This window comes from Carettochelys insculpta, chromosome 6, assembly GCF_033958435.1.
Source record: "Carettochelys insculpta isolate YL-2023 chromosome 6, ASM3395843v1, whole genome shotgun sequence".
In the NCBI taxonomy this organism is placed as follows: domain Eukaryota; kingdom Metazoa; phylum Chordata; order Testudines; family Carettochelyidae; genus Carettochelys; species Carettochelys insculpta.
Window position 1 is genome coordinate 29,537,804 of NC_134142.1, and position 71,552 is coordinate 29,609,355.

Consider the following 71,552-nt stretch of genomic DNA (forward strand, 5'->3'; position numbering starts at 1 on the left):
TTTTCAAGAGCTGCCCCCAGTACTAGGCCAGGTTGGGATTAACATGACCCCTCCTTCCATTGCCCTGTTACTAGTTGGAGCTCAGAATTGAGGGGATGGAAATAACCCTTAGAAACAGTGACAAATAATGGGCCAAATTCTGCTCCATTTGTTTGCCTTTGACATCAGTGGGACTGCATGTCTAAGCAAAGTAGGAAGATTATTCAGTATTTATAGCTGTTAGTAAGAAACAAAGCACTTCCTTTTGAATCAATTTGTACATAGTTCAATGTCTCTTATTCTCAAGGGCTATGTCTACACGAGAGGGTTTTTATGGTAAAACCGGCCGAATTGTCGGAAAGACCCGTGGAGCATCTACACGCAAAATGTGCTTTGTCGACAGACTGTTGACAAAACCAGCACATCCGCCAGCAGCATTGTGTTTCTCCACATTAGGTATAATGCCTTTGTCAACAGTTTCCTGTTGACAAAAAAGCTGTGTAGATGCTCCGAGGCATCCTCTGATGACAGGCAGGGCTTCCATTTCACCAGGCAGACCTGTTTGCTGAGCTTCCAGTCAGCTGTTCTGTTAAGAGCAGCCATGTCTGGCGGCTCTGTTGAAAAAGTGCATTGCTCTTTTGATCCACTTTTGTGTGTGGACACACTCTGTCAACAGAAGTTTTGCTGGAAGATCTCTTCTAACAATAACTTCTGTTGACAGATCACTGTAGTGTAGACGTAGTCAAATAGTTGAAGACAATGAACCAAAATGAGTTGTGGAATGTTTTTGCAAGATGTGTCGTAATTCTTTAAATAATGTTGGCTATGGCATATGTGCTGGTCAGGTTAAATGTTGCTTAACTGCAGAGTTCTCCAAAAAAGGGAAGATCAGCTAAATGTAATTTGAAATTGTGCTATGTCCAGGTGCTTTGTGTTTGGTCATGTGGTCAGAATGTAAGCCTATTCACTCAGAGACCTGAATGAATTAGTTCAAGATCTGACATTTTCCCATTTCAGGAAAACAAACTAAAATGGTTCTCAAAGGATCTTTATTTGGGGAAAAAAAAAGAAAAGAAAAAACCAATGCACTTACTCATAGGCAGCATGAAGTATAAAATTCCAGGATGGTGCCTGGGGAGCTACACACACATCTTGTTTTCCCTGCCCTTTATAGACTGACTCACACGCACACACTTTCATATTGCTTCCTGAACAGTACACTACTACGCTATTGTACTCAACTTGTCACAATGGGGGGGAGATAAAATGATAACCAGACAGAAGAGATGCAGAGCCCATTCCTTAACCTATGCTCGAACCTGTACCAGCGGATGGCATTGTCTACGCATCCATGAGAGGGCTGCATTTTCAAAATTGACTTAACTGTGAAGCACTTTAGTTTTTGTTTTGGATGCACAAAACACATCTAGGGCCTGATTTTCAGAGGCTCTGACAGCCCACAGCTCCTATGGACTTCAGCTGGCATTGAAGAGCACATCCACGCAGTTGTGCACCCTCTTCCGAAAGAACAGGCCACATAGCCATGCACCCTCATCCGAAAAGCCAGGAAATGCCTCGGACAGGGTCACATGGCTGGAAAGCACTTCTGGGAGCATTGGCCATGTGGGGCCTTAAAAGGTCCCACCCAGACACTACCACCCCACCCATGCTGCTGAGGTCTGCTGAACCGTTTACAGTGAAGCGGAGCCTGTGCCTGGTTCTGACCCGTGTTTGCGTGACATGGATCCACAGCAGCTGTGGACCCCCAAGACTACCCAGCTACTCCTGCTGGCTGCCATCCTGGAAGTCCTCCTCCATTACCTGTGGTGCTGCAGGCCCCGCCCTTGTGGTCCCAACTCCCCACCACCTCTCTGAGGCCTCCTGGACCCATGTGACAACTCTGGACCCACCCTGCCATCACCAGCTGGTGGGACTGGGTAGCCCTCTGCGAGTGGGATAATGCGTGCTGGCTGCGGGGTTTCTGCATGAGGAGAGGCACCTTCATTGAACTCTGCAGGTGCTTTGCCCTGAGCCTCCATCTCCAAGATACCTGCATGCAGCCTGCAGTAACCATGCAGAAGTGTGTGGCCAGCGCCATCTGGAGACTTGCCACCACACACAGCTACTGGGCCATGGGGCGGCAGTTTGGAGTGAGCAAGGTGACCGCCTGGCAAGTCCTGCCTCGCTCGCAGCCCTGTCACTGGAACACAGGGGATGGTGAGTCCTGGCTCCGAGTGCCTGTGCCACCCCAGCTGGAGTCGAGCCTTCTGCTGGAGGGGCTTCCCGACCAGGGGGTGGGAATTCCCCACAGGGCTGGGAGAGGGCAGGGGCAGCCATGTGCCCAGCCCTGAGTGTGCCCACACTCCATCCCTGGCAGGTGACAGCAGCCATCACCCACATGCTGCTCCAGAGGTGGTTGCAGATTTCATGGGCCTCAACTTCCCACACTGCTTCAGCATGCGCCATGCGACACACATCACCATCCGAGCCACAGACCAGGGCCCCAACCACTACATGAACCACATGGGCTATCACTCTGTTGTGCTGCAGGTGCTGCTGGACCATCAGGGCCACTTTATGGACATCTGTGTGGGCAGCCTGGATCCGGCCCATGAGGTGCATGTGTTCCAGACCTTTGGCCTGTACTACAGGATGGAGGCCAGGACTTTCATCCTGCAGCATGAGCACTCGATCGGGGATGTGAGCATACCACTGTGTGTGGTGGGTGATCTAGCTTGCCTCTTGCTGCTGTGACTGATGCGGCCCTAAACTGGGTACCCTGAGCCCTCCAGGGAGCTCTTTAATGGGCTCCTGGACTGGGCACTTGCCCCTGTGGAGTGTGCCTTTGCTCGCTTGTGGGCACATTTTGAAGCCGCCTGACATTCGTGAACATGGGGGTGGAGGATGTCCCACAGGTCGTGTTGGCCTGCTGCGTCCTACAGAACCTCATTGAGGGCAGGAAAGGCTCCTGTCCCCAGGCCTGGCTGAACGAGACCATACCCACCTAGAAGGAGCCTGAGATGGCCCCTGGGTCTGAGGACAAAATTGTGGTGCTCCACATTTGGGATACCCGCTAGCAGGAGTTTGTCTGGGAGGCCTTGTGAGCAGTCACTGGGTGGCTGGGGCTGGCTCCTTGCGGCCGCTGGGTGCTGCACTACTTCAATTACATCAGGGGCCTGCCCTCCCCAGGCACCAGGGACACGGGTGCTTCTCAAGTGGGATTTACTTATATTGCTGTGATGGCCCTTTTGGGGCACTAGGTACTGTAACCAACTTAGATATCTCTTTGTATGCAACAAGCAATGATGCTGAACCACATGCACCATGGCTGGGCTGTGCCATTCTCTCCCACCTATGCACAAGGGTGCCCCATCTACACTGGGGGAGCAGTGTGGGAAAAAGGATGGGGATGTGGGTCTGTTGGCGGGGGTCCTGCACAGGGTGCAGCTCGGGCTTCTATGGGGGTTGGGAGGTCAGTGACCCTCCAGCAGTGGAGTGGGTGGGTCCCCCCAGCCCTCGGGTGGTATGGCTGGCTGGATAGAGGGAGATGGCACATCATTTGGGTTGCGGGGGGCCCCCTAAGGAACAGGCTGGTGGGCAGGGGGGATGTTGCCTGGACACAGTGGTCCCCGCGTGGGTGGTGTGTGGGCCATGGGTGACTGGTCTGTTTCCGAGGTGCTCCCTGCAGACGTGTGGCTCGCAGCTCTGTCCATGGATGTGGGTGGTGGCTGTCACAGGTGGGCAGGCGGGCAGGCCCATGTGCTGCGGCGGCACTGCTGCATTGGACCCCTGGGGTCGGGGCGCAGCCACATGGCCGGCCTGCTAGGGGAGGCGGGGTTTTCTGTGAGCGTGTGACTGTCTCCCTGCATGGTCCCTCTGCATGTTGGGGATGCTGTATGGCATCTCTGTTGGAGGGGCCGGGGGTGCAGGGGTCTGCCCCATGGGTGGGTGTGAGGAGGTGTGGGTGCCAGGCCCATGTCCCTGCTCAAGCGGCGCTGTCACCTTAGTGCGCCAGGGTTTGCAGTACTCGTTGCAGCTTTAAGAGCAGCTGGAGCACGAGGCCATAGAGCTTCGCTAGTGCTATGTAGAGTGTGTCTGTGGCTGGCGCCATGGCAGACTGTTCTTTTGCAAGAGGGGCTCATGGAGCGTCTACACGTGCTTTCTTCTGGAGGAATCTTCCAGAAGAGGACACTCTTACTGAAACGGGAGTGGAATACGGACGCCGGAAGAGACACCACGTTCTTCTGGACTCCTTCTGGAAGGACGGCTTTTGTGTGTAGATGCTCCTGGGATCTTCCAGATGAGTGCCACCTTCCTCCAGATGAATTTGCCAGTGTAGATGCATCCTTGAGACTGAAATTATATCCACTTTTCAGAGCTACTTTATTGTAGCTCTTCACAAATTTCCCCAAGGCATATTACATGGGAATTATATTAAAATCAGTCACTTTCAATGATGTTTCATGGGAAAAAATTGATCTGTATGTAGATATTAATAATTTGCAGAATTACGCAATCTTATTTCAGGTGGGGTTTTAAATTGTTTTAAACTCAAGCTATGTAAGAATAATAGGCTTCATGTACTTTGAATCTGAAAAACTGAGATTCACCACTAGATGGTGCAAATCATCTTGATTTGGCTTCAGATTGTTGAGTTAAAGGAATATATTGAACAAATAATAGATTGATCTTGCATTAAAGTTTGCTCATTTATAGCTACTGAATTCATCAACCAAATGCCGATATTCAGGTTATATTTTTTATTCTTTGTTCTACAATAAAAATATTTTCTCTCTCCATGTGCTAAGCTTTGGTTCTGTGATACACATGGCCTGATTTCACACAGTCTTGATACAAGCAAAAATCTCAACGCAGCCTGAGGGTCCAGTTTTGCCCTCAGTTACATGAACATAAACTCTGTTGACTTGTTGTGTTTTGTTTGCTGGTATAGGGGAGGGTTTCATTTTCTACACAGGAAAAGCAGAGACCTAAATTACTCATCTCATAGAACTGGAAGGGACCTCACAGGGATCATGAAGTCCAGTCCCCTGCTCTCTTGGAAGGACCAAGCACCATCCTTTCCTTTTTTTTTTTTTTCAAATCTATTTGCCCTGATCCCTAAATGGCTCCCTCAAGGATTGACGTCACACCCCTGGGCTTAGCAGGCCAATGTGCAAACCACTGAGCTGAGTTGTACAAGCTGGATGATTTAAACACCAGTTGATTAAAGGCTTGCTCCAGTGCTAGTGTCTTCAGATCTCCCTGATGTCAGCCCAGGACATTAAACACTTAGCAGGATCAAGCCCTATATTCTTATCACAAGCTGTGGAGAAACCAAAGAAGTCACAACTCCAGCCTAATTTGCATGTCTTCTCTTCCTGCCACTTCCAAAACTAAGTAGACATATTTTTCAGGAGGAGCTTAAACTGGTAGTTGGACAAATGCAGTCCTTATCCTCCAGAGCATGCACAGTCACAATGCAGAGGAGCTTGGTAGTCACTGACTGTTTTTGCAACCCCTGGGGGCTTTACAGTAGCAGCAGCCACAGCCAGTTTATGTCTCTGCACATAGGACTTTTTACCAGAAGAGCCATATAGTTTTACAAAACTACCAGCCCCCAGCTCTTCCCCTCCTTGGGAATTTTTGCTCCCTTCTGGTGCAGAGCAATGCAACAGTCTCTCATTTTGTTCTTTTAAATTACTTCTATCACTTGCATTGACTTTTGTGTCTCCTCTATGCTTTCTACATCACTTTCTTGCCACCTTTTGGCTGCATGAGAACACCATAATGATTCAGTTGCACTTCAGGCATTTAGGGCCTGTCCAAGGACAGGCTTTACCCGTAAAAGAGCATGGTCCATATAAATTAGTCACAAAAAGAGACAATTTTACATGGACAGAGGGAAAAGTAAGAAAAGAAAAAACGATAGAGATGGTAATTAGACCTGCTTTAAAGTTCATTGTGTCAGCCTTTTGAAGGTTTAATTTGATTTTGTTACTCAGTGAAGAGATTCAAAATCAACCCAGCATTCTTTTAAAAGATCAGAAATAATTGGATGACAGTTCCTAGGTGGATTAGTTTCACGCTAGCTTGAAACAATGCTAGGTCTAATAATTGAAAAAGCAGAACAGTGGCTGATTGTCCATGGGAGAAAAGAAAAGATGGTCTCCCCACCCCTATAAATCAGGTTGCAAATTCCTCTTGAGCTGAAGAGTTTGTGTAATTCAGATCCATAACTGCAGCATTAATAAACTTCCAAAAAAGAGCAAATGGCACATTACTGTGTGATAAAGGGGAAACCTAAACCTCCACTTTCTTTCAACTTCTGTAAGTCTGGGTTTCTAATAAAAATATTTGCATATTTAAGGACAAGATCTGCTCTCTGCTACACCGCACATAACTCAGCTGAGGTCAGTGGAGAATGGAACGCAGAATTCAATCCATAATGTCTGAATGGAAGAGTTAAGAGACTCTCCTGTGAGAGAGCTTTTCTTTAATTCTTCACTCAAGTGTGGAAAATAGAGGCGTGCAGGTAGTACGCTATATGCTCTGCATGCCACTGTGCAGTATGCAACGGTTCTTCTGTTGGAGTAATCCAGTAGAGGAGCATGTGGGCAAAATGAAGGAACGCTCAGTGAATTCGATGAATCTAATCCATAACCCAGGACACCTACAAAGAGCATGCATAGGGGTCAGCAATGTGAGTGTGTATTGACAAATTTCCTATGGGATCTTGTTTGGCTGCTGCTTTGAGAGTTCAGCCCGACAGTGGTTACATGAACACTTTAATGGACATGGTCTTAAACAGTCTTGCCGTGATGGGATTTCAGCATTGAGAAGAATGCCCTCTACTATCTGTGAACTATAGCTTGGACCTTGCATCCTTGTAGCAGTTGGTGATCCTTTGGGAAGGAAAGAGGATATGAAAGTTCTGTATTACTGATATAGCACTATTTACAATGTACATAAATATATGCAATCCTACATTGGTGATCTTGAGATTTAACTCTGGCATCAGTCCTTCTGTTGCCAGAACCTTGATATTATGACTGCTATAATTGCTGCGTTATTCATTTGTAAAATGCTGACCTTAGATAGAGAAAAGCGTGTCCCACAAGGCGTGCAATGTAAAACACACCGCAGAGAGATAACATTTACTTTGGATGCTCATTTTTGCATTGTAATTATTATTATTTATTATTATTTTATTATGTGTTGTTGGCTGAGTAACTTCATTAATGGCTGCACTGGCAGGCGTGGTAGGAGGTGGTATGTTTTATGGGAGAGGTTTGAATAAAAAGAGGTTGCTTACTTCTTGGGGGGGGCACATGAGGTTGAGCTGGTGAGAAGAGAGAGGAAAGGGACTGAGAAGGTCTGTAGGTGGAAGTGGAGGCATAGGCAGGGCAGGCTTGTTCAGGGCTCGTATGGTTTCTCCTCCGCTTTGCTACATTTTCCATACAAATGCAGACTTCTTAGTGTGGCACACAGACATCATCCCTCCCAGGGTTGTGTTGAAAATCACCAGGTTTTCTCCCGCTCTGACTCACACTGGTGTAAATGGAACTGAGCATGAGCTTGCTGAATCAGACACACTGGATGTTTCCCATAGGAAATCTGAGAATTTGTGGCCTGGAACAAAAATAATTTAATAAGTGTTTAGAGCGAGAGATTTGTGAGTTGGAATTCATATTCACATTCAACACATTAACACGTGGTAAGAACAGAGACATCAATTACCTCATGTATTGCGAGGACTGCTTCCCTTCCTTTGATGCTCCTAATTATCTCAGACAGGACAATTAACATCCCCCTCCTTCCCCACCCCTCACCCTCTTCCTTCAAACCCATTTGATTTGTCAGTTTTTATTACAATTTTTTTTTTGGTCTTTTATACTTATCGATGTCAGCCTGTATTGGGAATTAAACTGATCTGATGAAGTGGGTCTGTCCCACTAATAAATCATTCTGTTAGTCTTTAAAGTGCTATGTTTCTGCTGCTTTGTTGGATGTTTCCCATGTCATCTGTGCTGAACACCCATGGTAACCACACATACAGTAAGCCGTGACCTGTACTGCACATACACACAGACATACATACACATGCATTCTCCTTGATTTCACCCACAGGAATATAGTGCCCCATCCTTTACTACTATGCTCACTGTTACTAGTGCAGGATTTGTACAGATATCCATGGGACAATTATCAACAAGGTATTCGTTCTTGGTCATAGCACTATTAAAACATATGGGCCCTGTCTACACTAGCCCCAGAACTTCAAAAGGGGCATGATAATGAACCTAACTGAAAGATGCTAATGAGGTGCTGCCATGAATATTCCTATAACCAAATAGGAATAAGGGACTTCGAAGTGTGCTGGGTCCTTTGGAAAAGGACCCTGTGCAGATGAGCCACGTGTGATCGAAAGCAGCACTTTCGAAGTGCCGTGGCCACCATTATGCTAATGAGGCACTGAATATGCGAGGAAGCGCCTCGTTAGCATCTTTTAATTAGGTTCATTATCATGCCTCTTTCGAAGTTCTGGGGCTAGTGTAGACATAGCCATGGAGCTATAGCTGACATAAAATTAGCACACGCTGTTTCCCACACTCTAACTGACTATAGCTTCCACTGCTCACCTGCGTACTGTCTTGGACCCAACCCACTGGATGGGCCCTGCTGGGCTGATTCTTGTCTCCACAGCTGTTTGTAGAGCAATAGTCTGTGTATTGCTAGTTGAAGCCTAACAGCATATTGGGTGGCATTAGGAAGAGCACTGCCAGTAGACCAAGGAAGTGATCATTTCCCTCTCTTTGGCACTGGTGAGGCCACATCTGGAGTACTGTGTCCAGTTTTGGGCCCCCCAGTATTGAAAGGATATTGACAAATTGGAAAGAGTCCAACAGAGGGCAATGAAATTAATTACGGGTCTGAGGAGCATGACTTACAATGAGAGGCTGAGGGAACTGGGCTTATTTAGTCTGCAGAAGAGAAGAAAGAGAGGCGTGTGGGATTTGATCACAGCCCTCAGCTATCTGAAGAGGGGTTCTGAAGAGGATGGAACTAGGCTATTATCCTTGGTGGCAGATGACAGAACAAGAAGCAATTGTCTCAAGTTGCACTGGGGGAACTCTCATTTGGATACTAGGAAAATTCATTTAAAGCACTGCAATGGGTTACCTAGTGAGTTTGTGGATTTTCAAGATTTTTAAGGTAAGGCTTGACAAAGCCCTGGCTGGAATAATTTAATTGGAGTTGGTCCTGCTTAGAGCAGGGGGTTGGACTACATGACCTCCTGAGATCGCTTCCAAACCCAGTCTTCTATTATTCTATGATCTGCATCTGCAGAAGTGATCCATGAATATCTGCAAGTCTGCAAAGTTCTAGATACACAAAAATGAGCCACAGATATCCATATCTGTGGATTTTCAGAGCTATAATGATGGGAATATGTTTTACAGGGCTAGTAGTAACTCCATGGCTTAGCAACTGCCCTGATGCTTGGGGATTCACAAATTCAGGGGTGCTAAACATACAGCACACTTTGTTGGGCAATGCTTCAGCTGTTGTGAGTATAACTGTGTAAAGGTGAAGGGGGAGAGATGTATTGGTGGTATATGAGTAAAGGTTGTATGAATAGGACGTACACACACCTAATATGCAGTTTTCTGAATGAATTCATCATTGATGTGGATGAAAAGTTAAGGAGTGCAAACTATTTCAGTTCTGTAGTGGAGTCCTGTACTTTTCAAGTCTAACTAACCTTCCTCCCTGTGTTGTGTAGAGACACATCTCTGAGGACTGTGCTGTCACTAGGATGATTTTGTGTGTGTGTGTATGGCTACGTCTACACGTGAAGCCTACTTCGAAGTAGCTTATTTCGATATAGTGACATCAAAATTGGCTATTTCGATGAATAACGTCTACACGTCCTCCAGGGCTGGCAACGTCGATGTTCAACTTCGACGTTGCGCAGCACCACATCGAAATAGGCGCAGCGAGGGAACGTCTACATGCCAAAGTAGCACACATCGAAATAAGGGTGCCAGGCACAGCTGCAGACAGGGTCACAGGGCAGACTCAACAGCAAGCCGCTCCCTTAAAGGGCCCCTTCCAGACACAGTTGCACTAAACAACACAAGATCCACAGAGCCGACAACTGGTTGCAGATCCTGTGCATGCAGCATGGATCCCCAGCTGCGGCAGCAGCAGCCAGAAGCCCTGGGCTAAGGGCTGCTGCACACGATGACCATAGAGCCCCGCAGGGGCTGGAGAGAGAGCGTCTCTCAACCCCTCAGCTGATGGCCGCCATGGCAGACCCCGCAATTTCGATGTTGCAGGACGCGCAACGACTACACGGTCCCTACTTCGACGTTGAACGTCAAAGTAGGGCGCTATTCCTATCCCCTCAGGGGGTTAGCGGCTTCGACGTCTCGCTGCCTAATGTCGATGTTAACTTCGAAATAGCGCCCGACACGTGTAGCCGCGACGGGCGCTATTTCGAAGTTAGTGCCGCTACTTCGAAGTAGAGTGCACGTGTAGACACGGCTTATGTGAGAGAGAGAGAGAGAGAGAGAGAGGTGGCATAGTGGGAGTGGGGGAAAAAGGCACATGAATGAGTGAACCTGTGAGCAAATATATACCAGCTCTGGGCCTGAATAAGGTGTGTCTGATTCAGCATATATAGAATATCACTGGTTCATTTGGATCAAAGGGAAATCATGAGTTCATGTAATCTACTGTCCCATCCACATTCTTTTGTTTCTTGTGTCCCGTGCAACCCTCCTTGTTGTAGGAGAGGTTGGTCTTGTTAAACATATTTGGAATGCTTGATTCATTCCAGTTGATGGCATATATAGCAGGCAGCTTCTGCCAGGTGACAGTCCACTCATCAGTGTCATGTGCCTAGATCCATGAGGATTTTGCAGGGGGTCAGTGAAAAAAAAAAAGATAAATAGAAGATGAGTTTTAAATAAATTGCAAAGTTGCAATCAATTATTATTTTCAAATTAAGTATCTTCCAATAATGTTATTAATTGCCGTCTGAAAATCTATGTTGTGGTTTCCTTTTTCATTTAATGAAGTGTACATAGCAGCTAGAATTAGCTTTAATTGGTATGGGGGGGAATAATGGGGTTCCACAAATAGTTTTGGGGAGGGTAATTGGGGGTCCACACTAGTGAAAAAGTTGGGAACCACTGGTCTAGAGTTTCCAAAAGTCCTAGTTCTCCAAAGGAATAGTTTAATTGCATCCCTCACTAATGTAACCCAACCAAATGCAGTGAAACAGTCATTTGTGGGCATAATTTCTCAAATGGGTTTGGGCCAGTCAGTTGAACACAAGTGTTTACTCAGCCCTTAGCTGTGCTAGAGAGGAGATACGAGAAAGGGCAGGATTTCCACAGAGCACAAGGCAGTCGCAGGGTTATAATGCATCACATATCTATTTTCTGTGCGATTTCATGTTAGGGATATACTCAGTGAGTGTCTGCATGAGGAATTGTTCTCTAATGAGTGCAAAGCTGTCCTGCTTGCATAAAGTATGGCAGCTGTTCTATATCCATCTCTATGTCCCTCTTATTTATGAAATGCTCATCCAACTGAGCTTGTCTCCATTTCTCATGAGACTGACACTGGTTTTACATGTAATATGCAGCTGTTACCTCTTTTGAGTGAAGCTGCTAGTTCCTTTTGCGCATCTGCTACATTTCTTATTTACATACGTGGGATCACGAGGCTCTAGATGTCGTGCAAGAGTTAACATTAGCACTCTGGTGGTACAATTGTTATCTTCATAGCATTGTGTGAATGCATTGAATAAGTTAGAGTATCCGTTGTGGTTAGATGTACTCTGTACTCAGCCAGTTATGCCTCTCCAAGGTGCCATCATTTACGTTTAATTATTAGGTAAGGTCAGTGTAACCCACACACTTAGGTGTGGTTCACTGTCCCACGTAGTGGCACCTAGACCACTTACAGAGAGAGAGAATGAGTTTTCTCCTGCCTTAGCTGGAAACCAGCTGGCATTTTAGCTCAAACTGTAGAGCAGGGGCCAGCAACCCCCAGAACATGAGCTGGCATATGAACCAGTTTTCCTGGGCACGCAAGGCAGGAACTCAGCCCTGCTCCTGCTTCCCCATGCAGCTGGGAGCTTGCTCAAAACCATCCTGCCTGTGGATTAACAGAAGACCAGATAATCCCACCATCCACCACCTAAATGGTAAAGCTCTGCATCTTAATTTATTTATTAGTGAAGCTGTTGTAAGTAGGACTACTAGGCTGTGTCTACATTACCACCTTCCTTTGAAGGAAGGATGGTAATGAGGCTGTTTGAAGTTTACTCATGAAGTGCTGCCATACATAGGCAGCACTTCATTGAGCAAATTCCCCTCTGCAGCAACTCCGAAGTTTTAAACTTCAAAGTACCGGCATGCGCCTAGCCGCTGCGCTCTCGCCGGTACTTCGAAGTTTAAAACTTTGGAGTTGCCGCAGGGGGGAATTTGTTTAATGAAGTGCTGCCTATGTACAGCAGCACTTCATTAGTAAACTCCAAACAGCCTCATAACCATCCTTCCTTCGAAGGAAGGTGGTAATGTAGACACAGACCGAGTGACTTTAAAAAGTATCACTGGCACTTGGACCATACACAGAGGTCAAAAGGTCAAATTTCAGCCTTCTGCCTTGGAAAGGTTATTGACCCCTACTGTAGAGGTTTCCGCAGTAAACTCCAGAGGTCCCAGGTTCAAGTCTACCTGGGCAATTACAGCTGCATAGTGGTTGCAAGATGTAAAGTAGTACATAAATGCTGAGTAGCATCTTCCTGCACAAATTGTTGTTTCTGAATCAGCATTTGATGTTTATTATTTGCTATTGATTATTATAATGACAATTTCCTTTTATTACCCATTTAGTGCCTATAGTCCCATGTCTGCTTGCATTTTCAGGTCTCTGAGGAGGAAGCTGAGGCACTGGATAGTGTTGCCAAGACACCAAATAACAGAGCAATAAATATGTACTTATATGACCAGACATTTCTGTAGGTATATATGCCCCCTCTTAAGATAGAGCTACACTGGAAAAAAAAAGTACATTCCTAACTAGGATAAAATAGAGTGAAGACACAGCAACTCTGCTTTTAACTCAGGTTAGCAGTTCAAATTCAACCCCAGGCTGTCTTATCTTCAAATCTTGCTGCTAACACATGTTAAAAGCTGAATTCATCATCATCATCAATAACCGTGGGCTCAGCACCCGTTGGTGTCTGATGCCTCTCTCACTATTTCCTTCCATCTTTCCCTGTCCACTGCGGAGTGGCTTAGTTTCTGTAGACTAGCTCCGCACCAATCTACTACATCATCTATCCATTCTCTGTGGGGTTTGCCTCTCCTATTCAAACCATCCATTATGCCGAATACCAAGGTCTTGATTTTTCATTCATCGTTCATTCTGCAAATATGTCCAAATAGTTGTAGCTTCCATTTTATAACCTTCTGCAGCAGGTTCTCTTTCAGGTGTATCTTCCTATATAATTCCTCATTGGTGACCTTCTGCATCCATCCTATTCTCAGAATCTTTCTATAATGACTCCTTTCAAATGCCAATATTCTTCTTTTCGAATCTTTTCTTATCACCCATGTCTCACATCCATACGACATGCTGCTGAATACATATGTTTTCAAGACACCCAGCTTCATTCTTAAGCTAATTGCTTTGCTTTTCCAGATCTTATCCATCACCTTCAAACTCGCTATTGCTTTCACTATTCTAGTCGCTATTTCCTTCTTACATCTAGATCAAATGTTAGGTTGCCTCCCAGATACGTGAACTTCTCTACATTTTCTAGTTCAATACCATCGACACTGATCTTCCTTCCTATTTCCTTTTCTCCAAATACCATTGTTTTTGTTTTATCAATGTTCATAATCAGTCCGTACTGCTTCCCTTCTTCGTTTAACACCCGCACCGTTTTCGCCAGCTTCTCCTCATCTTCCTCAATGATAACTATATCATCCACAAACCTCAAGTTGTTAATTCTTTTCCCATGCACAGATATCCCTTCTACCTCTTCCTTGATCTCATCCCTTGCTCTCTCCAGATGTGTGATGAAGATACTTGGCGATATTGGATCTCCTTGTCTTGTACCTCAACTTGTTTTAAACCGACTTCCCAACTCCCCGCATGTTCTCATCACTGCCTCCGCATTGTCATTGGTATCTTTCTACAACCGTATCAGTCTGTTATCCACTCCATATGACTCCAACACCACCCAAGTCACTTTCTGATCGATACTGTCAAATGCCTTTTGAAGATCGATGAAGCAAGTCTATACGTTTTTGTTCTTTTGTCGAGCTCTCTCCGCTATCAGTCTTAGTGCCAATATCTGCTGTATGGTACTTCTGTCTTTTCTAAACCCTCCTTGCTTGTCAGCCATATGTTCTTCTATCTGCGATCTTAATCTCGCAGTCAGTACCATCATCAGCACCTTACCCAGATGACTCATTAGGGCAATTGTTCTGTAGTTCTTGCACTCCAATGTACTTTCTTTCTTGGGTATTGTCACTAGCACAGATCTTGGCCATTCCTTAGATGCTTTCCCTTCTTTCCATGCTGTATTACACAGTCGGTGTATTTCCTGAATCATGCTTTCTCAGCCGTATTTGATCATCTCTCCCATGATCTTATCATTTCCAGGGCTCTTGTTGTTCTTTAGTCGTTTCACTGCTTTTTCTACTTCCTCCTTCAAAATATCAGTCTCGCTCTCGATGCTCAGGGGAGATATCTCTTTCGGTTCTTCAGTCGGTCTCTCTGAGACACTCGGGTCCAACTGTGCTTTGTATAGATCCGTGCAATATCTCGTCCATCGCTGCACAATCTTCTCCCTGTTCATGAGTACTTCTTCGTTCTCATCTTTGATTGTCATCTGCTTCGGTTGCCATTTCCTATTAATATTCCTAATTGTCTTATATACCTCCCTGGTCTTATATTCGCCATAATACCTCTCGATATCTTCACATTGCCCCTCTAGCCATTTCTCCTTATCCTTTCTGGCTGCTTTCCTTACCTCATTGCATTTCATCCTATATTGCTATTCTGCCATCTCAGAAACATCTCTTCTGATCTTCAGTGCTCTTTTCTCTTGAACCAACTTCAGTGTCTTCTGGGTAATCCACTTCTTATTGATCTTTTCTTCTGGAACAGTCTGCTCAATTGCCTCTTCTATAGCCATGGCTATCCCTGCGACTCTCTTATCTAGGTCTTTCTCTGTGGCGATATTCTTAATCTTAGTCTTCTCTTTGAGCACTGTTCTGTATGCATTCCCTGTTTCTTCCTCACAGAGCCTCACCACATCTCTTCTTTTCTTAAACTGTGTCTTACATTTTCTTTTGAGTTTTATCTTGATGTTTGTGATCACAAGACTGTGGTCTCAGTCTATATCTGCTCTTTGGAAAGTTCGGCACTGATGTTATCCATCTTCTTCTGATAAAAATCATATCTATCATGTTCTTGGACTTCCTGTCATTCGACCACCACGTCCACTTCCTACAGTCCTTTTGTTGGAATCTCATGTTGCAAATCACCATCTCGTATTCTGTAGCAAACTCTAGCAGTTTCTCACCTTGTTCCTTTCTTTCTCCATATCCAAACCTCCCCATGACTCTCTCACAACCTTCATTATCTGTTCCAACCTTCTCATTCCAATCTCCTCCAATGATCAACACATCTTTCTTCGGTATCTCCTCCACTGTCTTTGTCAAGTCTTTATAGAATAGCTCAAAGTCTTCCTCCGTACTGTCCAACATGGGTGCATACACCTGAATGACTGATATGTTGAATGGTTTTGCTTCAAATCGCGCAACCATCATTCTTGCACTCACTGGTTTGTATCCTAATAATGCTCTTCTAGCTGTTTTGCTAAGAAGGAATCCAACTCCTGCTTCGTGCTTCATTTCGTTTCCTGACCAAATGACTTCACAACTGCATATCTCCCCTGATCCCATCCAATGCATCTCTGCCAGTCCAAGTATACCACATCAGTATCTCTCTATCTCCTTCTGAAGCAGCTCTAATTTTCCAGTTGCCCACAGTATTCAGACATTCCATGTTCCAATGGATAGCATATGTGTTAGGTGTAATTTTCTTTTTCTTTCGGTAGCCAACTTATTGACCCAACCCCAATCGCTCAATTAGTATTGCGAACCTTGTTTATCCAGGCAACGTCCAAGCTGGCATCTTTTAACATTTAGTGGTACTGGCATCAGATTTCATTTGTATTGTTGTTTGACGGTCAGCACATCGACACACATCTGACCAACCCTCCTCCTTCATCCAGGCTTGGGACTGGCATGGAGCTCTCAGTGGCTTCGTGGCGGAGTTAAAAGCTGAATTGCTGAGTCTTATCTGCTGTTCTGACCCGTTAGCTCACCCAAGTTAAGAACTCCCCCTTTTTTTGCAGCGACCCACTTTCTACCTGCAGAGTTGTGGGCTTGTATGTTACCACATTAGAATTGCCAACACGTTGTGTGGGGGGATTTATGTCAGTGATATGTGTTACAGATGTTACTTCTCACAGTGTTTTTATTTTCATAGAAGGCTTCCACTCTGAGGTAGACACACACTTGTTTTGCATGTTTCCCGCTTGCAGATTAAATCCTGTGTTTTGAGCCCTTTGCAATCTTCCACAGCTATGTCCTTCCTCATAATAAGGATCTGTGCAAGCAAGCCTGCTAAATCTTTGGCATAAGCATGCTTCATATATCACAGCTGCCAACTGCTTTGTGGTATCCATGCCAGCTGTGTGCATTAGCATCTGTTGTCGCCTACCTTAACCGTTGTTATTACTAGGCACGGAATCAGCTGTTGTTCTTTGTGATGATCTTTCCTGTGGCTGTTTCGCTTCCCATTTCCATAACATTACAATACACAGATATAATTATTTTTACAGCATCATAACGGCACATGATGCTTCTTGGTTAATGTTTGATTTGTGAAACATTTTGATCCGTAGCATAATTTGATGGTTTTCATTTTTCATGCAGCTGCAGCTATTTGGGCATATCTGCAGAATGAACGAAGAGCAAAAAGTTAAGACCGTGGCATAATGGACGGCTCAAATAGGAGAGGCAGATCCCACAGAGAATGGGAAGATGATATAGTAGATTGGTGCAGAGATTAATCTACAGAAACTAAGCCACTCTGCACTGGACAGAGGAAGATGGAAGCAAATAGTGAAGGAGGTAGTGAACACCAACGGGTGCTGAGCCCATGGCTGTTGATGATGATGATGATGATTTTTCATGCCAATATGGTGGCATCTGGAGAGATGAACACAGATTGTGTCTGTACATGCTATGTTTGTGTCTAAACCAAATACTTGGGTGTAGAATTTCCCCATGCCCTTTAAAACTAGTTGACAGTTTCTATGCAATATGCAGAGAAACAAATAGCTGCATACAAACAAGAGGTTTAGGAGGTGCTGACTATGACCTAATATTCTGTCTAAAGCAAAAAAAAATTTTTAAATTCTAGCATTATTTTGAGGAAATATTGTTTTAGTAAGATATTGTAAGATGATTTTTCATTAACATATAAACAGCTATTTACTAAGAAGTCAGACAGAGATTTTTGCTGTGTGCATGGAAAGAAGAAAGACACCCCTAGTCTGTCTGTTTATGGGGCTCTATGCAAGTCATTAAAGTATTTAAAGACTGTAAGACATAGTATGACAATTGAGAGGCTTTTCCTGTCTTTGCAGAAAATGTATTACATTAGGTGATTTTTTTAAACACAAAAAATGACCGGAGTGGTGGTAGAATTATTGTAAGTTATTAGTCCTGTGGTGATTATATATTATTTGAAAGGTATCATGTATCAAAGATAAAATTTTCAAAAGCAGCTATATGAGTTGGTGGCTAATTCCTATTTTCAGAAACAATCTTTTCCCCCCTCTCTGCCCCACATCCCGTCCTTCCTTCCCCTTCTCTTCCTTTACTTTTTTCTCCTCTTCTTGCTTGCTGTCATTCCACCTCCACTTTTTGTTTAACCCTTTCTATTTATTTCATTAGCTTTCTCTTTTGGTATGGTATTACAGGTTGTACCTCCTAAAACCAGCACTCTCCGGCCCAGCAACATCCCTGGTCAGGCAGGAAGGAAAACTGGAGCTAGCGTCCCCCACCAGGCCCGCATGGGGCAGCACGGGCAGGAGCTCTTTGCCGCGGCATGGGTCAGGGCCTCAAGCAGTCCTCTGTGTGTGTGGGTGTGTGGGTGTGTGTGTGTGGTGGGGGGGGAGGCTTGGGGACCTGTGGAGGTGACCTCTCCTGTTCCAGAAAATTCTCTTGTTTGGGACCAGTGAAGTCCCAACCATGCCAGATCAAGGAGGAGTAACCTTTAGAGCAGGTATTCTGAAAAAAAAAAATACAGTTTAATTTACCTACTGACTGAATTGCGGGGGAAAGGTAAGGAGACCCAGGTTTTTTGAAATATAAGGTATCTGTTATAAACATAATGCAAAACCTTGATTAGTGGACAATACATATTTTGGTGATCTAATTATTATAACTGTATTTCCCTCATTTCTATTTGTGAATTTGTATTTTCACTCATTTTATCCTTTTTTTCTTAGTTCTACCCAACTATTAGAAAAATGAAAAAAAATCATTACAATATAAGTGGAAAAAATAGCACTTTTGGCACTTAAAAGCCGAGCTAGTAAACATTCAGAATTTCCAAAATGTGAATTTTTTTCTTCCATTTTCTCCCAGCTCATAGTGAATGCAAATATTTTTTCTAAATTTCCCAGAAAAGAGAATTGATGAAAAAATTCAATTTCAGAAAATATTTCTTTCTGTATTTTGAATTTTATTTCAAAATTCTGTTCCAAATAGTATTTTATGGGCTTTTATTTTATGATACTTTATTAGATCGCAGTGCTTCCTGCTTGTACTCTAAGGCTACGTCTACACGTGCACCCAACTTCGAAATAGCTTATTTCGATGTTGTGACATCGAAATAGGCTATTTCGATGAATAACGTCTACACGTCCTCCAGGGCTGGCAACGTCGATGTTCAACTTCGACGTTGCTCAGCCCAACATCGAAATAGGCACAGCGAGGGAACGTCTACACGGCAAAGTAGCACACATCGAAATAAGGGAGCCAGGCACAGCTGCAGACAGGGTCACGGGGCGGACTCAACAGCAAGCCGCTCCCTTAAAGGGCCCCTCCCAGACACACTTTCATTAAACAGTGCAAGATACACAGAGCCAACAACTAGTTGCAGACCCTGTATATGCAGCACGGACCCCCAGCTGCAGCAGCAGCAGCCAGAAGCCCTGGGCTAAGGGCTGCTGCCCACGGTGACCACAGAGCCCCGCAAGGGCTGGAGAGAGAGTATCTCTCAACCCCCCAGCTGATGGCCGCCATGGAGGACCCCGCTATTTCGATGTTGCGGGACGCGGATAGTCTACACGTCCCTACTTCGATGTTGAACGTCGAAGTAGGGCGCTATTCCCATCCGCTCATGGGGTTAGCGACTTCGACGTCTCGCCGCCTAACGTCGATTTCAACTTCGAAATAGCGCCCAACACGTGTAGACGTGACGGGCGCTATTTCGAAGTTACTGCCGCTACTTCGAAGTAGCGTGCACGTGTAGACGCAGCCTAACAACCCAGATTGATACCAGCAGGTGTCAGGTAGGCTGAAAATTTGACCCTTTGTCTAAAACGTGTAGCTTTTTGCTCTGGGGTTAGTGGTGGAGAAAGAACACAACTACCAGTGCCACTAGCTCCATGTCTTTTTTGCTTGTTTTCAAGCAACATCTGACCTGGCATGGGCACCTAACTCCAAGAGAGGGTGCATGGATGTGAGTGGAGATGACATCTCCATGGCTACAGCTACACTGTAGCCGTAACTCGAAATAACGTATGCAATTTGTGCAATGCAGATTGCATAAAGTATTTCAAGTTACCTTATTTCAAGTTACCTTATTTCTAACTCAGTGCCCTTTGGACAGCATCGAAGTTGTAAATAAGGAGCTATTTTGAGGTTTCTCATGATGTGGGTAGCAGAAACTGGATACCACACTTGAAATAGCGCTGCTATTTGGAGCCCGGTGTTTAGCCCCAGAATTGCTGTTTCAGGATGTATTTGTACCCAGAATAGCAACAATAGTCTAGCCATAGCCCATGTGTTTCAGAGGTAGGTGCCTTTCTTCCTCTGAGAGACAAGGTCTAAATCACATCCTGGTCCTCAGCATTTCCTCTTGGCTAGTTTGGGCAGCTTCCCACTCAGAATGCTGGCTTCTGTGATTCCCGTTCTTAGGCATCTATGCTTGAACAACTGTGAATTTTCTAGTAGGTGTCAAGATGTCCATTCATTGTTGTAATGTCTAAATTCCTCTTGTAAATCTAGTTGACAATGGGATCTTCAAAAGTGCCTTTGCCGATTAGATGCATAACCTGCTTAAGCACTTTTGAAAATCCCTTGAGGCCCCTGTCTGCATCTTTAGATTGTTAGATTCTGTCTCTTGAGTGCCTAGGTCTCTTCTGAAAACTGATTGTCTTCTGCGATTTCAGCTCCTTAGTTAGTTAGGCCTGAGCTACATTTAAAACATACCTATGCTCAGAGGTGAAAAGTAACTAAGTGGAAATACTTTGTTACACTACCCAATTACATTTTTTCAGGATTTGTTCTTCACTTAAATGCATAGCAAGTGTGTATATAGTCTATACTACACATATATACATACACACACATAAGTATATATGCATATATACACATACGTATATATACTTATGTGTGTGTATGTATATATGTGTAGTATAGACTATATACACACTCGCTATGCATTTGTATTGCAAATCCAAAATTTCAATGTAGCCATAGCCTTCATTTATAAAGGTAAAGAGTGACAAAATTAAATACAGGAGTTAAATTACAGAAACTATAAAAAAGACAAAAAGCTTAAAACACATTAAACAAAGTTATAAAAAAATAAAAAAGTGGATTTCAACAAGCCTCTTTAAAATCCTGAACAGGGGTAAAATATTGCAATGGGTTAGGGTCATGGGGCCGACCAATATTCCCACTGAGTTCCTCTGAGTTTAAGTGCACATTATGTGGGGTGCGTGTGTCTATATATATATGTGTGTGTGTGTGAAAAATAATGGAGCCCTAACTCGGATAGTTAACCAGAGATTTCCATGAGATGCCTACTTTTTACTTCTGGATACTTGAGTACAATTAAGACATGACACCTCTGTACTTTTACCCAAGTAGGTTTCCATAAAGATACTTCAACTCTTACTTAACTACCTTCCCCCCAACGTATCTGTACTTTTACTCAAGTAACTTCTGGGGGCACTTTTTCCACCACAGGCTGTGGTGCTGAGGGATGTGAAAAATCCACAACCCTGAGAATCTTAGCTATGCCAATCCAGCTCCTGATGTAAAAGCAGCTTGGTGGTTGGAAGCATGCTTCCATGAACCTAGCTACCATCACTTATGGAAGGGGAGGTCCTACTCTGATGGAAAAAAGATGCTCTAAGCTCCACAGACATAACTTTGATGCTGTAGTCCCTGCAGCATAGGCTTGGCCTTAGATGCTTTTGGAAACATCACCCTGAGTTGTTTTCTCTAAGTTCATTTCTTAAAGCTGAGGCATGGAAGGTGAAGGGTTAGGGGCTGCTGACAGTGCTGCTCCTCTTCCCAGAATGGGTATCTTGGGAGTCACAGGGCTTTCTAGGAAAGTGCGAAAACTGGAATGGTATTTTTAGATGATCTAAAGGAAACCCCAGTTACCTTCCAAATGGTTTAAAACTGACAGGAGAGAAGAATGGAATATGGCATTTTACCCCTGAAATGAATCTAGAGATGGTCATTAATATGATTTGAGGTAGGAGATGGAACCACACTATCCTATTGTGTGTGAACGGGAGTCAACAATCAGTGAACTGATCTCAGAACAAAAGCTAGTGGTATTGTCTGCCATTTGTCTGTTTCATATTGTCTGCATGGGTGTATGGCAGTCTGGCTGCTGGCTGCCAGGAACCCACACAAAAAAGCAATGTGTAATTCAGGGAAACCATCCCAGTAGGCAAAACTGCAAACTAAGGCTGGGATTTTGAAAAGAGAGTTTGGCACCTAAATCCCACTGGAAATCCTAGACAAAAAATAATTAAGGATGGAAGTTTCCCTATTTACTTCCAAGGGTTCTGGGCCAGCGTCTCCCTCCATAAAAACCAGAACAGGACACTGCAGTCTCATAGGAATTTCCAGGCAATGTCTATAAACTTTGCAACAAACTATAACCCTGGTGTAACAGGTTCACACATGGGCCCCTCAGCTTTGGCTCCCCTTTTGAGCCCACAAACCAGAGACCATAGGTGCTAGAACAACGGGTGCGGGGGGACTTGAAGTGGATTCCATTATGTAAAGGGTTTACACTTTGCATCAGTGGTTCTCAGCACCCCTACTAGAAAAATTGTTCCAGTAGCCCTGTCAGAGACCTTCTTGTGCAAGCACCCATGCCCTATATTGTCCATGTCAGTTCCCACCACCTGCTACACACAGAGATTCAGCACAGTCAGCTCGTGGACTGCTAGCCCGTTTGTGAATTTACAGTTTGCGATGTGGGCTAACAGGAAGCTGTGTTCTCTGTCGATGTAACAAAAGCCCTTTGAAGTCAACAAGAAGGGTTCCCATTGGCTTCAGTGGATTTTAGATGAGACCCTAAAACGGGATTAAGAACAATAGCCACCAGCAAAACCTTTATGAATGAAGGCCTTCTGTACTCCCCTCTCTCCTGAAACTGCCAAAACTCCTGATTTAGCAGCTTCTGCTAAGGATCCTTTCATTTTACAGCTGTTGAGTAACTATAGCATTGTTATTCTCTTTCATGCCACAGCCCTATGTTAGGAAATTTTTACACAAACATGCGTAATGGCTGGTTTATGCATTGATGGAAGAGATACAAGGGACAGGTGTGTTGGGCAGATTTCGGTCTCTGGAGAAACAAAGCTACGGGATGTTTGTCTTCTTTCTCCAATACGCACGCTTCTCTCCTTATGACATTTGGAAATATTTGGTGCCAAATTCAGGTCTCGGGTACCCCATGTACTGGAATCAGTGATGTGGAGTATGTGTGTATATCGGGTAACTGAGAGAGGAATATGCCCTAGATTTTATCTTACGCTGAAACTGTAAGTGCCAGAGAGGGAACGTGTTCACCTGGTGAACTGCTTGTGCACATGCTCAGCAGAGGAATGGCCAACAGAGACATTGTGGAAGGGTGCCTGCAGTCTATATGCTGACATGCTGCAGATGATGATTAGGTGTGCCCAGAGCAATGGCATCGAGCCACCTTCCATGTTACTGAAATGAGGAGCACGGCAGTCATTTTCTTGAGGAACCTGTGCTCCACCATGCCAGCACTCTGCAGGCCTTCCCTCTTGGAATACACTCAGTTGAGCAGTTGTTTTATGCTTAACACCATTCCTATTGTAGTTCTGCCTGTCACTGTGTAGGAGTAAGTGTACACGGTGCCATGTCTGGCGTATTTTGGAAGGTTGTTGCCAAAACTGTTTTGCAAAACAAATTGATCTGATTCATTTGGGACAGAGAATGTGGTCTAGTGCACAGGGTTGAGAGCCAGGATCCTGGTTCTGCTGTTGGCTTTCTGCACGACCTTTGGAAAGTCATTTAATTGCCCACTGCCTCAGTTTCCCCATGTGTAAAATGGAGATAATGATGATGCTTCCAATAACTCTCTCTATAGCTTCCTCCAATATAAGGATGCTATAATGTGCCATCCTGACAAGTTCTACACAACAAGAATTATTTTAAAGGTTTATATTTTGGAAATGGGTTTCTGCAAGAAAGAAAGGTGAGTGCTGAGAAGAAGAAATAGACACGAAAGCAACAGAGGAAACCTTCAGTAGTGTCATAACATTGCCAATGATTTGCTGGTGAAGGCTACAGTTAAAATTCCAGAACCAAACTGGAGGAAAGACTGGAATTATTTCTCTGCCTCTGATTCAGTTCCCACCTAATTTATCTCCAACTATTGCTTTAACATAGCTAACAAAGTTAGCATCCCTGAGGCACATGGAGATACTTCAAAAGAGGCAAATGTTGCCTTATAATGCACCAGCATGCATCAGCTAGTATGTGCACACACTTTGCAAATTACAGAAGCCAAGTGCTCTACTTGAGCATCCGGAGACAGTATATTTTTCAAGAGAAAGTGGTTATGGCTCCCGGCATGTGCAGTTTGGTGTAAGTTTTCTTGTCAAGTACTGTTGCCTCCCTCTTTAATTAAGCTTGTGAGGAAGGGCTTTAATATCAAAGAGACAACAAACTAACAGCCTCCTCAGTCTCCAGATTAAGAGACTCTTCTGACAGCACTAAGACACTAAGTGGATTGGGTTTACCATCAATTAAAGGGGAAACTTTTTGGTTCCATCTAATTAGGAAATTTTGTCAAAATTTCCCTCTCTTGCTGGTACTGAGTCAGGGTCACTGGAGATCTCAAAGTTGGAAGTCAGCCCCAGTGTAGATAGATCTCTTGCTGGCATTCCTGCATTACTGAACGCTTCTCAAAGCAGATGCAGGCGTTTTTTTCTGGTGGTGCATGCTGGTACTATGTACTGGCGGCACCACAGGAATGTTCCTCCCTGGCTGGGTTTCTCACAACTGGGGCTGCTGGCAGGGTTCTGCTCCCAGCTGCAGAGCTGGCGGGTACCCTCCTTGCACCCTGGCCAGGGGTGAGTACTGGCACCTTTTTTTTTTTTAGAAAAAGAGCACTGAGCTGATCCAATCAACACAACACGCCCAGCAGTTGCTGGCCCATCTACACAATGGCTGCTGTGGTTGCTATCGCAAGTGGGGTGGACCTATGGTAGCTATAGTGGCAACTTCCAGAAATTTCTGAAGTGTAGACAAAGTAGCTGTGGGAGAACCATGTTATACTATTAGCAGCTTATCCCTGGAAAGTTCCAGCCTAAACTTGGACTATCAGGTCTCAAAAATTAAATGAAATGGTCAAAATCATTGTGAATCCATGTTCCTAGTGATCAGCTCTCCAGAGTTTAGTATCAAGCTGGTATGTGTCCATTTCTTATTTCCTTGTCCTCTGCCCCTGGTAGTTGGATTCTGGGGATTATCCCATCTGAAACTTAAATACAGACGGCCAGAGCTGCTGTATCAGTATCAGGAAATTCTCATTCCCAGCATTTAAGTATAAATAGCATTGATTCTTGTCTTCTCAGTGTGCACAGGCACAATGTGCTGAATGTAGCAGCTTTCCTCCGGCACACATTGCGAGGTGTGGTCAAAGTGTGTCCAAATATAACTTTCTCACTGACATCACGTTGTCATTATCACAGCGTCTGTATTTAATTTGGGTTACATTCCTCCATCAGAAATTGATCTTTGCGCAATGAAAATTGCAACCCAATTTTAAAAAGTCATTGCTAAGTATGATTTGTAACAGTTACATGAAATGAGCAGCACAGAAAATAAAATCATGTTTCAGGTGAATATTACGCCCTTGTGGGATTTAGATTCGTCACATTTGAATCAGCTTTGCATCGAAAAGGCCTTCTGTTTCTCAGGCCTTGGTTCCAAAAACCACTTGTATTTTCCTTTAAGCAGTTAGTTCTGCAAGGCACTGGGTACCTGCTGTGAGGTGCTAATCACTCTCAGCTCTCATTGGTCCAGTCACCTTGAACTGAGTGGAGGTTGAAGCTGTCTGACATTCCACAGGTCAGGCCGTAACGTAGTGTTTATATAATCCTTAGAAAAAATTGTTGTTGTTGTTGTTGTTCTTCTTCTTCTTATTATTGTTATTATTATTAGCAGTAGTAGTAGTAGTAGTACCACAAAAGTACCTACTGGCCCCAGCTGGAATCAGATCTTCCTTCTATTATGCTTTGTACTTATGCATAGTCAGAGATGAGCTTACAAATTATGTAGCCCAATCTGACACACATTGGGAGTAATGATGTATTATTTTTCCAGTTTTGCCAGTGGAGACCTGAAGCACAGACAGGTTAAGTGACTTCCCCAAGGTGATGCAGGCAGTCTTCAGCAGAACACAGAATTGAAGCCTGTCTCCTGAGTGTCAGTCCAGTGCCTTGACCATAGTCTGTCTTTCTCTTTAATGGCACCTGAGTTGGAAATTGTAAAAAATAGCAAGTTACGTAGGATCCTCCCAGTAATAGATTCTTTAAAACAATACAGTAGACCCCTGACTTACATGGGGGTTGCTTTCTGGCAACCCCCAATAAATCAAATTTCCTGCGTAACATGGGGGAGCCAGGAAGCTGATGAGGGCACTAGCCCTGGTCAGTTTCCTGCCTCCAGTGAGTGGAGGGGAGTGAGGGACGAGGCGGCAGCCTGGCTCCCAGCCACCTGCCACTCTGGGAGCCAGGTGCGACTTCTCCCGGCTTCCTGGAGCTGGGGAAGCCCGGCAAGCAGACAGCCGCTGCCATGGTGCTTCTTCCCTGCTTCCCCCAGCAGGGGGAACCAGTGGCTGGAGCGCTTTCGATTTGCACTTAACTTGTGCTAATGTGAGTTAAGCACAAATCAAAATTGTGCATCCTGGGGGATTACTGTATCATTTTTATATGTAAAGATGCAGAGAAGGATCTAGTGTCATGCTCTTATGTCTGATTCTGCCATATTAGATTCTATGGGAAAGCTTTAGAGCCTGGCACTTGTTTAAACTTATCAGGATGAATTCTCTGAGCCAACTCAGCTTCACTTGTACAGAATCAGAAGTGTCTGCTCCCTAGTCCTGGCCTACCAGATAATGGCTTAGTCCTCAACATCAGACAGAGCATGCTCAGGTTGGCACCCACATTCCCATGGACCCCAAGCACCACTCTTATAACGGGATCAGCTGAATGCAGCAGCATCCCGGTGATGCCCTCTTTCATTTGACCACACAGACCCTATGGCGTGTGGAGCCCCTGCCCCACTCAGTGCTATCAGAGGATTTTCCCGTAGAGAGTGGAACCCTCTAGTTCCTCTTGATGCTGGGCTTATGGCTGCTTTGTCCCAATACCCTGGCAGGGCTAAGGATCTGGCTGAGTGGTTTAAGCCCTGCTCCCACCAGAAACAACTCTGAGTGTTGCCTTTGACTTCGATTGGGGCAAAATCATGCCTGTTTCAGTGACCTCGTGCAACTTCAAATTGTCCCTGGATACTAATATAGACCTTATGGCATATTGCCCGAAGCACTTGAAGAGCCGTGCCAAACCTTACTCCAGGTGTTGGAAGGAGCTATTATATTTGATGGCTTCTTTTGTTTAAAAAGAGAAGAGTAATTTCAACAACTGAGGCAGGAATGGGTGGCTGATATAAATATTCAGTTGGTCTGAGGGAAACCAGTTCACAACATCAGGGAGACTTAGACAGTCCTGAATAATATAAACAGTCAAATATAGGACAAGTATGTTCAGCAAAATTATGTGTCCAGTAAAACTAGTTTCACCACTGCTTGCTTGAGCTCATCTTTGAAACTGAGTTCTGAGTCACAGGCCTTAGATGAATTAATTAGCATTTACTAGAGTTTGCCTTGCTGTATGTTCAGCAGCATAAACAGCAGAACAAGGAGCAGTGCAGAGCTGGGGAACACAAGAAGACTGCGTTGATTGCATTGTAAGTAATGTTTTGGTCCTCGGAGGCTTGTCATCCATATTCCCTCTGCTACATGCACGTTGGTTTATAGCTAATCAGTTGTGGAATTATTCCATCCATACGCAGGTTGCTTTTGTTCAATCTCAACATTTACAAAAATCTGAGCTACAGAACATCTTTGTATGCAATAGCTCTTTTCAGATAAAGTGTATCACCAAATGTTTTAAGTAGTTAAATAATAGAAGCAAGTCATATTACTGACATATGGCATAAGGAGATTGCATAGTGAATATGTGAAAGCATTGTGCTTTAGTGTTTTCACTATAGGCAGAGGGAGAGCAAATAGAGAGGGTCATGAATGTGGAAATGGTGATGAAAGTAGGCAAAGGTATGATGTAACATGAGACTTTGAAAGAGAAAGAGCTGAGGGTTACACAAAGGTTTTTGGAGAATGCAGAATTGGGTACAGAAGGTTCGTGTACTGACAACAGAGGAATTGTGCCTGGAGGCAGAGTCTGAGAAGCTAGAACGAGGTGGAGATGTTGTAAAGTCAATTAGGACAAATATAAATATGTTGTTGATGTGATGGGAGTCATGGTGGGTGCTTGAACATGGGTTTGCTATAGATGCATTTCCTAGCAGCCTATGAAAAGATAAGGAGCAGCATTCTCAACTGGCTGGTTCTATGGCCTTTGATGTAATATGGTGGAGGAAAATGCCCCAAGTAAGGCGCAAGACAATGGAGGCAATCAAATTAAGCCAAAAAGATGCCAAACTCCCAGGGAACCTCAGCATTGGAACCACAACTAACTTCCTTAGACCCCTTTGGTAATCCTAGAAAATACCTTAGTTCATTCAGGGTATTTTATTTTAAAAACCATTATCACCTGTATGGAGTGCTTTGTATTGGGCATATCCTGGGTTAACATATATGTAAGACTGTTATTTGCTTTTATTTGGTCCATTGATCAAAACTCAGACACCAAATACTCGCCGACCCAGTTTTGTTGGGAAATCTCTTCTGACAGTGACTTCTGTTGACAGATCACTGTAGTGTAGCCATATCCTTGGACTACAGCTTAATTATGGTGTATTTTAAGATACTTCTGTCTTCTATATTCATGGATTTTAACATAATTTCTTCCACTATTCATTCAGTAATATTGCAGACGTTGTTTTCCATGAATACAGTATTGCAGAACCTCTTAACCCTTTTGCCACAGACGCTATGCATTCTCTATACTGTGTTTCGGTTCTTAAGAATTTCCTTCCTATTGGTGACCATGTGTTGAAAATTATGAAGCTTTATTGACAATTTTTTTTTCTTATAACATTTTAGTAAAATGAAGTCAATCGTCTACCTGTGTTTTTTGATTGCTGGGATTCATGCTGATATATTTTGCCAACCTAATTCTACATACAGCAGTCCTGAAATTAACAATGGTGGAAACAGAGACCAAGTAGGTCCAGCAAATGGACATATGGCAGGTTATAAAGTAGAGAGAAGCATTTGCCAGTTTGCGTTTTCCTTTTATAAGGAGGTTTCTTCTCAGAGAAACAACCAGAACGTGTTCTTCTCTCCTTTGAGCATCTCCACCGCCTTGGCAATGCTGACACTGGGTGCTAAATCAGAGACCCTGGAACAAATTCATAGAGTGCTTGGCTTTAAAGCAAATGAGATTCAGGAAAGGGAGGTACATGAAGGTTTCCGTTATCTCACACGCACGCTAAACTGCCAGAGCGCTAACTTCCAGCTGGATATTGGGAATGTCCTCTTTGTTGAAGAAAAGCTGAAACTGCAACTACAATTTTTAAATGATCTAAAAGACTTTTACAAAGGAGAAGCTTTCTTAGAAAATTTCAAGAATGCCAAACAAGCTCAGAAGAAGATCAATGAATACATAGAGAATAAAACACGTGGGAGAATCATCAACCTGCTCAGTAATGTGAATCCAGATACAGAAATTCTTCTTGTTAATTACATTTACCTTAAGGGTAAGACAAATTTACTGGGCATCCTGCCACAGTTTATTTTACTTTCCTTGTGACAATGCTTGCCTTCACCTTTCCTTTTGCAGTACTGTTTTGGGAGTGGGCATCACAGCCTGATTTGCAATTAGCCTTTTACTCACATGGTTAATTATATAGAGAGCTGGACAGTATATTTTCATGGAAAATATTGATAGATTTTTTTGGACCAAATTTGGGTGAATTTTTTTCCATTCTTTGATTCAGGCTAGAGCTGTTCCAAATCAGTAAACAATTTAAAATATTTTTTTCTGGTGAAAGGGTATATAAACTATATTGAAAGGCTCCCATAAAAAAAGATGGAGAAGAGCTGTTCTCTCTTGCTACACAGGGCAGAACAAGAGTGAATGGGTTCAAAGTACAGTTTAGTAAATTTAGATTAAATCTCAGGAAAAAGTAAGAACAGTAGGAAAATGGAAGAGACTGACTAGAGAAGTTGTAGAAGCCTCTTCACTGGAGTTTTTCAGATGGGGGCTGGATAGCCTTGTGTCTTGGATGGTTTAGACCAGCACTTCTCATACTGTAGGTTGGGACCCCAGAGTGGGTTGGGACCCCTTTTTAATACAGTTGTCAGAACTGTTATACTTGCAGAGCCCAGCGCCAAAGCTGAAACTCTAGTCCTGCCTCCTGGACCCAGAGCCAAAGCTCCAGGGCTTCAGGCGGATCCCTGCTTGGGGCAGAAGCCCTTTGGGTTTTGCCTCCATGCTTGGGTAAGTGGGACTTTGGTACTTCACCCTAAGGCAGGAGGCTTTGGCAGCTACGGGCTTCAGTCACCCATCCCAATCAGAAGGCTGTGGCAGTGCATCATGGCTGGGGGTTAGATTATCTGACCCTTGTGGTCCCCCGTGTTTTGTCCTTCCAACGCTGTGTCCTCCCTCCCAATTTCCTCAAGGAAAGTTAATTTCAATCTGTACCTCTCTAGTTTTAAGATCTTTACTCATCTCTCAAATAGCATTTTCAAGACAGACTTTTGGTTAGTAGATAGTAGGCATTCCTTCCAGACTTAGCAGTGCATAAAAAGAAAAAAAAAAAGTAGATTCTGCCCACTCTAAGAATCAAACAGACGTGAAAGTATAACTTACATAGATTTGTAGGGTTTAATCATAAGTTTAGGACAATATTATGCTTTAGAACAATAAGAGGAAAATTGTCAATAAAAGAATATAGAAACTAAAAACCTCTATATCTCACATATGAAGGTACAGCTGACTGTAACACATGTTCTAAAATGGATATTTAGGTACAATAATAGATGTCTCCAGCCACAATGTTCAGTTCCATACCTGGAACGAACTCCCAGCAAAACCAGTAGTTTGTCTGTTTAGATCCTGTGTTCCACTCTGATTCCTTCTCTTTTTAAAATGTTTGCTTTCAATGGATGATTGTGCCCTGAGACGAACTGCTTTTTTATTTATTTTTTTTACTTTAAAGAAATTGTGAAGAATTAAACTTAAAATTCAAACTATTGCTATTGTTTCCACATGGAAAATAAGAATGGGCTAAAATGTTGATTGGTTCAGAGTCTGAGTTTGGTTTGGAAAAGAATCTGAAATTTTAGAATATTTTTATAAAGGTTTTCTGTCCTAATATTTCTGTCCCCTCCTCTGTACCAGTCTCCCAGGAGTCCCAGGGACTCTTCTCCATTTCCATAGTGCACTATAGCTTAAATTGAGTTGTTGAGGTGGAGGCTTGTGGGCATTTTTTGTCATGAGGGTTTCACCCGACGATTTGTAACTTTTTTGTTTGCCATGTGACTTAGCTATCGGGCATGTTCTCCCCACCTCAAAACCCTTACATTTTACTTGTTCTCATAGTCCAGAGAGGAATTATTGTCCAGCCCACTGGAAAGAGCAAGCCCTGGATTTCCTTTTGACTGCAGAATAGTGTAAAGAATTTTTGTGTCAAAACCTCCCTGGACAGTGATCTAAGAGGAAGGGAAGCCCAGGCATATTTGAGTTTGGATACAGGAAGAGGGAAGAATTAATGAATGTCCCCAATATGCAATCTATCTGCCAAAGTCTGACATTCTTACTCAGTTTTTAACCAAACTTTCTGTGAAGCCAGTAGGAATTTTCTCTGAGTAAACAGCAAGTAATAGTTTCCTGAATATATCATGGTTTGGGCCTATGACTTATCAAAAATACTGTGACTTATGGAATTTCCCTCAACTATGACAAGCCAAAACCCTGCCTTGTTATTGAGAAGCCCGGAGACTCTGACCTGATATTAAAAAAAATTGGAGACTTCTTTTAACACATAGACTTACTCTAAAATTACATACTTCATGTTTGTGGCTTCACTGCTTCTGGAGAAATTTGCTGCCACAATGTAGCAATTTTCACCTCTTTAAAAGAAGGATGCTTTGCTCTTTATATCTTGAAAGCTCCATACAAACATTAATTAATAATAATGACACCCTTAAGTGCTATGCAAGTATTATTGTGCCAGTTTTATAGCTGAGGAAACAAAGGGTAGAATTTAAATGATTTGCGCAATGCATCAAAGAGACTCATAGCAGGTATTAGAATTCTAGAGAACTTTGTTCTCAGTCCAGGGTTTAGTCAGCTAGACCAGTTTTACCCAGCAGGGCAATCTTGCTGTCCAAGAATTTGATGAAAAAGTAGAAAATCTTAGAGCTGGTCAGAAAACAGGAGTTGGTCCCCGCAGAAAATTTCAATTACTTTTACAACGTTTCATTGAAATACCAAAATATGCTCAAGGGTCCAGTTTTTCCCCAAAAGTTTTCCCAGAAAGAAGATATTTTTTCACAAAAATGGTTGCACTCAAAACCCCAATTTGCCATGAAAAAAGATGGAAAACTACCAAGAACCATACTTACAGTAACCTCTGTTCTTCATAACATTTGATATGACAGCAGACTGCATCCAAAATGTTTCAGAACTTTCCATTCTGATGTTTTTGATATTTTGGCATTGTCCTAATTCGGGCAGAAAGGGTCTCAGAACTTCCTGCGGGAGATGCTAGTTTTGGGGATCATCTCTAGTTTGATGAAATTAGCCACTTCAGTAATTAAGTTAAACAAGATTTATTTTTGTTATTTGAGGTATTTTCAAAGCCCTCCCCCCATCACCAAATATCTAGGCATTAACACACACTACTTTGTATCCTTAAGGGCAGCGTGGGACTAGAACTCAAGGAACCTTACCTCTAAACTCTTATAAGAAAGCGGTATATTTTTGGCATTTTAACAACTTTGAAACATTCCCCCAAAACGTAAACATATATGTGTGCATTATACAAAGAAAAGGAAGTTACAGATACCAAGTGTTGTCCAGCAGGAACATATAGTATTATCGTGGAAGCACAGCTGAATGCCTTCTCATGCTCTGCTTCCAGTCATTCAGTCCTTTCTGAAAAACCCAACAGCTGGGAAAGCCTAAACAAAACTGATTCAGCTGTTTTTTAGTACAGAGGGTGGGGAAGACAGGGAACAATTTTTTTGCTTATTATAAGAAACATTCGTGCCATGTTTTGCAGTTTTTCTTGTTGCTTACCAGCTCTATGGTAGCAGTGAATGAGATTCAATAGTTGGATTTTGGCTTGGAAGTTCTCGCTGAGAAGACTCTTCTCTGAAAACGCTTTGAGTGCTTTAGAGAAGATTGATTTTATTTTGACTACTCTATTAGCTTTGGAAAATCCCATGTTTCCTGCTCACCCAGTACATTTTGCAAGGGATTTTGCAAATACCAAGCAACCTGAAAGCCAGAGTAAACACCTTTTGTCACCACATTGCCTGGGTAGCAGATCAACTTTAAAACACTCCCCCAAAACATAAGTTGAGCGGGAAAAGTCATAAGTAGACTGTGCCTGCTCCTATCCCTATGGCTTTGTCTACTCTTAAACAGTTTCAAGTGCAGCTGTGGCAGTACCTTAAACTGAGTATGGCCATGACATGAGTGCTGGGAGTCGTCCCAGTGCACTGTGTAAACTCCCTGAGTGAGGGGATTAGCTAACAGTGCTGGGGACATGGCTCCCACTCTTGTAGCCTGGTTCACACTGGGGTTTTACAGCATGGCAACTTGCTGCGCTCAGAAGCAGGGGGAGGGTTTCCCACATCCATCATTCAGAAAGTTACAGCGCGTTAAAGTGCCAGTGTAGATCTGGCCTACAAAACAGCCTTACAACTCACCCTCCTTTCAATCTATCTGAGGTGTGTGACTACACAGAGCAGTTTTCACCCCAGCAGATCCCTTTCTTCCCCTTGGCTGCAGTCCATGGAAGAGCTCTTGTTTAAGGTGATGGCCTCGCAGAGCTTCACAGTTGCTTGAAAATTGCTGTCAGACATGCAGGATCAACTACACTTCTACAGTCCAGTGTCCCACGTTAGGACACTGTGGAATGTGTTAAGCCTCCTCCCTGAGAATAGTCTGGCAATTTCTTCTGACATGAGGACAGGTATTTGGGGTATCCAAGGTGAAAGCACCATCCTTTTACTACATAACAGCTTCTGGGTTTGTTTAAACTGCTTCCAACCCAGTGCTAGTCCCCCATGCGCCTATTACAATTGATATATTCTGATTTATCAATTTATGACCAGATCCTCTATTAGTGTAGATCTAAAGGCAAATGCGGCTATTGCAGTTAATACCAAGAGAGGATTTTTTTTCCTCCCAGAACATCTGGTAACTCTCTCTTTTTCTGAATCCTAAGCCACTTGGAATAAAACTTTCAATCCGAAGTACACTAAAGAGAGTGACTTCTTTGTGGATCAAAACACAGTTGTTAAAGTCCCTATGATGTTCCGGATGGGCACGTGCAAACAAGCATATGATGAGCAGCTGGCTAGCACCGTGGTGCAAATGGATTACAAAGAAAATGGTAAAGCATATTTTATTCTGCCGGATGAAGGACAAATGAAGACACTGGAGAGTAGCCTGTCATGTCAAAGTCTGTCTAAATGGAGAAAATCAATTTCAGAAAGGTAAAGTCTTTCAACTCTCTTCTCTGGTGCTGGGCAGTCTCTTTAGACCAAGAGTGATGGACAAATTCTTGGAAAGGGATGCTCATATTTTTAATTATGGTCTCTGAGCTGTGGTATAGAATCAGGACTAAGGCGCTACCCTCAGCCCCAGTGAGATTAATGCACAAAGATTAAGGCTAGAACATGGTAGGTTATTTTTTTAAATTTATTTCCACTACACATATAGTCATGCACCAAAGCTGCTGCAGTACTGAGATTTAGTCCACCCTCCAGAAGAGTCAGTAGTCCTCTCAATGGGAGAAGCCCTCCTAGTGACAGCACTGTGTACACTAGGAGTTGGGTTGGTATAAGTGTGGCACTCAGGTGCATGGATTTTCTCTATGTAGTTATATTAACAAGCCCAAGACATGTCGTTTGTTCAAGATCCTTTTGTCACATTGTGTATCCCTCAGTGTGAAATTTTGCTTACCTTTGGACAACTGCCAATGCCTCGTTTTGTTTCTTTTGCTTCCTTGTGTGCCTTTCTCTGTAGTGTGTTCTGCCTTTATCTCATTTTCCCTTCTTTGTTTCCCGCCCTCTGGCAGCTTTCCAACTCCCTGGATCATCTCCCCTGTTTTTTTCCCCACCCTACAGGTGAAGATGATTAGCAATAAAAAAATTAATACCTTTTTTCAAAATTGGAATGATCTACCTAAAAAGCAGCGGCAGAGGCTCTGTGTTTTGGTGTCTTAAGACTTCATGATTAGAGATCCCAAGGACCCGGCTTTGTGCGCATATGCTCACTCACTGAAATTCACCAGAGTTTAGCACTCATGCGAACGGATGACCAGGAAACACCTCCTCTCTCCGCGCATAGTTTTCAGAGCAGTTGGCTGCTCCATTTTGCGTCTTTGGAGAGGGTGTAGTAAATCCAGTCACTCCCAAATATCAAACCAACATAAGGGCCTTCAGCAGCGACTGGGCTGGAGCTCCCATTCACTTTTTATCATCTTTACACCTCAGTCTGGAGCCTGAGGTCCCATACTCACCTGCAGAGAGAAGAGAGTTTCCAAGGGGAGAGCATTTGAATTTCACAAACCCCACTGAGTTATGCTTCATGTCAGTGAAAAAGTTTTGCACAGTCCAGTTCAATGTGTCTGGTCTGAGAAAATGTATGAAATGACATGGAATACAAGACTATGAGTTCAGTCCCTGAGGGGGCCATTTAGGGAGATGGCGTAAATAGCATACTGCTGGGAGCAGTGTGCTCCATGCCATTTCAGTATGTTACATTGAGGGGAAAAAGAGGTGGCCATGTGCTTAAAGCTCAGGCAAATGGCAAACTGCAGCCAATGGGAGCTGCAGATGGCCATACCTGTGGATGCAAGGTAAACAATATGTCTGGAGGTCTGCCAAAGGTTTATCTTGATGAGCCACATGCAGCCCATGGGCCACAGGTTTTCCACAACTGTGCTAGCCCTAACGCCAGAAAAACTAAAGACAGTGGGATACTGAGAGGAAAAATGCAACAGAAATGATGAATATTGAGTAGTAAAGCAATACCATATTTATTTTTCATTAAAGTGACTAAATCTTACACGAAGTTAACAACATGATTCATGAACTAAACTGATGTCAATTTGCTTTGTGTTTAGCTATTATCCTTAATAAATTATGCACCACACATTATTCTGCTTTCTTTGGAAAGTGTTCTGTTTGTGTCCCATCCCCCCACCTGAGCCCCGTATAATATAATTGTTAAACTAAGGCCAACATTTTCAAGAGGAACTCATGAATTTGGGTATCTCACTTTCTGAGCGGCCAGCTTGAGATGTCTTACAGGAATTCAGTTTCAGAGGATGAATGCCCAGCACTTTCTGAAAAGCAGGCAGAAAATCACTGGTTGCTTTTGAAAATCTTAGCTAAAGGAGGAAGGAGGAAAAATTCCCTAAAAAGGGGACTAGAGTACAACCTTAAGCAATACTGGGAACCTTTAACTAATAGGGTGCTTGGATAATTGTCCAGTGGGCTTTGAAATCTAATTCTGTTTTAAAGCCTGCTAATCAGTTTTCCTCCTTATGGACATCCAGGTGAGTTGTCCTTAGGGTTGAGGCAAAGTCCTTTGAAGTCAACGAGAGTATAGACATAATTGGAGGTACACATCTAGAACTGGAAGGGACCTTGGGAGGTCTTCTAGTCTATTCCTCTGCCTTCTTGGCAGGGCCAAACACCATCCCTGACATCTCTGTGCCCCAATACCTAAATGGCCTCCTCAAGGTGTGAGCTCACAACCCTGGGTGTAGCAGGCTAGTGCACAAACCACTGAGCTATCCCTCCCCTTGTGGGTGGGTATCACTTAATCAGACTGTGATGTGGCAGTTAAGGAATGTCCTTGAGGACAGGAGGAAGAATGAGCTGGGTGTAGGGACAATCCAGATGCTCTGCATGTATGAAATTTACAAGTCTGGCCTCAGTCTCATTGCACTTAGCACTGTCTGTCGTAGGTCCCATTGCCATAGCCTTGGAGCACCCCACAAACCTCAATATATTTATCTTCATAACACTCCTGTGAGGACAGCAGTTCTATGATATCGGATTAGCTGATGGGGAGCTAAGGCACAGAGATTCCACAGGACAGGGAACTGAACACAGGCTTTTGGGTAGAACCCTACCTATGACCACATCCTTCCTCCCATTCCAGGCTTCCAATAACACCCATCAGAAACTTCCTGTTCCCTGAAAGCTAGTGCCAGAGGAAATCTGTCGTGGGTTTTCAGTCAAATCTTCTCCTTGGGCTAATGGAGACATTGCAAACACTGTACTGTGACCTGTGACTGAAATGCTTTATCATTTTCTTGCATTTCTCTTTGGACAGATTAACCAATTTATACCTTCCAAGATTCTCTATTAGTGAGAAATTAGACTTAAAACAAATCCTTTTTAAAATGGGCATCAGAAATGCGTTCACTAATGAAGCCGACTTGTCTGGAATTACTGGGAGGCCCAGGCACAAGATTTCAGAGGTGAGTGAGGCTTCGTTCTGTTTAAGGGATCCATTGGTAAAACAGTTCCTTTACACATGTTTCCTAGGAAAAACCTGCATATAAACGCTTTGCTGTGTATGAAAAGCAGGGTTTGAGGGGGAGACTACCTTGCTCGTTAGCGAGGCTGCCTGTTGTATCACCACCAGTCACAGTATATTACAGTATATTACATTCAGGCCCACCAAGCTGGGAAGCGTAAAGGAGGCAAGTGCATCTGGGCCGGCCATTTCAAAGGGCAGCAACAGCAGACAGAGCTCCAGGCACCTTTGAAGTGCCACGCCAGGGCTGCTCTGCTGCACCACATGGCTGCGAGGGAGTGTCCCAGTGCCAGGGTATGAGCAGGGCTTAGGGCTGTCTGTTGCAGGCCCCTCCCCTTCTGCTCTTCGCCCTTCCCCTTCCAGGGAAATGGAGTTGGGCTCTCTCCCACCTTGCCCCAGGGCCCACAGTGGCTGTCAGCCCCACTGATTGCAATGTTTTGACCGAGCAGATTTTTACAGTGCACGGAGCTGTTTACTGACAACACACTTGAGCAAATCTCTCCCTCCTTCACCACTTCCCGGTGAAGACCTGCACTACCCTGTTCCTTTTGGTTTGAAAGGTGGTGGAAAGGGTTGCTTTGTAGGGCTTCTGTTGCTGGTACCACCCGTGCACAGCTCCCTTTGCCTCTTCAGTTGTTAAAAGCAGGAAGTTCAGTTCTGTAAGATGCTATGAAAAGCTGGGCAAAACCTGTGTTCTTTGGTTCACTGGCAAATCGGAAAAATCAGAGGGGAAACATCTTTTCAGGAGAAACCGAAAACAACAAGACAAAACAAGAAATCCAAAATAATTTACTCAGTTTTGACTGAAACATTTCACTCCACCAGATATGAAAACTTTTATATTCCTATACTGCGTTTTTATGTATTTTTGAAATTTAAAATAAAACTAAAGGGAATTTTGGAACAAAGTCATTTTGAATTGAAAAAATCAAAACATTTTGGTTTTTTTTTCAGTTGCTTTTAAGATTATTTTTTTAAAACAGACACGATTTAGCAAAATTGACCTGAATTTGAAAAGCATTTTGTTGCCACCAAATCTTCATTTTTCACTAAAATGTTTTGGACCAAATTTATCTCCCAACCCTGAGCTCCCATTACAAAGCAATACAGAAACCTTCAAACCTCACAAATGAACAGACCTGTAACTGTTTGTCAGTGCAGTAAGGACAAGCTTGTGCAGTTTTGTGCCCCAAACTTGTTTTATCTATCCACCTTCTCATGCTGCCAACAGACAAGACATATTCAAGAAAAGCTATCTTTATCCCTCAAATGTATTTTCCATCCACTCTTGATAGCTCCCACCTGTGAACTATTACTCCACCATAAATTTGCCAAAGAGATCTGGATGCAGTTTTGCTCTCACATTAGTTTTACTCCACAGTGTAACTCCATTAGTGTAACTCCACAGACTTCACTGAAGTTGCTCCTGATTTACACTGGCAAGAGGAGACTTGGGGCCAGTGCTTGTGATAGCACGGCAGAGCGACAATGAGATTGTCATTTCTGATGATTTTGATTCATGCAGTTCACGGATTGTTTGTTCGTTTGTTTGTTTTTTGTGCGGAGTTTGCCGTTTTCCTTTGGTTTGTGGCGGTCACTCATGCCTTTTGCTCATTCCTCAGCAGTTATTTCTCTGAACACTTTTGTTTAAAAACCCTAAGGCTCGTTTTTTTTACACCTGCTGTCAGTCCGCACTCAGAACACTAATGCTTGTTGCTTTCCTCCTAGGTTATTCATCAGGCCAAAGTGAATGTGGATGAAAAAGGCACTGAAGCATCTGCAGCCACTGCTATAGAAACAGTGCCAATGTCTATGTCCTCTACCATTAAATTCGATAGGCCCTTCATGATGATCGTAGCTGAAAAGAATAATGTATTCTTTATGGGCAAAATCGGGAACCCAATGGAAATTAGTTACTAAATTGCTGTATGCAATAACTATGAGTAATATACCACACTATTAAATAAAGAAACATTTTGACCTCATTAGTATAGAGATGGCATTAGAGGCCACAATTTCCCTCATAGTGTTGTATATTTTGCTTCATAACTGAGAACTTTAATTGATTTTAAATCACCCTCACTACAGATTGGTTTGGGTTTGCATTTTAAAAATAAAGAAAAGAAAAGGAACTCAGGCAGAACTGTCAGCAGAGGTGAAAAGAGATAGTTCTTGTAACACTGAAAGCAACAATCCATTTTACGACAATTGAGGATCAGAAAAAATGTTGAGATTACTAATGTAGACCTGCTGCACCCTTCCTGTCCACCACATCACTGTGTAAATTACATGTATTTTGCATGCACACTGACTGCCAGATCATTCCTTTACCACTCACATCTCTTTTCTCACCAGCCCATGGCTCAGTCTAGTGGATACCTATTAAGAAATGTAGTGCTTACTACCCTGAGTGGCCCCATTGCTGTCAATGAGTCTGATAAATCCCCTGTGCCTCTTTGTGCCAGCAGGGTGGGGACAAAAGAAGGCATAAGGTCCCCCTGGCGAATTGCATTGACACCGCCGTATGTTTTCTAAACTGCAGCACACTGACCATGCGAGGGCAGGACAGCGGCATATCAGAGTTGAGACAGAGGAAGGAATAGGAGGAGGCATGGCCAAAACAGAACTATTCTCCAATTCTTCATCCTTGCAGTGGACAATGGGTGACACTGAATCAAAGTTCTGTTTAGGTCAGCTCTGTGCCAGGGCCTGTGCCAGGTTTTGGAAGCTGTCAAATTGGGGAAATGGCTTGTTTTGTATCAGTATTTTTGTGTCCTTGTGTCAGTATTTTTGCCAGCATAGAATGAAAGTAATCAAATGGAACCACTTGTGGTAGTAAACATCACTACAGTAGTAAATGTCTGCAGGGTGCATCATTTATAGCCTATCTATATCGTACACCACCTTTTACATAACTTCATGGTTTGGGCTATGGTGTCTTGTTCCCATATTGTATCTTCAAAGAAAATCTGCACTCAGCTCAGCACTTGCTTTTTATATTAAGATTGTCAGAGTTGTATAGGATTTGTCTTTAGTGTTAAAAAACAAAGGATTCCAAGATCACTTATACTACAGATGCTTATTTATATTTTTCCTTTCTCAATTTTACCTTCATACCATTTTACTCTTGTTTCAGAAGTTCTATCAATATTTTTCCTCATATATTCATGCTCATGCTGTGTTTTCTGACCTCTACTGGCAGCAGAGGTGAATTATTGAATGATTCTGTTGATGGGTAGTCTGTATTACAATTTTCAGTTTTTATGTTTGACCTTGAAATATACATACCATTTATTATTCTACAGAAATAAAAATGAATAAACATGAAATTATAGAAGTTTTAAATTGTACTACCTGATTTCTACAGTACAGGAATTAAGCAATTAGGACCATGTAATGCAAAGAGTCCAGCTAATCAAAGCATCAGCCAGGGTTGTATCTATGTGCTATTTAAGAGCTCCTTATGGATGTCTCTAGTGGACTTCATAGTAGCCTCTGCTCTTTGCCACATATGTATATATTGCTACCCTTTGTGGCCTGAGTTATTAGCCAACATTTAGGTTTTTATGGGTTGCTCTCTTTAGAATGTATTGATGATAGTCAGGTGTTTCTTTGATGCAATCCTTTTGATTTACAAAGAATGTACATAGAGTCCTGTTTTTCCAAACATAGTAAGAAGCAAACAAGGCAGTTTCTTTGCTCATATTTGGAAGCCTCTTTCCAGCTAACACTCTGTACAAAAAGTTCTCCCTTGTCTTTTTTCTCAGGACCACATTGCCAATGCTTTTCTTGCTATCTCATTGTATTTTCTGGTGCCTTAACTGTCTACTTGCTACTTCTTTCACACCACACAGAGAAAGGTACAGCTCCTATGACTTCAGTTAGTCCCCCTGTCACCCATTCCCAGCTTCTAGCAAACAGATGTGAGAGACATCTTGGCCTTTACAACATCCGCTTGCCACGAATCCCACAGGTTGGTTGTGAAGAAATGCTTTCTTTTTTAAACCTGCTATTAATTTCATTGAGTGATTCCTAGTTCATCTATTATGTGAAGGAGTAAATAAGACTTCCTTATGCAATTTTTACACACCACTCACGATTTGATAGGCTTCAGTCACATCTCACCTTAGGCATCTTTCTGCAAGCTGAAAAGTCGCTGTCTTTTTAATCACTCCTCATAGGGAATAGTTTCAATACTCCTAATCATTTATGTTGCTCTCTTCTGTACCTTTTCCAAATCCAGTATAATTTCTGAAAAGGAATGACCAAATATGCATACAATGTTCAATATATGAGCTTACCATGGATTTACATAAAGGCATCATATACTTTCTGGCTTATTATCTCTCCCTTTCCTAATGAGTCCTCAAACGGTTTAGCATTTTTATGGCCATTGAACATGGAGCAGATTTTTCAAATAACTCCTCAATACCTCCTTAATAATCTCTTTATTGATAGGTCCAGCTATTTTAGACCTCATCCTTTTGTATGTATAGTTGAGATTATGTTTTGCTAGGGGCATTATTTTGCATTTATCAACACTAAATTGCATTTGCCTTTGTGTTGCACAGTCACGCAGTTTTGCGAGATCCTTTTGTTAACTCTTCACAGAAGGCTTTGGACATAACTATCTTGAGTACTTTTGAAGAGTGACAGAGAGGTAGCCATGTTAGTCTGTATTCTATCAAACCAAAAAAACAGCCATGTAGCACTTTGAAGACTAACAAAATAATTTATTAGGTGATGAGCTTTCGTGGGACAGACCCCCGTTCAGATCATTATGATGATCACCTAATAAATTATTTTGTTAGTCTTTAAAGTGCTACATGACTGCTGTTTTGTTTTGAGTACTTTTGTATCATGTGCAAATTTTGTCACCTCACTTTTTAACCTCCTTTCTCTGAACATTTTGAACAGCCCTAGTTCAGTGGTTTGAGCATTGGCCTGCCAAACCCAGGGTTGTAAGCCCAGTCCTTGAGGGGCCATTTAGGGATCTGGGACAAAATAGGTTTAAAACTTAAAAAAAAAAAAAAAAAAGCATGGTGCTTGGCCTTGCCAATAGGGCAGAGAACAGGACTAGATGACAAATTACTGCCCTGGGGCAATGCTCACTGTCATCTTTTCCATCCATGTGCAGAATAATTTTTATGTGCACTGAGGCAAATGTGCACCATTAGTAGGAAAAAAAACCAAACTTAGCTGTGTGCACTCTGCTACCACTTGAATCTCTCATGAGCTGCCCCACAAGCACACAGCTTACAGGGAACACTGCATGCTGGCCACAACCAGCCAGTCTGACCCCCAAGTTCCTGAGGGGGAGCAGGGTTGGGACAGTTTTACCTGGGAGGAGCCACTACAACTTCTGAGCAGCCTGGCAAGGAGGGTCACCCAGCCTCTGGCCCTCCACTTCTACCCTTTCCTCCTCCCACAGTCTCAGCCCTGCCAGTATCCTGGCTGCACGGCTGCAGCACAGTCAGCCCTCATGGTCCAGTTTGTTGATGGGGAAACTGAGCCACAGAAAGGTGAAGTGACTTGCTAAGTCCCTCGGCAGATTTCTATCCAAGCCAGTAACATCAAGACACCCCACAAGCTGAGCACTAGATCAATAATCACTGGGAGGGAAAAAAGCCATGGAAAACTAGTGACCTAATTGAGGATCTTGCAACACTCTGTGCTATGCTGCTTGTTAACTGTGCATATATGTCGTCCAGACACTCATTTCTTGCAATTACAAGTTGTGGATTGCTGGTTGAGACCTGGGGGAAAGGACGCTGTCTCTTGTCTTTTAATGAAAGAATGTAATTAGAGAGAGGGAGAAGTCTGTAATTAAGGCACCAGGCTGGAACACAGGCAAGCTGCATTGGTTCACAGCTGCGCCAGTCTTCCGGTATAACATGGGCAAGTCACTTAATCCCTGACTGTGTGTCAGAGCCACAGCTGTACAATGAGGGTAATAATTCTTCCTGTATCTGTCTGGCCTATTTAGGCTGTCAGTGCTTCAGCATAGGAACTTTCTCTTATGATCTGTCTGCATAGCATCTTGCATAATGGGGCCCCAGGCTTGCCTTAGGCCTCTAAGGTTCTGTCTGCACAGCAGCCAGACACCCATACCTGGCTCCTGCCAAATAATTTGGGGGCATGGGGTGCAGACAGCAGGACTATTGCATTGCTAGCTAGACTTGCAGGCACAGGCTGGAGCCTGGTTTCAAGGACCCTGGGAGGAAGAAGGGTCCCAGTCGGCTGGCATGGGCTAGCCAGAGGCATCTAGTTGCTGTGTAAGTGCTAGTGCCATACAAACCATCAGAAGCTTGGGTCTATCAAGATCACTTAATTTGAACACACACACAGGTGAAAACTAAGGTCCGAGTGGGTATCTGATCTCACCAGCGCTGACCAGTGTTTCATGTTGCAATCATTGTGACTGCAGCTCACAGTGTGCCAATTGTACCAGCGAGCTCCTCTGTGACCTTGGGAATGGCCCCAAAGTTTGTCCTGTGCTTCTGTATTCTTACGTGTAAAATGGAGATACCAATGTTTACTTGGTTCTTCGTTGCAACAAGGTAAAGCACAGAGGGGGCTGTGCAAAGGGTTTCAGACAGATGTGCTCCATTTTCCTCCTTTGGCAAATAAAACGAAGACGTTTGTTTAACAATTTGTCCTTTAAAGGGTTCTTTTTCCACTATGACTGTTGCATGAGAAATTCAAGCTTTTCCTGTTGTGCCAGGCTCTGGACACCAGATGAACCTATACTATTGTAAGATCTGACATACCAAGGAAGCGAGAGTTGATGCTCGAGGGCCAGCAGGTGTGGTGCTGATTCGTGAACTTTGCCGAACAGACATTGCAACACTGCAGAGGATGGTGCGGTGTGCAAACTACTCCTGTGGCTCCTGGAGATCAAGAGCCAGTTCTACCTCAGAGAAGCACCATGTCTCTCTGTAAGAGCGCCTCCACGTCAGTGCACTTCTGTACTGCCCACCTACTAGCTCCTGATGAGAGGAAGTGTGAAATAAATCTTTGCTCTATTAACATACAGTTTTAGAGACCATCATGTGCGCCTGGGGAGATCTGGCGTGTCCAATTTAATAGCAATATAAATATTTAACGAAGAACATTTGCTTCACTCTAAATAACAGTTCTAGCAAAACCACATGCTATTTGGTCATTTGACACTTCATTGTAATGCACAGAGTGTTTATTCAGCACCCCACTACAGCAGAGATTCTGCTGCCAATAGTCTCGCTAGTGTAATGGAGATAAAACATCGTGTGGAAGTCGGCTTTGAGCTCATTTACACCTCCAACAGTGGGCTTGTTACCTGTTAATTAGTTTGATTTATACTAATGACTCCCTTTCCCATGAATGTTCAATGGCCTTTTCTTCCTTTTTATCATAAGCCCACAAGGAAAAATCATTTCATCCCAATTAGACCAAAGGAGGAGTTTTATTGTTGCTAAAGTGAAATAGGGTGGTATGCAAATCACTATGATGAAGAACTGCTTTGCTAATGGGTACAATGGCCCATTAACGGCAAATGCTGCTGCATTATGCTCTCTGCTTGAAGAAGGAAGCAAGTTGCAGGTGTGTTGTTGAAGGAAGCTGTGCTTAAATGGGAGAATAGTAACAGAAGAAGTGGGTCTGTCCCACGAAAGCTCACCTAATAAACTATTTTGCTCGTCTTTAAAGTGCTACTTGACTGCTTTTTGTTTTTAATGGGAGAAGTCATTCAGAAAGAAGAATCCTTTGTCTACAGTTGGTACATATGCATCTGTAGACTGGACAAGAATGCTCTAACAAGACAAATATTGGAATATGCTATTCCAATGCATAATGTACAGCCAACTACAACATTCTGTGTGCTCGTCGCACTGGTTGAAATGCAGGAAATACTACAAAAGGTATAACCTCCACCATCCAGCTTTTTCACCCTCCCTCCTGAGTACCTTGAGAAGGAAGGAAATGCAATATGCATGTATCATATATTCAACAAAGGGCATAGAAATCAATAAAGGTGGGTGAAAATTTTCAGATGAATAATTTATTTGCTGAAAGATGCAGTTTGTCAACCTAAAATTTTACCCACCTTCACCAATTAGGTTTGGGCATTTTTTTCCAGCCTGAATTCAAGAGGGGGAGCGGGAGGGAGTTACGGTAAGGGAATGGGGCTATAGGAGATTTGGTCACTTCTGAGCTGCTGCTCACAAGTCAGGGACAGCCACGAGGCAGTATTCGATAAGCAGGGATTGGTGTAATAGCTAGACCCACAGGTGATAAGCAAGAGCCAGGGTCAGGTCAGAGACAGACACTGCAGATCAGCTGTAGAACCAGGCTGCAATCAAGAGGTAAGGGTCATGGTCAGAATCAGGCTGGGGTCAGAAGACAGAGATCAAAAGGAAGGTGCAGTTTGAAGTCACAGCAAGTCAGGAATAGACGGCTGCTCAGACATCTTCTTTGGGCACCCTTCAGGGATAAATAGTGCACGTGGGCCCTGCGTTACAGGGTCCTGTTGTCTCCCTGGGCCCCTTTGGATATTCCTTGATGTCAGGCCTTGACTGCCCATTGCTCCATGGATGTAGCTTTGCATGGTGCTGTGGGAATATCAGCTGGCTCAGGCTCTTAAGACTCAGGCTCTTATGTTTGGTGTCATTCATGCTTCACAAAGCAGCCAGAAGAGAACACCAGTCTCTCCCCTTAAACTTTTTCCCCAGTGATAGGGAACTTATCCAGGTTCAGTCACCTTCAGGCTATCAATATTTACTCGGGGTCCTCATTGGTCGCTTTTATTTGGCCTGTTCAATGTGGCGTTGAAAAAATCTGTCTGAGTACAGCACAGCAATATAAATAGTAGTACAAGGAGCAATGCCAATCAGTTGAACCCAGCCAGATCCCTCTGACTAGGTAAGTACAGTTATATGTCCTGTTTTCCTTAGACACCTTGACTTGATGATAATTATGGTCTTTGCAATTTAGGCACTAACATTATTTCATTTGCACAATGTGACTTTGTTCCCTGTTGCTGTTGCAATTGATTCTTTCTCCTGAAATAGGACAGAAGCAACCATCCCAGGAACAGCAAACCCTCCTGTTCTAGTGGAGGAGTGCATCAGACTAAAATTAGAGTATAATATCCTTTCAAACCAGGTGGAGCCTTTAAAGCACCCAGTCAAACAGGAATCTCATGTTTCCTTGTGTGCTAGGTCACCCTTTCTGTGCCATTCATAATGACCTAATCTATCAAGCCATATGCACTGCTGGGTACCGGGGGTGGGGAGGGCGTAGGAAATGAATATGTTTTGGGAGATAAGCACAAATAATGGAGAAAGCAACTTGTCCTCCAGCAAGTGTAAGCCACATACTTAGGGGTGTGGTTCACTGGCCAACATAGGGGCACCTAGACCACTTCTACAACAAAGAACAAGCTTCCTCTACAGCCTTAGCTGAGTGCCAGTGGGCTCTTAGCTCAAACTGTAGCAGCTCATTGATTAAGCTCGAGAGGTGCCAGGTTTGAGTCTGCTTGTGGGTGGTCACACAAGCAGCTCACAGTCTGGTGAAGTTGGAAATACAGTATTGGAGGGGTAGCCGTGTTACTCTGGATCTGTAACAGCAACGAAGGGTCCTGTGGCACCCTATAGACTAACAGAAAAGTTTTGTGCATGAGCTTTCGTGAGCACAGACTCACTTCATCAGATGCTGGTCTCCAGCCTCTGATGAAGTGAGTCTGTGCTCACGAAAACTCATGCTCAAAACTTTTCTGTTAGTCGATAAGGTGCCACAGGACCCTTCGTTGCTGTTGGAAATACAGGTGAGCCTCTACAGTCCAGCACTTTATCATCTGTGATCCAGCATGATTTTAGTTCACTGGATGACCACTTATCATGGGTGTGGCCAAGTTTTCCATGGTCCCATAAAGTTTTTTCCAGCTAGCAGTCTTGGCTGTCAGTGTTCTGAGCTGTTATTTTGCAGTAATTTACCACTAAATGTCTTCTAAGAGCCCAGTAAACAGTGGAAGCGTTGGCAATGTGTGACAATGGTGACTTTCCCTCGTCCGGCTATTTTTTTTGTTTGGCACCATTCAGATCCCGAGGGTGCTGGACTAGAGAGATTCAGCCTGTACAATGACACCCTACGTCAGGAACACATACCAACAAACAATAAGACCAATGAGCTATTAAAGTAATAGGGAATAAAATTGGTGGCCAAGACCCATCGAACTGTGGCTCCCCATGGAAACTCCACCTGGGTCTCACTGGCAAATCCAGAACAACCCTCCCTGCCACCACACACATGCCTCAGTCAAGTGTTTGCAGGGACTCCTCTCGGCTGGGGTCTTCCACAACTTTGCAAGTACCCCACTGATTGTTGCATTGCTGCTCTGATTACACTGCTCAGCTCTGTCCTTGCCTAGGGCCCATCAAATCCCCAAGGGACTCAAATAGAAATTCCCTTTCTGTAAGGCTAGACTCCCAAGGTAGCTGGACCTACTGCCTGGCTCAGAGTGGCCCAGTGGATAACCCCATCTCCCACACTCTCACACTTACCTCTTTTTTCCTTATGCCTGGCCTGGCCCAGCACATTTCTCACAGGTCCCATGTCTGGCACCAGGCAAGCCCAGATTGTGCAGTTTTTGGCACTTCATGGCATTCCTGACAGGCATACGACTTATACCTGCTAGCAGGCAGGGAGCCGCTCACTCAGTTTTCCTGTAGGGGGAGTTGAAGTGGTATCTGCAAATTTGTCAGTTAGCCAACTCCCTAAATTCTCCCACTTTACCGCTAGAGGAAGTGAAAGAACTGCTGCTCCAACTTCTCCTGGCTCTCAGTCTAATAAACATAACTTTCATTCTTAAACTTTCTAGTTCTACACAAAGAATAGTGAAACATAGCTACTGTGATGTAATTTTGCCCACCGTAACTAATGAATGCTACACACCCTAGCTCTAGAATGTTGCTGAAGGTCACATCTCAGATCCTGAAGTGCCTAAAACAGGCGTATCCAGCCTACGGGCCGCATGCAGCCCTGGACAGCTAGTAATGTGGCCCCACAAGATTGTAAACTTTTAACATTATTATGTGATTTATATACATTAACTATATTATATATTTTATATGCGGCCCAAGACAATTCCTCTTCACTCTATGCAGCCCAGGCAAGCCAAAAGGTTGACACCCATGGCCTAAAGGGATGCTGCAATTTTTACAATGGCTGACATTGGTAAACTAAACCAAATTATTTCTCAGTGGGATTTGTAACCCTGTCTTGTCACTTTAGCTATGTTATGTTCCTTTGGTTTGGTGCATTATTTTTATATACATTTTATTAATAGCTGTCATGACAACAAATGTAAACATTAATTGCTACCAAAGCCCCTATTAATTTTGCTCATCTAATTGTTTGTTGATTCTATTTTGTGACAGAAAAATTTGAAGGGAAAAATGAGTTCCACCCTTTCTGTGTGTTTGTCACTTGTTGCTCTTTGTGCACTTGCCCGTTGCCATCACTTTCCTCATCACCCCACCTGCCAGGATGACCAGAAAGAAACAAATCACACAGAAGCGCACGTGCTCCTAAGCCAGGCTTGTGCCAAAAAAGGTGCCAGCTATGCTGACTTTACATTTAGATTCTATAAGCAGGCTGTCTTAGCAGAAGCTGACAAGAATGTGTTCTTCTCGCCCCTGAGTATCGCTACTGCTTTTGCAATGCTGGCAATGGGAGCTAAATCGGCCACTCTGACTCAGATTTTTGAAGGAATGGGCTTTAGACTGACAGAGGTTCAGGAGGAGGAGATACATGAAAGTTTCCATCACCACATCCACATGATGAATTGCCCGAACAATAAGATCCAGACGAGCATGGGGAATGCCCTTTTCATAGGAACTGGGTTTCAACCACGACAGACATTTTTAGATGATGTGAAAACCTTTTACGAAGCCGAATTTTTTTCTACTGATTTCCAAAATTCAAAAGAGGCCGAGAAAAAGATCAATGGTTATGTAGCGAAGAAAACCCATGGGAAAATACCGAAACTAGTCACTGCTCTTGATCCAAATACGCTAATGGTTCTTGTTAACTACATTTATTTCAAAGGTAAGGCAAATGGGTGTTCATTTAAATCATAATCTGACTGGCTGATTTTGTTGTAAAGCAAAGAAAATGTTGAGGGTGCCTTTTCTTTCAAATGAGGAAAACTGTCAGAATAAAATAGAGCAGAGAGCTTGAACTGAACTAAAGTGTGCTGGTCCTTGAAGATAAGGCTTAAAAAAAAAAACCCTGTATTTAATGTGCCATAAAAGAGGGATCCAATTGTTTAAAAATCTCTCTCAGCTTTTTAGTTGGAAGGGACGAGAGGAAAGAGCCCTGTGCAGATAGACATCAGATCCCCTGATCTGCAGGGGTCCTAGTAGACACTGCAGCTGACAGAGAGGAGTACGGTCCTGGAAGCTAGATCCCCACGCTGACAGCTCCCTCAGCCCCACTGCCAGTACGGCTGTACAACCTCAGACAGGAGTTATGCACACCTATGATCTTCTTCCCTTTGAATCTGATAACAAATTCCTCTCTCCCTCCATTCTTTTTGGTTTTGATAATAAGCCTACTGGGAAAATCCTTTCAATCCTACCCTCACTCACGAGGAAGATTTTTTGGTGGATGAGAAAACCTCCGTTAAAGTCAATATGATGCACCGGGATACCGATTATGAAAGCCACTATGATGAGCAGCTGTCATGCTGGCTGGTGCAGATACCCTACAGCGGACGTGCCAAAGCAATATTTATTCTGCCCAACGCAGGGAAGATGAAGCAAGTGGAGGCTGCTCTCTCGAAAGAAACTCTGTGTAAATGGGAAAAATTACTCCAAAAGAGGTAAACTTTGCCCACCATTGTGCAGCAAGGTGGCTGATGGCAATTTTAGGACAGTGCTCCACAACTGCTCTGTGCGTGCATCTCACCGCTTGGTGGGAGAAGTGCATGGTGGCGGTGGCTTGAGGGCAGTGGCTCTGGTGAGTCTCTGGCATTGAGTTAAGGGGCAGGAGTGGGACTGGAGGTGCCTAGCTCTGGGGAGAGGTGGGGATTGGGTGGGAGCTGGGATGACCTGGTTCTGGGGAAGGGAGAGGGGCTTGGGTTGTATACATTGGGTGTGCCATGAAATTATAACAGGTGCTGAAGTGTGAAGTTATGGGAGCAGCAGCAATACAGTGGTACTGTAGTCCAACCACATCTGTTCAGGAGCATTCAGAAAAGGCTCACCTAGCCCCTCCTAGGTGCTCATTCCTCACTCACACACCTCACACAGCCAACAGCTCAGGAATCAGAATAGCACCAGGCAATGTCACTGAATTGTGTGTACTCCGTATTGTTATCGAACTACCATATTTCACCGTCCTGTGGCATTCTTTGTTGACAGGAGTATTAATCTGTATGTTCCAAAGTTTTCTATTTCGGGGTCCTATGATGTGAAACTCCTGTTTGAGAAAATGGGAATTACTGGTGTGTTCTCTGACCGTGCTGATCTGTCTGGAATCACCGGGACGTCTGGTCTGCATGTTTCAAAAGTAAGTTTTGTTAACTGGATTTGTCTGTGCCTGTGAGTATAAAACTTACCTCTGAGACTATTTAAAGCTTGATTCTGCTCCCATTGTCTGAACTCCCACTAACCTCAGTGGCTGCTGGCACTCAATCGGCTCTCTCCAGATGGGCGGACAAACAAGCAGAGCATCTTACAGAGAGCAAAAGGGTTCACCTGCCATTTCTGAAGGTTGTTAAAAAAGGAATTGGTCCTAGGGAGCAGCAAGTACCTCAAGAATGAGCACAAATACAAATAAAAAAAAGTGGCGTTAACTATTCCTTGCCCTGAGACGGCGATGGCTCGATAGCAAACAGTGATGATAACTTTCAAATCTAGGGCCACACTGTGATACCTTTAGTCACCCGTTTTCCCTCGAGCATTGCCTTTGATTCCAGTGAGGCAATGGGTGAACTCCTGGCCCCACAGGAGTCAATGAGATTGTTGCCAACGACTTCAATGGAGCCAGGATTTAACTGTGCACAATAGGTTACAACTCAGAGGGAGTAATGTCATCAGAATTAGACCCTAGCTCAGCATTGGGATAATACTGATAATACTATCTAGGACACATGAGGGACAATAAGAACATTCTGGGTGAGGTTCCACAGTAGTGATTTAGAGAACACCAGTAGAGTTTGGTTCTGTACTATCAATGCGCAGGAAGACACAAAAGAGCCGTTGAAGAAAAGAATTCTGGGGCTCGTGGATTCTTGTCATTGTTCGTCTTGACATTGCTGCTGGAACACAGCTTTTTACTGTCAAAACCTACTGATGCTCTGTGAGGCTAAGGAGGAATTGGTGACACAGGTATACTGAAAAAAAAGCACCCCTCTCTTTTGGGGCGAAGGGCAGCAGACGTGATTCATGCAGGCCCACCGTTCTCCTCAGCAGAACTGTAATTGAGAAATAACTGCAATAGCCTCTTAGGTGTGATCCTGGAGTCATGATACAGAGAAATTCCTGTTGAAGCCTAGGCAAGGTTTCCTGCAGATTGGCATTGGGCTTACTGGGTTGTATCAGTCCTGTTTGTTTTCTTCCTGTTTCCTACCACAGCAAGCTCCGTTGCTGTTCACCCTCCTGTGCTGACGCCATAACATTTGCCTTATTTCTTTGCAGGCTGTTCACAAGGCCATGCTGAATGTCCATGAGAATGGTACCGAGGCAGCGGCAGCCACGGCGATAGTCGTTAGCAAGCTTTCCCGTCCTTCAATTACCCTTAAATTAAACAAGCCCTTCCTAGTGATGATTGTAGATAAAGCAACCCGCACCACAATCTTTATGGGGAAAATTGTCAATCCCACTATAAAATAACTGAGGAGTTGCTGAAGGCATCAGTGCTTGCTGTGGGACACAGCAAGTACTCATACAGATCACCAGGTGTTAGTAACTATCCCTGAATGTCAATTGACACACATTCACAATGCCTTTGGGAACTAGCTTCTAAGCAGTTGAGATTTCTTCTCGAACAAAATAGCTAATGGTGTAGACAGCATCTGTAGTGTTAAATCACTGATAATTGATAGAGGAAGGACTATCCATCTCTTTGCCTACCAGTTGGATCATTCAGATCATGAAATCCTGGGGCTGGAAGGGACCTCAGTTGGTCAAACTGAAAAATTCCCTGAGACCTAGGAAAGCAGCCTTTCTGAAAGGCTTCTGCTAAAGTCTCATGTAAGATGTTAACTTTCCCAGCTGAGCGTCGGTGTCCTAAATTCATATAGTTCTGAGTTATTCACGGGCAACTTTATCCTCCTAGAATTCTGGGTAAGGATCATGGCTCCATCAGTCCCAGCCTTGGGAGCCAAGAAATTAGCAATTCCTTTCCTTATTGCTGCCCATGGCCTGGCTGTTGGTCAGCACACTGCCTAGAAAGTCCTATCATAGCGCCTCTCAGGAAACCTGCTGGAAAGAGAGCTAGCAGCTATTTCTCCTTCAGTCAACTTGCCTTCCCCACATGTTCCAGCTTTTATCTATGGTGGCTGGCCCCCAAAGAGCCAGAGGCTGCTCTAAAACATTTACAATGCTCTCGCGTAGCACACACTACACACCATATTGCTTCCACAGGGACAGGCAAAGAAATCTTGAAGGCACAATAATGAAACAGACACAGAAATGTACACTGTCAATTACTAATGATTGCTGCTAATGAATAAAACATATGTTGGGACCTGTAACTTTCACTCATGCTGATTTTTGGAGTCATTCTCTTGCCATTACATTTTATCCATCTTCTTAAGACAGTTAAGCTTTTTCCATAGTGGTGATGCCACATTAACAAGCAGCATCTATAGAAAGTATCTGGGAACTTAAAAAAGAAATACTGACCAAGCAGAAGGAAGAACAAGGTTTTATTTGCTGGATTCGTTGCTTTTCTTTTCCTCAACTTCACGCCAATGCACTTGTGTTTATTAGGTTTTTACATATGTTTTCAACAAATATATAGAAAAGGTAAAATAAAATGCTGTATTTGCAGATCGTAAACTTTTACTACGAAAGAGCCATCAGCCCCATGAGAAGAGTGATCTAGCTATTTTTGTATTGATAAAAATGGCCTTGCAAATTTTATATTGTGCACATGATAGCTTTTGGAGACTCTCTCTCTCTTTTTATATATATATATTACCCAGAGGCACTGAGACCTCTGTCAAGGAAGAGTGAAGTCTCTCCTTTACAGCTTTGCTTGAGCGTCAGATAGCTTTTAGCTCATGCAGTAGAACAGATGGCTTGAGCTCCTATGGTCACAGGTTCATGTTGACCCCTGTTGACAAGCCGGGTCCATTGACCTTACAAATATAAAAGATTTTCTGGATTTTTTATTTCTTTATACAGCCTGGTCAGAATCTGGCACCACGATTCATTGCACTCTGATAGATGAGACAAAGTTAATGTATATTCAGATCTGTTTTCAGGTTTGCTGAGTTTTCATATTAGGAATCCAAAATCTTGTAGCCAATTAGTTCATTTTATCATCCATTTATCACTGTATTACATGATATGTCGGTGTGCTCAGGCTAGTTCATATATAACCAACATATGCTAAATAGATTTACGTTTTAGGATTATAACAGTATAGGACTGATAAGCATTTAGGAGAGCTGAGTGCATATGAAGTAAAGCATGGCTGAAAACAGGGCCATGCCTACCAGTATGTAATGTATGCAGTGGCGTAGGGTCCCACAACCTTGGGGGCTCCACGCCGCTGTGGGAGGGAGATCAGGTAAAAGAGCAGGGTGGGGTGCTAGATACACTGGTGCTGGCTGGGGCTGTGTCGCTCTCTCAGTCTGGGAAGCTGAGGGGAAGGGAATGCATCTCCCAGGCTCAGTCTCGGTTGATTCTGCTAATGGAGGGACCAACCAATCCCAGCGCTGAGCTCAGCAGCCAGCTGACAGGAGCAGGATTTGCGTGTGCACCACTCAGAGCTGCCTGGCTGCATTCCCAGCCAGCCAGAGGCACCCTCCAAGTGCTCACATGCTGAGTGGGGCAGGACAGAGGGAGGAGTCACCACTCCCTGCAGCTGCCCAGGGCAGCAGGAAGCCCTGGTCTGGGGGTCCCTCTCCAGCCCCTTTCTCTGTCTGTGGGGGTTACAGGTGCTCTCAGAGGGATTGCATTCCCAGCTGGCCTGAGTGTCCCTATGCCCTGCTCCAAGTGCAGCAGAGCTGAGCTGGGGGGAGGCGCGCAGAGTGCCCCCTCCCCTCCTATCCAGGGCATCCGGAAGCCCCAGTGTCTGGCTGCCGCCCATGGGGAGGGGCAGCTCTGCACAGCACACTGTCGTACAGGTGAGGTACGGGTGGGTGAGGGGGGACTCAGGAGCCTGGTGCTGCCTGGCTGCAGTGGAGCTGAGGAAGCAAGTGAATCTCACCACAAGGGTGGCCAGCCCCAGGCTGTACAGTGCCTCCCTCCCTACCCACCTGCTCCACTGCCCCTCCTCCCTTCCTTTCCCTCCACCCCACTGCGCTGTCCTCCTCCCAACACCTGGTCCCTTGTCTGTCTTCCCCTCACAGCCTCTGTGCCCTTCAGAGTGTTCTCCTATTTCTCAGTCACCCCTCACTGCCTCCCCACTGACCCCACCCCCTTTCCCCACTCACTGCACAGGGCCAGAGAAGCAGCCACCTTTCACCGGGGTGCTGGCAGAAGTGCCCAGTGGTCTGACCTGACCTGAAAATTTGCTGCTATTTTTGCCACTCTGCACCCCGTGAGGTGAATTTTGGAATTCCATATTTACCACCTTTCTGCTCAACCACAGCTGGCCCAGCAGGCCAGGAGTGAGGCAAACATATAAGGGGTACTCTCTTTCCATCAGTCAGCTCTCAGCATGAATATGTTGTTAGCAACAGAACATTATTATCAGATCAGTGCTATTTAAAGTGTCAACATTTCCAGTATTGTAAGCTTATGTTTGTGCTGCTCAGAGCAAGTCGGGCACTGGGACGCTAGTTTAATAGTACTGGGTAGGGCATGATTAGTTACAATTACTGAGGATAATAATACTGCGTAGGGCATCATCAGGCCTAAGGACGGCCCTGGATGAAACACAAAGCCAACAGAATGAGACCTGTGAGATTTTTTTTTTCCTGGACAAACCAGGCCATAGGTTTAAGAATACTTGATATGATCACATGACCTAGGCCTCACCTTGTGCCCAGGTGGCTATATTCTAAAATATGTCAATGGGTAATACAGAAAAAATTGATTGCAATAGGCTGCAAGGTATTGCCCAAACCCGCAAGATGCCTGATTGCAACATCTTCACACCTCTGCCTGTCGGGAACATGTATATGCTAATAAGAATAAGAGGAACTATCAACCCCCAAAAACAAATGAGACACCTCAATAAAGCATGGCCATACGTCCCAGCAAAAGTGGGCCAACGCCTTTGTGCGTATGCAGAAGGTGGTGGTTGTAGTTAGAAATGGAATTACAATCTATAAAAAGCTCGCCAGTTGGGTAGAAGTGGGAATACCTACAGGAAAGCCTCCTCTACCGATGATGCTTTGTGAGAGGTCCATCCCGCCCTAGAATAGCTTTGAAGATGTGAGTATGTCACCTGTGCTAATTCTTTCATAGGGTTTGGTAGGATTGCTATATCATGGATAGTTGTACTATTACCTACTTCTTTAAGAATATTTGTGGTACAAATAAGGGGATTGCCTTTGTGTGCTCCTAGAGCCGCCAAATCCGAGAGCAGCACCAGAGACAATGTCATTCAAGTGACCATGAAACTGCAGCAACCAGAGCCAAACCCATGGGGGCGGGGAGGGTGGAACACACCATCCCTAAATACACTTGAAACAAAATAAAAGCTACATCCTATGTTCCACAGGGCAGGAATGAGACAGAAGAGCTATAACCCTGGCCCTGGCCCTCATCTCCCCATCCCCTCAAACACCTACTGCTGGTTGGCTAATACACAATACATCACGTTACTAGCAGATGCACCCAGCATTGCTTGGCTCTTTAACAGAAGACATTTTTTGCCAACACATGGAACATGCACATACTGTTTTTCATTATAGTGTTTTACAAAAATGAAGAAAAATGAAGGCTGGAGAGAGGCTTCAAGAGTGAGGCGGGGGGTGGGGCGGGGGGCCGGGTGACCTGGGGCAGAGAGTTGGTGGGGGCTCAAAGCAGGGCGGTAGGGGTGCAGAAGTCAAGACAGATGGGGGTGCAGAAGTTAGGGCAGGGGGTCTCAGGGCTGGGAGGTGGGGGGGTACTGGGGCTCCCCATGGTGCTGAGGCTGATGCTGCTTTGGTGTCAGCTCCTTTCAGCCCAGAGCTGCACTCACCATCCAGAAACAACTCCCGGGAAGGAGGAAGGGATCTGGGGCTGTGGCTCTGGGGGATGGCCTGACCTCTAGCTGCTCCCCCACATCCCGGCCTGCAGTCTGTGGAGGAGACAGCCCCCTGGAGCAGCTGCATTTGGTTGGGGTAATGGCCACCCTGTCCTGCAGCCTGCTGGGGGCAGGGCACCATTGTGCAGGCTGACCCTGGCCTCCAGCTGCCCTCGTCCCAGCTCTGCACTGGTTTGGGGGGTGATGCTTTGGGGGCTACCCCCCACAGCCTCCTTCCATCCTGCAGCCTGTTTGATGTGGTGCTCCATGCCTAGGTCTGGGAGTTGCCCCCCTCCCCCCCCGCTGAAGTACCTCCTGTGGCCTACAGGCTGTCTGTGTGGGTGGACCAGGCTCCAGAGGCTGCCCTTCCCTCTTGCAGACCTCCCCCCCAGCCCTATGGCATGTAGGCTGTTGAAGTGGGGGCTGTTGGAGTCTTGTGTCCAGTTCTGGGTCCGCCCAGTATAGAAATGATGTAGATACATTGGAGAGGGGTCAGCAGAGGGCAATGAAAATGATTAGGGGTCTGGAGCCCATGCCCTATGAGGAGAGGCTGAGAAATTTGGGCTTATTTAGCTTGCAGAAGAGAAGACCGAGGGGCAATTTGAGAGCAGTGTTTAACTTTCTGAAAGAGGGCTCTAAAGAGGATGGAGAGAGAGACTGTTCTCAGTGGTGCCAGAACAAGAAATAATGGTCTGAAGTTACAGAGGGAGGGGTGGAGGTTGGATATTAGGAAAAACTATTTCATCAAGAGGGTGATGAATCCCCTTCCTTAGAGGTTTTTAAGTCCCGGCTGGACGTAGTCATGGCTGGGATGATTTAGATGGGGTTGATCCTTCTTTAGGTAGGGGGCTGGAGTGGATGACCTCCTGAGGTCGCTTCCAGCCCTAGAATTCTATGATTCTATGTCAAAATTTTAATTGAAAAATATATATATATATAGCTAGAAAACAGAGGTCTCCATGAAACTTTTCCACCTCTTTGAAATGTCGTTCTTTAATTTTTTTACATTTTTTATTACTTATTGACCGGGAATATTCAGTGAGTCTACTCACATGCTCGGAGTCCAGTAGATATGTAACTCCCTGCAGTACTGGCATTTACATTTTTAATCCATGGTGGTTCCAGACTACTTGAAGCTCAGTAACTGTGGTGCTGTAGATTGTGGTACTTTATGTAACCAGAAGGCCCAGTGCTAGAGTTTTGGTGTAAGGGAAATTGTTAAAAATCCGAGTTTGAATAACATTCAGAAGAGCTTGAGTGACATCTCTACCATGAACAAGCTCACATGCAGAACATGGATAAAGGGCAATTTAGGAGCCCAATTGCACTAAAACATGCGGGAGAGGACAAAGTTCTTGTGAAACAGGGTCTATTGTTGTGCATCTCCTTCAGCTGCTCATTGGGTGGGCATGAATTAGACACAATACTGTAAGCAGGAGGGCTGCAGCACCAGGTGGCCATCCAGCCTTAGTCATGTGGCTTTCCAATCAGATGAGCTGAGAAGCCCCTCATTGTAGTGTCCAGGGAAGTTTCCTCTCCTTAGCATGGCAGGCTCCCTTGCTATGTGTTCTGTCTCTCCCAAAGCAGAAGATAACCACTCTGTCTTCCAGGAGATAATGTTCATCTGAGCCATTGTGACCTGTGTGGCTTTTGGAAGTGAGGGTTAGTGCATGAGAACCGTCGTGTTTGAGCAGCTGCTTGTGGACATGGGTTCTTCACGTCCGTGAAGCTCTAATTACATATGGTACAAACTGAAGAGCTGGGAAGCAGCAAGCAGCACAGAGCCCTTCTCTTGGCCTTGGCTCCATTCTGTACTGGAACATGGGTGTGTCACTCTAGGGCTACGTCTACACGTGCACCCAACTTCGAAATAGCTTATTTCGATGTTGCGACATCGAAATAGGCTATTTCGATGAATAACGTCTACACGTCCTCCAGGGCTGGCAACGTCGATGTTCAACTTCGACGTTGCTCAGCCCAACATCGAAATAGGCACAGCGAGGGAACGTCTACACGCCAAAGTAGCACACATCGAAATAAGGGAGCCAGGCACAGCTGCAGACAGGGTCACGGGGCGGACTCAACAGCAAGTCGCTCCCTTAAAGGGCCCCTCCCAGACACACTTTCATTAAACAGTGCAAGATACACAGAGCCAACAACTAGTTGCAGACCCTGTATATGCAGCACGGACCCCCAGCTGCAGCAGCAGCAGCCAGAAGCCCTGGGCTAAGGGCTGCTGCCCACGGTGACCACAGAGCCCCGCAAGGGCTGGAGAGAGAGTATCTCTCAACCCCCCAGCTGATGGTCGCCATGGAGGACCCCGCTATTTCGATGTTGCGGGACGCGGATCGTCTACACATCCCTACTTCGATGTTGAACGTCGAAGTAGGGCGCTATTCCCATCCCCTCATGGGGTTAGCGACTTCGACGTCTCGCCGCTTAACGTCGATTTCAACTTCGAAATAGCGCCCAACACGTGTAGACGTGACGGGCGCTATTTCGACGTTACTGCCGCTACTTCGAAGTAGCGTGCACGTGTAGACGCAGCTTAGATGTTCAGAAACATGAACATCCTCATTGTATTATTTCTGATATTTGTATTTGATCAGTATTGTGTTTATTGGCTTAATACTGTTTTATAGTAAACACTGCAGCAAAGAAAAGTGCAGGTCTAATGTGTGTTAATGGGCAGGTGGGATGGGGGATGTACATTAAAAGAGGTGAAGGATGAAGGCTGTGGTTCCAACTGAGAAATCTGACCTCACCCCCATCCTAGTGGCTTTCTAGTCAGATGCACAAAGAATGGTGTCTGCCAGGATTCCAGGGTACATTTTCCCCATTCCATCACGGCTGTCTCTCTTGCCATGCTGTCTTCTGAATTCCTCCTCACAATATCAAACTCTATTGCCTCTGCTGGGAGTTTGGGCTCATCCGAACACCAAAAACATGTGCAGCATTTAGTCCTGGGCCTGGAAAGTACATAGTGAAGAGTGGCCACTTCTGAGCACAAACACTTCAGTTCCAAGTGGAGCTCCACTCACATACTGTTTGCATAGGCAGGCTTCTGCAAACAGGGCCTACTGGGGGAAATGGGCAGGAATGAGCCCATCCATGGCTAAAGGCCCCTCCTCCAGCTAAATGGGAAGGAACACTGGACCTAGGCACCAAATTAGCGCAGGGGACAACTAATGAAAACCATGCATGTTAAAGGTTCAAAACAAAACAAAGTGCAGTCAAGTAGCACTTTAAAGATTAGCAAAATAATTTATTAGGTGAGCTTTCATGGGACAGACCCACTTCTTCAGACCAGGGGAGCCAGAGAGGGACACCAAGCAGAGAACCCCAGACAGCACTGACTGCTCCTCAAAGGTATCTAGGGAGCCAGCAGACACCACCCAAAGGAACTCTGCCTGGAGATGTGAGATCAGGGAGGAGCAGAAATAAGTCACAGAGCAACCCCCCTCATCCCCTTCCTTGGTGTTGTAGTTTGTGGTTTTGGCTAGGGCCAGGAGGCGATTGATTAGGAGGCCCCCCAACTTCATGGGGGCTAGGGTGTACAGTGATAAGGAGGTGTGTGAGGGGAAAGTGCAGCCAGAACCTCAGCGGGAGGCTCTGGAGGAGCTGCAAAGGGGCTGCAACCTGTGCACTTGAGGTAGGTGAGCACCAGGTTCTGCTTCATGCCACAGAAGAGGCAGGTGTTAGAGCTGGGTGTGAACTATGCCAGGTACCCACCCCCCCATGCTCAAAGCACTGTGAAAGAGCTGCCAACTAATGTCCCTGCCAAGCCTTAGGACCAGTGTGAAGTAGAGGCTGGCCTACTGGGATTCCTCACCCTAAACAGATGGAAGATAGTCCTGCCACTTGGTGTCAGGGTGGGCCACGAGGGAGAGGAAATGGAGGATTTGGAGCATGAGGGTGTACAGTTGGTCCCTAGGTGCAGTTCAGAAACAGATCAGCTGCAAGTGGTGCAGCCAGCTAGGAGCAGAAGAAGGGGGATGCCTGGAGGTGGAGGAGCACACAGAAAAATGGCCCAGTGAAAAGGGCTGGACAGCTTGCAATGAAGAGGGATGGGTCATACCCTATTGCAGGACTCATTGCAGGAAAAAGTAACAGAGAGATAGCAATGTTAGTCTATATACTATCAAAACAGAAAAGCAGTCCAGTTGCACTTTGAAGACTGACAAAATAATTTATTAAGTGATGAGCTTTTGTGGGACAGACCCACTTCTTCAGACCATAGCCATACCAGAACAGACTCAATATTTAAGGCACAGAGAACCAAAAATAGTAATCAAGGTTGACAAATCAGAAAAATTATTATCAAGGTGAGCAAATCAGAGAGTAGAGGGACAGAAGGAGATGGGGGAGGGGGAAGTCAAGAATGAGATAAAGCAAAGTACGTGAAAGACTCCTTATAATGATACACATAATTGCCATCCTGGTTCAAACCACATGTTAATGTGTCCAATTTGTGTATAAAAGAGAGATCAACAGCCTCCCTTTCCAAATGTCTGTTAAAGTTCCAGTAAAACACAGACTTTCAGGTCATTAACAGAATGGCCCACTCCATTAAAATGCTGTCTGACCAGTTTGTGAATCAGGAGTGTTTTTATGTCTGTTTTATGCCTATTAACTCTTTGTCTAAGAGAGTTTGAAGTCTGTCCAATATACAAAGCATCTGGGCATTGTTGGCACATGATGGCATAGATGATGTTAGCTGAGGATCATGAGAATGTGCCCGTGATTCTGTGAGTAACCTGGCTAGGTCCAGTGAGGGTATCTCCAGAATAGATATGTGGACAAAGTTGGCAATGGGGCTTGTGGCAACAAAAAGTTCCAGGATTGGTATTCTTGTCGTATAGTCTGTTGGTGAGAATCCTCATAAGGTTGTCTGTAGGAGAGAACAGGCCTGTCACCTAGGGCCTTCTGCAGTGTGGCATCCTGATCAAGGATAGGTTGTAGGTCTTTAATAATGCATTGCAGTGATTTGAGTTGGGGGCTGTAGGTAATGACCAGTGGTGTTCTGTTCTTGGCTTTTTTGGGCCTATCTTGGAGTAGCTGGTTACTGGGTATTCGTCTGGTCTGGTCAGTTTGCATTTTAAGCGGGGGAAGGGTGCAGCAAGGCCTCCCACACTTCCTTGAGTACACACAGAGGGGTCCAAAGGATGGACAGCCCCGTGAGGCATCCGAGCTCTTGGGGCTCCACCACTCTCCCATGCTGTAGTCCAGGCCTGCAAGCAAGGACGCAGGACGAAACATAGCCACTGCTCTTTCTGCACTTCACCATTCCTGACTGTAGCTCCAAGCTGCACTGCATGGGTGAAAGGTGGGTAAAAGGCCCAGAAAAACAAGCTTCATCATTGTTTGCTCTGCATCCTCTTGCAAATTTTTTATTTAATCTGATTAATGATTAATGGGGGACACTACTCTTTAGCAGTAATTAATACACAAGGCGCAGTCCAGATCTGATGGACACAGGAGGATCTTTTGCAATATACTGTGAGTGTGGCCTTAACTTTTCCTTGGATCCTTTGATTTCTGATTGTCTGCATTTATGGAATTATTTAATAAGCATGGGAGTGACTTTGTAATGGGTAGAGATAAGACTAGGTGCTATATTACTTCCACAGAGACTGCCAAACAATTTTTAAAGGCATAGTAATGAAACAGACACAGAAATGTACACTGATTATTAATGATTGCTGCTAATGAATAAAACATATGTTGGGACCTATAACTTTCACTCGTGCAGATTTTTAGAGTCATTCTCTTGCCATTACTTTTTATCCATCTTCTTAAGCCAGTTAAGCTTTTTCCGTGATGGTGACACCACATTAACATAGCAGCATCTATACAAAGTATCTGGGTAGCTAAAAAAGAAATACTGAAGAAGCAGAACTTTTCTCAGCTTGAGAGGGAAGAATGAGGTTTTACTTGCTGGATTATTTGCTTTCTTTTCCTCAACTTCACACCAATGCACTTGTGTTTATTAGGTTTACATATGTTTTCTACAAATATATAGAAAATGTAAAATAAAATACTGTATTTGCAGATCATAAACTTTTACTATAAAAGAACCTTCAGACCCATGAGAAGAGTGATTTAGCTATTTTTGTATTGATAAAAATGGCCTTACAAATTTTATACTGTGCACATGTTAGCTTTTGGAAACACTCTGTGTGTGTGTGTATATATATATATATATTTTACCCCAGAGGCACTGAGCCCCCTGCCAAGGGAGAATGAGGTCTCTCCTTTAAAGCTTTGGCTGAGAGCCAGATAGCTTTCTGATTTAAATACACTAAAAATACACAAAATGATCAAAGGGCCATTATAAATTGGTGTTCTGATGGCGGAGGGAGCTAGGAGAAAGAAACTGAATTTTTTTGTTTTAAATGACAGGAACTTGTCAACATTTTGCCTAACATAGCAGCAAACACACAGTGAAGCCAAATAGATCTTTTATATCCATCTCTTCAGAGAGATCATCACCAGAAACTCATTAATACTTCTTCCATTGTACCGTAATTTCTTTTTAGGAAACTATCCTAACACTGTCATTGGTAGTAGAAACTCAGAGCATGAGTTCTGTGTAGAACACTGTATTTGGTATTTTATAGCACATTTTTATTTATTAGCAGATTAAAAAGACCTGGTAAACTGGGGAAGGCACAGCAACAACATACAGCAAGAACAGCAGTCCTGAAGCAGACACTAGAAAAGCAAATACTGGTTGTAATCCAATTTCTACTGTGAAAAAGGTATTCTGATTTTTTTTTTTTTTTGTAATTTGCAAGTCTGTACCGGTGCCTGAACCGTCCTACAATCTAAGCTATTTCATTTGAGAAATCACATGATCACAAAAAGAATTTATCAGGAGGCATATATTTCTTCTGAGAGCTATGGGAGTCTGAAACGTGAAATATTGAAAGCGAGCTTTTTACATTTGAAGAAAGCACCTTCACTTTGTTTCAAGCTCCATGCCCCACTGTCATTTGTTCTGACTCTTTGTGGCATGTTGTAAAGGCCAGACACAAAGGGTGTTTCTACACATGGCACTTTTTCCAGAGGAAGATCTTCCAGAAGAGTGCATCCACACATCAAACAGGACCTCGAAAGAGCCACCCCTTCTTCCAGAAGAGCACATCTGCACATGCAATGTCCCTCTTCTGGAAGAACAGGGCAGGAAACAGCAAGGATGGGGTCGCACAGCCAGGGATCCCTTCCAGGGCCGCCGGCCACACGGTCCCTTAAAGGGCCCCACCCAAACAGCACCTCCCTGCAAATGCTGCTGACGCCAGCCATGTCTGTGCACAGCCAGACCCAGGTCCCTGTCCAGTGCCTGCCGACCAGCAGGCATGGAGCCCCAGAAGCCACAGGAAAACAGGCTTGCCCTCATCCACATGCTAGCCATCCTCTTGGCCACCCTCCTTAGCCTCCTGTGGAGACAGAGGCCCAGGCCTGTGGGTCCTGCACCCCCACTGCCCCTGCTGGGCCCCCTCCAACTGGTCCAGCGCATCTGGATCCATGCCACCAGCATGGACTGGTAGGACAGGGTTGTCATGGGAGAGGGGGACAACGACTGCTGGCTGCAGAACCTGCAGAGGAGGAAAGAGACCTTCCTCGCGATCTGCAACTGGCTCTCCCCCATGCTACAATGCCAGGATACCTGGATGAGGCCGGCCCTTTCCCCAGAGAAGTGCATGGTCATCACCATCTGGAAATTGGCCACCCCGGACAGCTACCGATCCATTGGGCAGCAGTTCGGTGTGGGCACATCCACCGTCGGGGCCGTCGTCCTCCAGGTAAACCCTGCCCCACAGGCAGGAGGAAAGGAGGGGGCCGGCAGGCTCAGGGGACTCCAGGCACCGATTGGGAGGGAACACGGCCAGGGAGGGCGGGCAGGCCTACCCCAGAAGGGATACCACATGGCCGCTGCTGCAGGGGTCCCTCAGCAGGAAAAGGCCTGGTAGGGAGGGAGAAGGTGGAAGGGGAGAGGGGCAGGGACCCCTCTGCATATGCCCATGAGTGCGCCCATTCCCTTGCAGGTCGTGAGGGCCATCAACCACATGCTGGTGTGGTGGCTGGTGAGCATCAGGGGCCTGGACACAGTCATCAAGGGCTTCACCACGCTTGGGTTCCCCCATTGCTTCAGGGCGATTGAAAGGATGCATATCTCCATCAGAGCCCCAGACCACAGTAGTGGCCGATATGTCAGCCACAAGGGGTACCACTCCATTGTGCTCCAGGCGGTGGTGGACGCCTGTGGAAAGTTCACGGACATTTATGTCGGTTGGCTGGGCAGGGCACATGATGTGCGGATCCCGCGGAATTCTGCCCTGTTCCACAGGATGAAGGCTGGGACATTCATGACCCGTTGGGAGCACGCTGTCGGGGACGTCCTGATGCCTCTTTGCCTTGTGGGCGACCCGGCCTACCCACTCCAGCCCTGGTTGATGCACCCATACACAGGCCACCCCACACAACTCCCCAGAAACTGTTTAACACCCATCTCACACAGGCCCGGTATCCCGCTGAGTGCGCTTTCGGACATCTGAAGGCACGGTTCAGGTGTCTCCTCACGTGCCTCAATGTGGGGGTGGAGAATGTCGTGCAGGTCATGGCCGCCTGCTGCACACTCCACAACCTCATTGAGGCACGTGAGGGGACCCTGCCCCAGGGGTGGATGGCGAAGCTGGCCCCCTGCTCCCAGCAGCCCGCTGAGGCGCCTGACCGGTTCTGGATCTGGGAGGAGCTTCGAGAGGCATTCAGCCAAGGGGACTACTAACCCCCCAACCCTCCCCAAAGGCCCCCCCACCACACCCCCCCCATGCGCACACCCTCCACCCCCCCAACCCCCCACCCTCCCCCACAGTAATCAGGGACACAGGGGGTGCTGAATGTTAACATATATTTAACCTTGAACCATTAACAATGCAAGAAATGTAAATAGTAAATGGTGAATAATAAAAGTAACAACCAAAACCTGATAGGGAGTGAAATATATATGTCGGGGGAAGAGGGAAAGAGCACCTAAACCTGGATGGGGACTGGGGCAGGAATGTTGGGGGGCCCTAATCAAGGGATGGGGTGGAAGGCCACGAGCCCCAGCACCCACGAGTGCCCCTCCCATCCTAGGTGCGCGATCCCCTTTAGGGCACTGATGGGGCCGGAAGCACTGGCAGGTAGGGCCGGTCAGCATTCAGCCCAGCCTCGGCAGAGGGGCCGGAGCCGGGGGGGCGGGTTGTCGCTCGGGAAACCCTCCATGGGGCCCACTGTGGCCACAAGCCATGCTGCAAGGTCTCTCAGCGCAGCATCGGGCAGGCCCAGGGATAGTAGGACGGCCAGGGCCTCAGGGTCATGGGCTGGGGGGACAGGAGCAGCTGAGGGGCAGTGGGTGGGCAGAAGGAGGGGAATGCAGGGGGACCAGCTGGGGACAGCAGGGAGGGGATTTGGGGGGCAGTAGCAGGGCCCTCAGGAGGGACTGTTGTGGGGGAGACAGCAGGGGAGGCCTCGGGGAGGACCTCCAGGGGCACTGCGGGGGGGGGAGCCTTGGGGGAGGACCTCTGGGGGGACTGTGGAGGGGACAGCTGGGGAGGCTGGGGGCTGATCTGCTAGGGCCCCACACATGGTGCGGAGCATCCCCACCAACTCCCCTCATGTGTCCTGCCTCCACTGCAGCTCGGCCTCGTCGAGGGCCAGCCATCTTTTGGTGAGGTTGTTCTGCTGGTGGAGGGCTGCCGTGTAGGCCATGACCTCTTCCTCATGGCAGCTGCATCAGGTCCGGCGCACCCACGGCTGCCATGCAGCGGGAGCCGGTATGGTCCCAGCTGGTGGGCTGCTGGGTCCTCCAGCCTGGTTGGGGCTGGCGGGCCCCAGGCTCCTCGTCCGGCTGCCCCAGCCCTCGGATGGTACCGCTGTTAAAAGAGAGAGGGTGGGGGTAGAGGGGGGAAGTCAGTGCCACATCTGGGACCTGGGTGGCATGGCTCCAGTCTCCCCAGCTGGTTAACCCCACCACGGACCCACGGGACAGGCATGTGCTGGGGAGGCTGCCGTGCGGGCCTGCGTGCACTCGCCGCGGCAGCCACTGGGGCATAGTGCTGGAGCTGGGGCGCTATCCATGGTGGTCCACCCTAGCAACGGGCTTGTGGGGGCGGGTGGAAGGGGGGCTCGGCCGTGGGGAGTTCTGGATGCAGCTCTGCTGCCCGGAGGGGGCCTCAGCATGCTCGGAGGACGCTCCATGGGAGAGGGAGCCGGGTGCCGCTCACAGGCATGGGTGTGCCCTTGGCCCTGACTGGGGATGGGCTTTAGGGCTTCAGGGCCTGGGGCTGGGGCCTGGGTGTCCCCCTCCCCCCACTGCACACACATACCTGAGGTGGCCTTGTATATGTCGGGTGATGCCCAACTGGAGGGGACCTGGCTGCTGGCAGTGGAGGGCACCGCGATGATGAGGGACCTGTCTGTGGACTCCCCATCAGATGGGACGTCCACAGTGGCAGGTCCCTTATCCTTCTCCTCCGGTGCGGCAGTGGGCTCGGTTGCGGCTGTCTCCATGGTGATGTGGGGTGGGGAGGCATTGTCCGCAGCCAGGAGGTCCCGAAGCTCACAGTAGAAGGGGCAGCTGGCAGGGGCACGGCCAGATCTGCAGGCGCTATCCTGGGCCCGCATGTACCCCTTCCACAGCTCCTTCACCTTACACCTGACCTGCTCCGGTGTCTGGGAGGGGTGGCCATGGGCAGCCAGGCCCTGGGCAAGGCGGGCAAAGGCTGGGGCACTCCTCCAGTGCTTGCTCGTGTCCCAGAGGACCTCCTCATCGCTCCAGAGCCCCAGGAGGTCCTGGAGCTCTGGCTCAGACCAGGAGGGGGCCCTCCATTTTGGAGCCTGGTCGGGGTCCTGGCTGCCCTTGTCCAGGTTCCTGGGGCTCCCCTGGGCAGTGCAGGGTGGTGGCTGGCTAGCCAGCCCTGTGGGTCAGGACTCGCTGGGCACTGCGGGGCCCTGGGGGAGTGTGGCAGGCAGCCCTGCATGTACTACCTGTCTCACCCTCTCAGCTTCCTGCCACGGGGTCTCCAGGTCCTTGCAGACCATAGAGGCTCGCTGTGGGTGTCTAGAGTGGCCTGTGTAGGAACGGCCCATGATTCTGAAACAGAATACAGAATCCGGAAGAGGGGAAATCCAAAAGAGCATCTTGTATGTGTAGACACTCCTCAGATCTTCCGGAAGAAGGCGCCATTCTTCCAGAAGATCTTGCCTGTGTAGAAATGGCCAAACACTTGTGTCTTGGGAAAGTGAATTCTATACAGTGGCTTGGAATGTGTTATCAGTGGGGCAAATTCAGCCATAGTGTAGATTCCATGACATGTTAATTACTGAATAATAAGCAGCTGATCTCACAGTACAGAGGGAAAAATGAATACTTTTCTTCATTAATTTCTGTAAATCTAAATGTTTTGTAGAATAAATGCAAAGGAAAATGAATCCCACTCTCTCTGTGTGTTTGCTACTGACTGGGCTTCAAGCACTCAGTTATTGTAATCATCCACCTGATCAGCAACATCATGGAGATGATCATAAACATGTATATACCAGGGAACATGAACGCTCTGCTGAAGGAACTTATCCATGTGAAGACAAGGCCTACTTCAAGCTGGCACACAGCAATGTTGACTTTGCATTCAGATTTTACAAGCAGATTATGTCAGAGGCAGCTGACAAAAATATTTTCTTCTCACCCATAAGCCTCTCTACTGCCTTCGCCATGCTGGCACTCGGTGCAAAATCAGCCACTCTGAATCAGATTCACAAAGCACTCACCTTTGATCTTAATAAGACTCAGGAAAAGGAAATACATGAAAGCTTTTGCTATCTCATACGGGCACTAAACCATCCAGGCAGGAAGATCCAGCTGAATATGGGCAATGCCCTTTTCCTACAAGGGATGCTGAAACCACTAACAAAGTTTTCAGAAGATGTTAAAAACTTCTATAATTCAGAAGTTTTTTCTAGTGACTTTTACAATTCTACCAATGCTATGAAACAGATCAATAATTACATTAAGAAGAAAACCCATGGGAAAATCACTGATATAATCCAGGACCTTGATCCACTCACTGTAATGATTCTTATTAATTATGTGTACTTTAAAGGTAAGAACTGTTATAATGTGGGCATTTATTGCAAACATGAGCAGTGGGTGGTTGACTAAGATCTAGGACAATGAAACTGCAGTTTGTATTTTAAATGAAGGGATTCTGTCATTAGATGCTCCATCTGGGGCATATTTCAATCTAGAAAGTTATTCTGTAAAATTGCAAATATTAAGAGTGGTAAAAACTGATTTGGAAGCAAATACCCATATTTCTATACAATATATATTAAGCTGGTAGAAAGCTACAGGCTCTGTTTACAGATGATGGCCTTCAAATGTCCAAGGCTATGTTTTGGCTGGTCATTGTTTCAAAATAATTTACACAATTTGCCTACTGAGGTTTGGAATAAGGGGTTATTTCAAAGGTTTGATTATCCCTTTCTTGACAAGATACCCCTTTGTATCCTGAATTAACAGCTGGAGTTTAAACATAGCCTAAGAGAATAATATTAAAGCCAAGCTTCATAAAACTGAGAGGTGTATCCAGTGCCTTTTTTGTAACAATAGAGGTGCCGTTACTCAGCCAGCTCCCCATGGTTGGGGCTGTAGAGGTGCCAGTACTCAGTGCCAGCAAGTACTGGCATAAAAAAAGGACTGGGCTTATCAACTTATACATAACATTTGCTCTAACATTTTCAGGATCAGATCTTATCAGGTTAGTACACTTGAGTTAGTCTGCTTCATACCAGTATTTCCTCTTGGCAGTATATTCATTTACATTCTCTTTCTTTTTGTCATAAGCCCATTGGGAAACCCCCTTTGGCTCTCTTTACACTAAAGAAGAGGACTTTTTTGTGGATGGGAAAACCTTTGTTAAAGTTAACATGATGTACCGCAAAGGCAATTACAAACATCACTATGATACAGAGCTGTCTTGCTGGCTGGTGCAAATACCTTACCATGGAAATGCTGTAGCATTGTTTATTCTGCCTGATGAAGGAAAGATGAAGGAGGTGGAAAATGCTCTTTCGAAAAAAACTTTGTCTAAATGGAGGAAGTCCTTCCAAGAAAGGTAATCTTATAGCCACAGCTATACTGAGAAATACTTTACTGAAAATTAGGACATATTGTCACATGTAAACAAACAATAAGGGGCAGCTAGGGCCCCTTAAAGAACAGGTCTTCCTTTCCTTACAGTAAAAGGGGCAGATGGGTAGAGACCTGTGTGGATACAAAATCGATTTCCATATCACATATGCAGCTGCTAAAATCAACCATGGATACTGGATATCACCACATCTCCATATATGGCTACCTGCAAATATAAAGCAGATATTCCCAGATTTGTAGGGTTCTGGGTACAAAATTTGCATCTGCATCTACATCTGTATCTACAAAAATGAGCTGTGGCTATCTGCATCACAGTCATGGATATCCATGAATTGGAGGGCTCTACAGATGGAGAGGGTGATTTAATGAATAGGACTTTGAACTATGACTCAGGAGACCTGCATTCAGTTTCTGGTTCATCCACAAATTTCCTTGGACAAGTCAGTTTATGTGTGCCCAGGTTACCCATCTGTAAGATGAAGATAATATTTCCCTACCGCATAGGGGAATTGGGAAGGAAAATCTGTTCTTTAGTTATGAGGTACTCAGACAGCACAGGTCTGAGGACCACGCACTATCTGTTGCTTCTGTGGCAGGATCAGGATCAACACAGGGATTAGGTGAGCTCTCATCAGCCAAGGAGCAGAATCCTATGCTCCCCCAATGACCCTGTGATAGCAAATGTAATAGAACATGGGAGTTCTGTGATGGCAGGGTATGGAATCCTGAGACCATAACTCAGGTCTAAGTTACACACAAGTTGTCATTCTCTGTACTGACCTCAGAGACAGGGTGGTCCAGTGTGTAGGCATTGCGTAGGAAGTCTGGTGATCAGGTTCTTTTCTTGGCTGTGACACATCTACTGTGTGACCATCTCTCTGTGCCTCAGGCCAGGTCTACACTTAAAACTCATTTGGATATAGCTATGGTGTTAAAGGCATGAAAAATCCACAGTCTAGAGTGCTATACCTACACCAACCTAATCCTCTGTGCAGACACAAATAGGTCAGTGGAACAATCCTCGGTCAACCTGGTCATCACTCAGTGCAGTGGATTTCCTGCAGGGATTGGCAACCCCCTTCTAACTGCACGGTTATAGAATCATTGCTACAATGTCACAGGTTGCATAGCTATAGCATCTGTAGTGTAAACATTGCCTCAATTTTTCCATCTGTAAAATGGGGCTAATGCTACTGAAACTTCTATTGTTACAATCTGAGAAACTTACCAATGAATTTTGGGGTGGTGGGGAGTACCCATCTGGTATACCAGCATCTTTGCTGCCATACCTTTTCACACATTCCTTGTGCCCCTGGCACAGGG

At 45.1% G+C, this 71,552-nt stretch overlaps 3 protein-coding genes across 3 annotated transcripts in view; all 3 read left to right on the forward strand.

The window, feature by feature from the left end:
* The first annotated feature begins 5,766 nt into the window (after positions 1-5,766).
* On the forward strand, positions 5,767-39,565 carry LOC142014612 (alpha-1-antitrypsin-like). The gene is made up of 6 exons (XM_074997474.1): positions 5,767-5,886; positions 7,952-7,959; positions 28,954-29,609; positions 34,314-34,584; positions 37,439-37,586; positions 39,374-39,565. The coding sequence occupies exons 1-6, from the start codon at positions 5,767-5,769 to the stop codon at positions 39,563-39,565; spliced, it is 1,395 nt and encodes a 464-aa protein (XP_074853575.1).
* A 9,512-nt stretch (positions 39,566-49,077) lies between these two features.
* LOC142015288 (alpha-1-antiproteinase-like) lies at positions 49,078-53,357 on the forward strand. The gene is made up of 4 exons (XM_074998731.1): positions 49,078-49,729; positions 50,234-50,504; positions 51,046-51,193; positions 52,324-53,357. Exons 1-4 carry the CDS (start codon positions 49,078-49,080, stop codon positions 52,516-52,518), a joined length of 1,266 nt encoding a protein of 421 aa, XP_074854832.1. The 3' UTR covers positions 52,519-53,357.
* Positions 53,358-68,492: 15,135 nt separating this feature from the next.
* Positions 68,493-71,552, forward strand: part of LOC142015289 (alpha-1-antitrypsin-like) — a 7,098-nt gene continuing 4,038 nt past the window's right edge. Inside the window, exons 1-2 of the mRNA XM_074998733.1 lie at positions 68,493-69,177; positions 69,921-70,191. Of these exons, the coding sequence (XP_074854834.1) occupies positions 68,493-69,177; positions 69,921-70,191 (956 nt within the window). The remainder of the gene's footprint in view (positions 69,178-69,920; positions 70,192-71,552) is intronic.

Excerpts from the sequence above, each read along its gene's own strand:
- LOC142014612 (XM_074997474.1), top strand. The coding sequence starts at position 5,767 with ATGATTCAGTTGCACTTCAGGCATTTAGGGCCTGTCCAAGGACAGGCT. Across the intron at positions 34,585-37,438 it reads AGAAAATCAATTTCAGAAAG|ATTAACCAATTTATACCTTC; the intron begins GTAAAGTCTTTC and ends CTCTTTGGACAG. Across the intron at positions 37,587-39,373 it reads CCAGGCACAAGATTTCAGAG|GTTATTCATCAGGCCAAAGT; the intron begins GTGAGTGAGGCT and ends CTTTCCTCCTAG.
- LOC142015288 (XM_074998731.1), top strand. The coding sequence starts at position 49,078 with ATGAGTTCCACCCTTTCTGTGTGTTTGTCACTTGTTGCTCTTTGTGCA. Across the intron at positions 49,730-50,233 it reads TAACTACATTTATTTCAAAG|CCTACTGGGAAAATCCTTTC; the intron begins GTAAGGCAAATG and ends TTTGATAATAAG. Across the intron at positions 51,194-52,323 it reads CTGGTCTGCATGTTTCAAAA|GCTGTTCACAAGGCCATGCT; the intron begins GTAAGTTTTGTT and ends ATTTCTTTGCAG.